Source organism: Cottoperca gobio, chromosome 8 (genome assembly GCF_900634415.1).
Source record: "Cottoperca gobio chromosome 8, fCotGob3.1, whole genome shotgun sequence".
NCBI lineage: Eukaryota > Metazoa > Chordata > Actinopteri > Perciformes > Bovichtidae > Cottoperca > Cottoperca gobio.
Genome location: NC_041362.1, coordinates 1,856,250 through 1,928,338, shown reverse-complemented (window position 1 = coordinate 1,928,338; position 72,089 = coordinate 1,856,250). Strand labels below are relative to the sequence as shown.

The 72,089-nt window shown below is 42.9% G+C and overlaps 3 protein-coding genes, 1 long non-coding RNA gene and 1 gene segment (V, D, J or C); 1 reads left to right on the top strand and 4 right to left on the bottom strand.

Moving 5' to 3' along the window:
* Positions 1-1,319: 1,319 nt before the first annotated feature.
* On the bottom strand, positions 1,320-2,984 carry LOC115012072 (tripartite motif-containing protein 16-like). Its single transcript, XM_029437516.1, has one exon. It carries the CDS (start codon positions 2,982-2,984, stop codon positions 1,320-1,322), a length of 1,665 nt encoding a protein of 554 aa, XP_029293376.1.
* A 14,140-nt stretch (positions 2,985-17,124) lies between these two features.
* Positions 17,125-36,453, bottom strand: LOC115012071 (tripartite motif-containing protein 16-like). 2 transcript variants are annotated; one of them, XM_029437515.1, is made up of 2 exons: positions 34,780-36,453; positions 17,125-17,276 (listed from the first exon to the last, which is right to left on the bottom strand). In XM_029437515.1, exons 1-2 carry the CDS (start codon positions 36,393-36,395, stop codon positions 17,228-17,230), a joined length of 1,665 nt encoding a protein of 554 aa, XP_029293375.1. In that variant the 5' UTR covers positions 36,396-36,453; the 3' UTR covers positions 17,125-17,227. The 2 variants fall into 2 exon arrangements, with proteins under 2 accessions (XP_029293375.1, XP_029293374.1); XM_029437514.1 differs by having other exon boundaries at positions 17,125-17,280; positions 34,784-36,453.
* Positions 36,454-37,256: 803 nt separating this feature from the next.
* On the top strand, positions 37,257-44,962 carry LOC115012078 (uncharacterized). Its single transcript, XR_003832636.1, has 3 exons — positions 37,257-37,322; positions 37,441-37,524; positions 44,594-44,962. It is a non-coding gene; the product is annotated as an uncharacterized LOC115012078 (long non-coding RNA).
* A 2,289-nt stretch (positions 44,963-47,251) lies between these two features.
* Positions 47,252-49,030, bottom strand: LOC115012073 (tripartite motif-containing protein 16-like). Its single transcript, XM_029437517.1, has one exon. The coding sequence runs from the start codon at positions 49,010-49,012 to the stop codon at positions 47,354-47,356; it is 1,659 nt and encodes a 552-aa protein (XP_029293377.1). The 5' UTR covers positions 49,013-49,030; the 3' UTR covers positions 47,252-47,353.
* A 12,577-nt stretch (positions 49,031-61,607) lies between these two features.
* LOC115012074 (T-cell receptor beta-1 chain C region-like) lies at positions 61,608-71,248 on the bottom strand. The segment is given in 8 exon segments: positions 61,608-61,852; positions 61,946-62,052; positions 62,180-62,197; positions 62,556-62,897; positions 65,154-65,203; positions 68,809-68,813; positions 70,491-70,789; positions 71,191-71,248. Coding segments are annotated over 8 exon segments (891 nt in total).
* Positions 71,249-72,089: the final 841 nt, after the last annotated feature.

The following is a 72,089-nucleotide window of genomic DNA, read 5'->3' as shown; positions in this document are numbered from 1 at the left end:
TGCTCCTACTGTTGAAGCAGGTCAGTGAACGCACCTTGACCCCTCTGTGTTGATGCATCTGCTCCACCTGGATCCTCCTGCACACCAACACACAGACCAGAGAGCATGCTGGGAAACTACAGCAACACAAAGGTCCTTTAAATCCTTCAAACTGCACATTTCATGACTTTCATTTGTACGTTCTTTCATTTCCCCACTCGACAGACACAAAACATGTCTCCTTATTACTGTAGTAATAATATTGATCTGCAGTAATACAGTAGTTTCATATTCACAGCTGATCTATAAGACAACATCTGATCACCACGTGCTGCTACTTTGCTCAGTTATTGTCTCAGATCAGCTTCACATTGTCTCCGTCAGCTTTGTTTGATACCCTGGAATGAAGACAAGAAGAAAAGACTTGATGTTTGTTTATTCATCATGTGAAGCTGCACTTTGTTCTCACATCAGTAAAGTTCAATGACTTCATGTACACGTTCACTTTGAGCACAATGTCAGCATGTGAAAGACAAGAATGAATCCTCTGCTGATGGATTATGATCAGGATAAGTACACTTCTATAAGTCCTCATAACAACAACAACACATCAATGTGCTTCTAGACGTCTTTATAACAGAACAAAGTGTCCAGGATAAAGCTGCTGCTTCCTCTCTGAACACATGCAGTGGAAGAGAAACAAGATAGAAATACATCAACACAAATATTCATCAAACATTGAGTGGACATGTTGATGCAGAGACAGCAACATGATGAGCAGTGAGAGCCTCCATGGCTCCACAGACAGAGGGAGCAGCTCCACCTAAACAAAGTCCCACATTACACAACCACTGATGACGTCAAGCACCGCCCACAATGTTTGAGTGACAGCTGAACAAACGCCACAACAATCAGCCGTCGGCACAAACACGGAGACGAAATACGTTTCAGAGTTTAAACACAGAGCTGAAGCCGCTTCCCTTAAATCACACGTTCACATTCATTTTAAAGGAAGAAGTCTTTTTAGTCTTAACATGTTTAATACAAACCCCACCCAGGATGAGGGTCATGTTCAACTTCACTGTTAACATTACAAGAACATTGTGTTCAAAGTAAATGTGATCTGTGATCAACATTCACAGGAAACTATCTGCTCACACTTCATCCTGGTGTCACACAAACCTCCTGCACTTATATTGTGATTATTATTCAGGTTCATTGTACAGCTGATCATCTGGAATATAATATGAAACATAGAACATGTCACTTAGTCCGGGGGGGTTAGTTTACTCACTGAGAGAAAAAGACTCCCTGAAGGAGAACCAGAGATTTACTTCTGTCTACTTGAGTTTACAGAACTCAGCAGTGTCTCCAGGAGAAGAATATAAAGAATAAGCAAACCCAACTCCAGCGTAGAGCGGCTGAGAGAATGTGTGGTGGACTCTGTGCAGGAGAGTCATGGTGTCAGAGACGCTGTAGAAGGACAGAACACCTGCTCTGTGATCCAGGTACACTCCGAGTCTGGAGGACGCAGGACCTGAGACGGGAGTTTGGACATTGTTGTAATAAAATGTATAACTGTCATCGTCACAATGTAACATCCAGGATTTATCATTACATCCAAATGCACATTCAAGCCCCCCTGCACTGCTGATGTTCTTGTATGCGACTGCTACACCAACTGCCCCGTTCCGCTCCACCTCCCAGTAACTACGTCCAGTCAGACTCTCTCTACTCAGCACCTGAAGACGTTTAGTGAATCTGACTGTGTGTCTGTGTTTTCTCATTGCTGTCACTTTTCTGTCCCCCTCAGATAATAACAGCCATGTGTTTGCTGTGTTTGGATCCAGTGTGATGTCACGTGAATACTTTAAGAATCCAGCTCTGGTCTTGGGCTCTGCTGGCAGTAAAACATCCACTTCAGTCCCAGTCTGTGAGATGTTTGTCCACTTCTGTCTCAGAACGTCCTGGAGTTCATCTGTGACTTGTGACACAGCCGCTGTCACTTCCTCAAAGTATGTGAGAGGGATGTTGATGCTGGAGGAGAGTGTAGACTCACTGAGTGGGGACAGTGAGGGGTAGTTGTGTAGAAACTGGTTGTGGTCCTCTGTGTGTGCGAGCTGCTTCAGATCAGCGTCTTTCCTCTTCAGCTCAGTGATCTCCTGCTCCAGCTTCTCCTGAAGCTCTTTGACTCGACTCACTTCACTTTCCTGCTGCGATCTGAGCTGCTGCTTCACATCAGAGCTTCTTTTCTCCATGAGACGGATCAGCTGAGTGAACATCTTCTCACTGTCCTCCACTGCTCTGTCAGCAGAGCGATTGAAGACCTCCACCTCCTGCTGAAGCAGCTTCACATCTTTCTCTCCGTCCTGGATTCTCTGCTGGATGTTTAGTCGACTCCCCTCGAGCTCTCTCTGCCTCTCAGTCCTTTCTGCTGCAGCTGAGACTGTGTCGTGGCCTTTATGTTCCTCCACAGAGCAGAGATAACAGATACACTGCTGATCAGTACGGCAGAACATCTTCATCACCTCATCGTGACGAGAGCACATGTTCTCCTGGAGCGTCTGGGAGGGCTCCACCAGCTTGTGTTTCTTTAATGGAGGCGCATTATAATGAGGCTGGAGGTGTTTCTCACAGTAAGAGGTCACACACTGCACACAGGACTTGAAGGCTTTCAGTTTCCTCCCAATGCAGACATCACATCCCACATCTTCAGGTCCAGCATAGCAGTGATCAGCAGGAGCAGCTTGGAGTCCAGTCTTCTTCAGCTCCTCCACTAAAGCTGCTAACATGGTGCTCTTCAGCAGGACAGGCCTCGGTGTGAAGGTCTGACTGCACTGAGGGCAGCTGTGGCTTCTCTTCTCGTCCTCTCCATCCCAGAAGCTTTTAATACAGTTCTTGCAGTAGCTGTGTCCACAGGAAGTCGTCACCGGATCCTTCAGTAGATCCAGACAGATGGAACAAGAGAAGGTTTCGCGGTCCAGCTGAACTCCTTTCTGCGCCATTTCTCCTTCACTGCCAGCGACTGTGTGAGTCTCACTTCTTGAGGAGTGAAACTAGTTTGAGTTGTGATACAAGCTCCTCCACATTCCAGGAAGAGGAGGGAACAAGGAAGTGTATGAGCGGGGGGGAACCTTTGACTCTAACATGTCAACAAAGTAAAACACACATTTTAATTAAATGTATGGACATTAGCTCAACGATTGTCTTCATGTCATCAGCTGGGGAAGTTTCAGGGTGATATCTGTTCGTTCATTAGTTTGACTTTATTGACCTGTAGTGTCTTGTCTTAAAGAAATGAAGTCATTTAGAGCATAAAGTGTCAGTTTTAGGGATACTGTGCTTTTATATTTAAAGAGACACTTTAGATTAAAGAATCCTTACAATTCAAAATGTTAACCTGGGAAACAAACTGTTTTATTTTTCTTATTTTTAAGGGGTCAAATGTCGTGTAAGTATTTACTGCTTGTATCTGAATTCATTGTGTCTTCATCCACACAGTTATAATTGATCTAATGTATTCTATTTGAGAGGCCATAATCTATAAGTTATCAAACAAATGTATTCTTTATTTAAAGTTGACTAACTTGTTGTGGAGCTTTTTTATCGACATCTTTATTCGACGCTCTGCTGATAAATAGAGCTGCAACAAATAGCCCACAGTGAAATAATTGGCAACTATTGTGATAATCGAGAAACCATTTCAGTAAATTTCATGCAGAAATGGCAGAAAATGATGTTTTCATCCTCAAATATGGAGATTTAATTTATATTTCTTAATAAAGTGAATATCTTTGGGTTTTGGACGGACAAAACAAGACATTAGGAGAAACTGGGATGGACGTTTTATAGACCAAACGATTAATGTAGAAAAGAATCGTCAGAGTAATAAAGCGGGCCTCTACGAGTTAAGATGCATCAGTCAACACACTACTCACAAGATTTAGAGTGAATTTAGATGCAGAAATATAACATTTGCAAAGAGAATAAAAGTGAATTCTGCAGCTTTTTATCTCGTCACACGATCTTCCCCTGCAGATAAAGTTTATAAATTGTGATTATATTTACTTTTGTCTGCAGTCACAATAAAGAACATGTGTTCCGGCTCTGGTTATTTAACATACTGAAATGTGCAGCTCAGATATTGCTGTTTACTTCTTTCTTTATATTTTCTAATTAACAACCTTTCATCTTGACCACAAGTGTTTGAGAACAGCGTGCACCCTGAAACCCTTGATGGGACTAATATGTTGACTTTTCTCTTCAGCTGCAGGTCAACAATAGAAGTGCACGCATGACTTACGTATATGTAGCTTTGACAATGCAGGTAATTCGATAATTCATGTCTCTTAGCCGTATTGTTCTGCTCTTCATGCGTCACGCGTGGCAGTTTAAAAGCGTTTGTCCACATTGGGATGATGCAAACAGCCATGTCAGCTCTGAGGACTCTCGCTTTTCTAGCTTTAATTAGTGAGTTATTAAAGTCAACTTTAGTTTAGATTTACTAATGTTAGAAGATATTTTCCTCGTCTTTAAAAGCTTTTCTTTGTGTCCTTCCCTGCAGGTTTTTCCAGCAGTAAGACTTCAGACTGCTCATACATTTCTCTTCTGACGCACTTGAACCTGACGGAAACAAACGATGTTCTGGAAATCATGCGACCCGTGAAGAACTGGACCACGCCGACCCTCGTTCAGCTGGACATGGTGTTGTTTGGCATTTTAAAAGTGGTGAGTGTCTTTATAGTGCATACATTAAATATCTCTGCCCTGCCCTTCGCGAAACAGCTGAGGAGAAACTGCACAAAGCCAGGGGTGTCAAACTCAATCACAGAGAGGGCCAAAATGAAGGCATCGTTTCGGGGGTGAAGCTTGGAAACTGTGCAGCACCCACAGAGTCACACTTTGCCTTGAGTGTGTCGTTACACTGGAGGTCAATCAGCTCCATTTGGATGTTCACATGTGCTGTTTCCACGTCAACTGCAAACGGATTGCTGAGCAGTTCATGCGCAGTTGGGAACACAGCGGTGGAGATGGTTTGTCAGTGTTTGGAAACACGTAGTGACCAAAGTTTCCTTCTGCATCTGAGTCTCCCACAGGCAGCTCAGCTCTCACTGCATCACACATGTCCGTGATCACACGGCCCTGAAGCTACAGGTTTAACAGTGAGATGCTTCGTTATGTCGCACAAACAGGCCGGCTCACATCGTCCCAGAGATCTGTGGTGTGTTTCCCTTTGCTTCCAAAAACGGCCAGATTTCCTCACGCAACTCGAAAAATCTATTCAGCACTTTCCCTCGACTGAGCCATCGCACCGCCATGTTCAGAATGTATCTCCTCAGGAAAAGACTTACATTGTCTCTTATAAAGTTTCCTGTCTGTGTTACGGTGCTTATTACATGTTCCATCTCCAGAGCTTTACAACACAGCGCTTCCTGGTGTATGATGCAGTGATACACCGTCAGCTCACCTGCACAGTTCTCCCGCTGCATCTTCTCCCGCATCCTGCACTAATCCGCTCTTTTCATCACATCGCAGGCTCCGTCTGTCGTCAGTCCCGTCAGTTTGTCCCGGGGCAGTTTCATTTCATTCACACATTTAAATACTTCCTCAAATATGTATTTTCCCGTGGTTGTCTCCCAATGGTTTGGTGATGGCAAACGCACGTCAGCGGCTGACCTCCACCTGTCTGCTGAATGTTTTCTGAAATGTTTTGTTTAAATATGCAAATGAGACATCTTATTAATTATGTGCTGATTTGCATACATTTCAGGAACAGAAATATCAGCATTGGATTGAAGCAGGTTCAAAATGTTCATGTATTTATTTAATATTCTTTTTCTCCACACAGCGTACACCATACAACTAGGGACAGTCCACAGTGAAGCACTCCTTACTAACATCTCTGAGCTGTCAATGGTTACAAAGGGAGAATGGGAACTGGAAAATATGGATATTAAGTATATTAATGGAATCAAAGAGGAAGTCAAAGCAAACTTTTATACACGGTAGGAACATATTTGTAATGACATTTGACAACAGTGTGTGTTTCACACTATTTAGTTTCCTTTTAATCGGAGCTTCAGAGTGAAACATACAAGTGTACAATAAAAAGATGTGTTTTACGTACAGGTATAAAGAAGATCTGATTCTCAAAGTCCTGTTAACGAAGGACTCAGTCCATCCTCCACAATAATGTAAAGTGTGTGTGTGTTGAGGTCCAGATTGTTCTGCACCGACAGGAGATATGTGTTTATTTTACTGTAGAGGAAACCTCGTGAAGGCCACATGGGTTCCTAGTGAGAAGATCGTGGAGCTTCAGTCTCCAGCTGTGAGTACACACACTCTGTGAAACAAACAATACACACACACTCTGTGATAAGCTGATACCTTCTGCACGTCCTCCTCTATCATTAGCATGTCATTATACTGTGTCTTGTTGTTTTTACACAGGGAATGTTTTGGCAGACGATGGGCTTTTCTGCCAACGGCAAGCAGGTTCTCTTCCCCGAAGAGGCTCTCTACCTGATGGAGTGTGTGAGTGGCATGAAACCTGTTTCACCAGGGTGGAGCTCACATCATTCTTTGTGTTCTGTAATGTTTATATATAGCACTTGTGGTCTAGGGTTGGGCCATGTGTAAGAATGTTCCAACATGTATGAACCATCCTCCCATCAGCTGGTGATCAACATGTCTCTTAGCTTTTGTAGTCCAATACAATTGTTCTTGGGAGGCTGTTAACCCTTTAAATGTGGAGCTCCCCGGGCGGCTGCGGGACATTGTTGTTTGCTTCATCCTGTTTGAATGGATCTGAAATGAAAGCCATCATAGCCAGAGCTCTGATTCTTTATGCAGCAGAAAGCTCAGGCTTCTGTCTTTGGTGCCATCTTTGTTGCACGCTCGTCACGACTTCATGACGTTGAGATTCGTCGGTGCAAATCTGTGTGACGACGTGCAGTGGTGCCAGAAGCTGCTCATAAACATAGTTTGTACATATTTTAAAGATATGAAGCATTTGAAGATACTCCAAGAAGTGACATCACAATAAGCAGAAATACCAGTGTAGGCGCTGGTGGATCATTTCTGCTGCATAACTGGTTGAACGACTCAATCGGCCCAAAACACATCCAGCGATGTTCAGCCGATCCCTGTTGTGATGTTTAAATACAGATGTGTGACTCTGCGAGTAGCAGCTTGAAATATGTGTTTTAATTTAGACACAAATCACAATCGGGTTTATTGACAAGTAGGTTTTCACATACAAGGAATTAGTTTTGTTGTATAAAGGTGCATAAATAAACACATTACTGTGAAAGAACATGTGCATCTGAATTAAAAGTTATAGTATTGTGCAGAAATTACAAAATGTGTCAGAGGATGCACTAATACACAAAGCTTATACAATAAAGATTAAAACAATATAAGTTATATTTATAAACAATGAAAACAATCACCTTAATGAGCATGATAGGCAAAGGAAAAACAAAGATATGGTAACATCTAACATGAAAATATAATCTCACTGTCAAACTGTTCAGAGAATTCCCAATCCAGTAGAAAAGAATGAAAATGCAAATTGTATTCTTACATTTTAATTAATAATAAATATATAAATCAATGAATGCATATGTAGGTGGGAAGTTATTAAGTGATTCTTAATTAAGTTATTCATCTGATAATTGTGCACATTTCTGCACAATATTAACACTTTAGTTCAGATATACTGACACAGTAATTTCTCATATTCTTATTGTATTTATTTTATATATTTATCTACACATTCTTTGATTTTATACGTTTTATAATATTTCTCCTTTATTTTGCTCTTATTATTATTTATTTGTTTCTCTTACTGTGTTCATGTTTGCACCAAAACAAATTCCTTGTATGTGAAAACTTAACAAAACCAATTGTGTGATTGTGAAAACGATATTGTGACATGTTGAGCCTCAGTGATGACCTCATGTGTTTGCATTGTTTACACTGAAGCTTCACAATAACCTCAAAGTAATGAAGTGTTTTACTTTGCGTGTTTTCTGCAGATGCCGCCTCTAAACACGCCGTGCAGGCTTTCTTTGACTGAGAGCTGAAGTGGAGGAGTACGGCATCTCCGTCAGCACCATCGACCACACCTTCATCAGCCTCTCTGCACCGTCCGAAAACACAGAGACGTCCATCTGCTCACGTGAGAATCAGAAGAACTTCAGACAAAACGCTTCATTACTTTTTACTCCCGCAGAGCAAAGTCTGAAAAGTAACTGCAGCTGTCAATCAAATGTTGTGGAGTAAAAGTATAAAGTGGCCTGAAATATAATACAATAAAATGTAAAAATATAAAATATAAAATATAAAATATAAAATATAAAATATAAAATATAAAATATAAAATATAAAATATAAAATATAAAATATAAATTGTAAATTGTAAAATATACAATATACAATATACAATATACAATGTAAAATATAAAATATAAAATATAAAATGTAAAATGTAAAATGTAAAATATAAAATATAAAATGTAAAATATAATATTTAAAATGTAAAATATATAAAGTATAAAATATATATATATATATATATATATATATATATATATATATATGTGTGTGTGTATATATATATATATATATATATATATATATATATGTGTGTATATATATATGTGTGTATATATATATATATATATATATATATATATATGTATGTATATATATATATATATATATGTGTATATATATATGTATATATTTATATATTACTTGCTTAAGTTGTCTTTGTGAAGTTAAGAATATTGTCATGTCAACATATTTTCGTGTTTGTTATGTGTATTATTCTGCCTGTAAAAACAATAATAATTAATTACCTTGCAGAATTTACATTAAAATAGACAAATATAAAGAAAATGTCGTATCTGTTACGTCTAGTTTTATTCTGGAATATTAGTCAGACACATCATTTATTTTATTTTAATATTATTATTAGCAGTGCAGTCATTAATATTAATTTTTTTAAGCTACAATGGCCCTCAGTAATTTCTAAAATCTAGGTGTATAAATGATGAAAACATATAAAACAATTTGTTCACCTAAATGTTAAAACTTGTCAGAATGTATTCCCACTTTGAAATAATGTAACCCTGTTTGTTATGTAATGTAGAGGTCAAAGAAAGGTCATGAAGAAGGTCATTATTATTGTGTGAGCATGTGGCGCCCCCTAGTGGCCGGTCTTTAATGTTAACACTACATGCTGCTTAGTATTACGAGTCTTTTTCATGTATAAATGGCCTTTAAAATGTTTTCCAGACTCACTGCGTTAAATCTCCGACTGAAGTCTCATTATTATCATCGTTATAAAGAAGTCGTCATCACTTGACTGCAGTTTGTGCAGTAAAACCTGGGACCTCAAATCATCTACAACCTCATGTTCTTATCATGCAGAGCTGGGGGGCCACATGGAGGACGTACAATGTGCCACACTTGATCTGCAGCATCCAAAAGTCAGGCTTTATATCATATTCATATTCTAGAAATGTCTGATTACATCCATTAAAGTTAGGCATGGTATAATTCATCCTGTTTCTAAAGAGACGTACATTAACTTCATGGTAAATAAGGGCTCGAGCTGCAACGATTTCAATAATCGATTGTTAATTATTCAAATTAAATGTCAGAAAATGCTGTTTTCAGCTGTTTTATATCATATTAAACAATTAATCTGAGAAATTATCCTGAGTTTCAACCATAATTAAGGAGGAAAAATGTATCTGAATTTAATCTTGATTGCAATATCCAAACTGCAGGATGCTCAAGAATTTAAAATATGTTCAAATATCACAACTACATTTTGTTTTCCAAGTCGGTAAATCGTTCTTGAAGCATTTCAGGGTTTGAAGATTTCCACATATTTATTTTTGTCCACCTGAAATAGGTAAAGTGATTTTTATATTTTTATATCAAATAGCACTTTTTAAATCTTTCATCTGTTTATATTGTTTAATTATTGGTTGGTAAAGGTGCTGGAAATCCTTGAAAACACTTGAATTTTAAAAGGTCTTGGAATTGTCACTCTTGGCACGAAACATAATTTTGGTTTATTGCACAACAACATTTGATTTAATGTGAAGAAGTGAAATCCTCAGGACACTGAACATACGGTATGTTCTGTATATTAATATGTATTTACTACACTTGTAAGGAGCTGGAATTTGAACCCTGAAGTGACTTTTGTTGAAAAAACTCCTCTATTGGGTTGAGGAACGGGCTGTATGGTGGAAGGCAAACATTTATGAAGCGCTGGTTGATGTTGAACCATTCACGTATGCGGACTGCACGGTGAAAGCTGACATTGTCCCAAACTACAACATAAATAGGCCCGGCCTGATGAGGAACCGTTGGCCAATTGTGTTCCTGCCTCTCCTTCTCCTCTTCGTCAGATTGAACCCTGCTTCATCTACAAAAATATATTCATGAGGCCTTTCCATAGAATCAAATTCAAACAATCTCTAAAAGACAGAAGTGTGCAGTAGTACGTGTAAGTGATACAGAAAGACTTCTGCAATAGTGTATTTGTATTAGTGATGTGTCCTTCTGTGTGGAGGCTTCGAAGCGGGTGTCGAGTAATCTAGGAAGATTTTTGTGAAGCGCCTATCGATGCTTGTGATGATGACGTTCGAAGCCTCGCGAACCTGCCGTACCACGTGACCTATTCAGGAACAGGTTCGCGGGTTTGGCATGCGATTCGAAATATAAGGGGGAGTGAACCGCAATTGATCCCCCCTCACAATTTGTGGACTTGGGACATTATTGCGTGTTTGTTTTGAAATCTATTCAAGCTTCTTTTTTTGCGATGGAACCAGCAAGAAAGAGGAGATTTTATCTGTCTGAGAACATTTTGAGCTGATCTCACCTAATAAAGTATGCACATAGTAATAATAACTAGCGTGACGTACTGTAAATAAATGTGACAACACAGCGCATCCCTTGTTCTAATGTCTTTCTTCTCATTTCTGGTATTTTAAAAGGTGAAGTGTCTGTTGTGTTCAAAATAACTTGGATCCAACAACAACACCTCATCGATGCTGATGTAACATAAGCACATTCACATCACAACCCTCTCCACAATTTGTTAGCACTTTCTCTTTCGACCCCGCCATTGACAGACACCGTATTAATAAATCCATAATTTATGTATTGACATCAGAAACATCATTCATTCATTTATTAAATTAAAAGCTTCACAAACCAAAGCCGTGGTGTCATTATAATCCAGTGGTGGGCCGGCAGGGCCTTCTCTGCTGGCCTAAACATCATCAGAATATACATTTAATTTTTATATATTTCTTCCACAAATATGTATTAAATTATTCCCCATAGTCTATTCTCTTCATTTCATAGCTTTCCTCTTGGTTGCGCTGCTTCCAGCCTCAGATGGAGATTTGGAGGTCTGGCCTTTATGTTAGAGCTTTTATCCAATCATATTTCAGCCATGATGTGTTGCCAGGGTCCAAGAGATCTGCCCTGAGGCCTTCAGAATCAACAGTGCGGGCGCCTGTAGCTTAAAGTGAACGGAAACAAATTGGTTTAGATTGGTTAAGTGGCGTTAACCAATCAGATTTCGAGTTGGCGATACCGGGGCCAGCTAGCAGGCGTACAAATTTTTCAAGAAAAGCTAGACATCGTGAGAAGAGAACGGCCAACCCCGACGCTAGCGAGCCTATCACAGCCGGGAAAAGGGTTTGTCCGACACTTTCAAATCACTAACTACGAGCGGTACCCCCGGCTCACAGCCTCCGAGAGGCACTGCACATTGTACTGCTGGGAATGCCTGCTATTTACAACTAAATGTTTCGGAAATATTAATATAACTCTGTTGTACGTGACTATGTTAAGGTGATGCAACGCCGGTTATACTGTGTTTCTGTCTAAATGTATAGTTTCTAGAGCCATGGCGTCATAATGATGGTATTAAGAGGGGGAATATTTCAGGCAGGACTGTGTAGGATATCACTGAAGGCCTAGGTGTGAAATGCACGGCCCGCCACTGTTATAATCAGTCTGCCGGTTTTACATTTATTGTCCACTTGATGGCGCAGTAGAGCAAATGAAGCTTCGGCCCATGAGTGAACCAATTGGATGAAACGCTTCAATGCTTCATGAAGCTTCATCTCGCCATCACTAATTTGTATGCACTGTACATACACTACAATATAGTATTGTTATGTAATACAGTAGTACAGTAACAGCAGGCTAGCACCATAGAGTCACTGTATACTGTATACTGTAAGCATCAGAGCTGAAAGTGTCTGAGTACACTTACTTGAACATACTGATATCGCAGATCTTTCACCCTTTCTGAGTTGCGCTCAAAGGGTACTTTGTATATTTGCTTCATGCGCACGCTGTTTCGCTGGAGGACACGGGCAATAGTAGAAAGGCTCACACTGTTGATTCCTCCAAAGTCAACATTATCTTTCCTGAAGTTCACGGAGTCGGATGGCATTGTTTTGACGGATCATGTCTACAATGAGAACTTCTTGCTGTGAACATTGTGAACATTTCACAATAAAACAGGAAACAGTACAAACTGATCGTGACAGAAATGATGGTTCTGGTTCTTCCTCTTGGCCCACCACTTCTTACTTGTACTATTCCTCCTCTTCCTCCTCCTCTTGCTCCTCCTCTTCATCCACCTCTTTGTCCTCTGCCTCTCAAAATGTTTTCATCCATTGTCGGTATTCACATGTGCACTCTGAACTTGCTTATATAGTGTGTTGGTTGATCACATCATTAGAAACGAGTGTGAACAGTTTTGAGTCGTTGTGTTAAAACGATGACTGTGTTGTAGTTGTGTTCAACCTTTGCTGCCTGTGTTTAGCATTTTGCAACACATGTACATCACAGTGGGAGTTGTGTTTTATAGTAAAGGAGAATGTGTTTAGAGTTTTGCAAATGGTGTCTAACTACTTGAACTTGTTTAGGGTTTTGCTAAAGGAATGGTTGATTCAACAAATGGGTTTAGACAGCTGATCATTTGGTTCAGAGAATGAGGTTTAGTGTTTTAGCTAATGTAAAACACTGTATTAAGGGATTTTCAATGTTGACGGGGCATTTCTATTTTAACCGGCGCAGCTTTTCTCGTTTTTCTGGCACTGGTTTAGCGGTTCAGGAAACTCAACTTCAAACTTTCCCAACTGGTTAAAGTATTCCCCTCCTTTACTCACAGACCAATTACACGCGAGTTAAGACATGTCACATGATGCTACTCAGCCAATCAAATCTGTGCATTCCATGCGGGAAACGATAAGACGAATGAGTGAGACAGGGAGAGAAGACGGAGAGACATGTCAGAACACTTGTAATATAAACAGTGATTGTGTTGATGTGAGTAATGAAGTGGGGAAGCTTCATGCTGATATCTGTTAGTTACATGTATGACTCTGTTCACCTGTAGTGTGTACAACATGTATGACTCTGTTCACCTGTAGTGTGTACAACATGTATGACTCTGTTCACCTGTAGTGTGTACAACATGTATGACCCTGTTCACCTGTAGTGTGTACAACATGTATGACCCTGTTCACCTGTAGTGTGTACAACATGTATGACTCTGTTCACCTGTAGTGTGTACAACATGTATGACTCTGTTCACCTGTAGTGTGTACAACATGTATGACTCTGTTCACCTGTAGTGTGTACAACATGTACGACTCTGTTCACCTGTAGTGTGTACAACATGTACGACTCTGTTCACCTGTAGTGTGTACAACATGTACGACTCTGTTCACCTGTAGTGTGTGTACAACATGTATGACTCTGTTCACCTGTAGTGTGTACAACATGTATGACTCTGTTCACCTGTAGTGTGTACAACATGTATGACTCTGTTCACCTGTAGTGTGTACAACATGTATGACTCTGTTCACCTGTAGTGTGTACAACATGTACGACTCTGTTCACCTGTAGTGTGTACAACATGTACGACTCTGTTCACCTGTAGTGTGTACAACATGTACGACTCTGTTCACCTGTAGTGTGTACAACATGTACGACTCTGTTCACCTGTAGTGTGTACAACATGTACGACTCTGTTCACCTGTAGTGTGTACAACATGTACGACTCTGTTCACCTGTAGTGTGTACAACATGTACGACTCTGTTCACCTGTAGTGTGTACAACATGTACGACTCTGTTCACCTGTAGTGTGTACAACATGTATGACTCTGTTCACCTGTAGTGTGTACAACATGTATGAATGTTACAATACATATCTTTAAAGGAGCTTTTCTCTAAAGGCCCTGTCACACATATCCGTATGACAGAAACGTATGCTGGCGCATACGAAATATCGACAATAGGTTGATATAAATTAAGGGTAAGCTGTGATCGTTTGAAGGACACAGACAATACGCCGAACACGCCAGACACACGGCCCGTCACACAGCTCCATATGGCAGAAACATGCCGGCGTATATGAAAAGTAGCTCAAAAGTGTCCAAATACGTCCAACTTTTCCACAGCGGTGTTGTGGCTGATGTATACATAACGAACACATAACAAATTATTATACGCATGTCAAACATTGATAGCGTATCACTTACTTATTTAAAATGTACCAAAGCGTCTGGACAACGCAGCTGGAAAAGTGCCGTTTGGTTCACGTCATGCTGATGCTGGAGAACGGCTAACATGCTGAACGCACGTTTAATAAGTTACTCCGTCGTCAGGCATCATCTTAACATCGGGTAGGAATAGATTATCCACTCGTTATCAATACATTGGCTGTAGGATTCACCGTCAGCCAACGTAGCCGATATCTAACGTACCTCTAACGTATTCACGTAGGTATTTACCTACTATATTTACGCAGGTAAATATTCACCTACGTATTCCGTATTCACGTATGTCTAACGTAACCATAACGTCGGGTACGTCCGGTAGTTTTGAACATGCTCAAAACATCAGCGTTCAACAACGCACCCCAGCGTAACACCACCTGCTCTCAACGAATACTACTTATACCTTATATCAACGTACACCAGCGTACGTTGCCGATATTTGGATTTTTGTATACGTTATGCATTCGTCTGATACATTTTGTATAAGTAAGTGATCCGATATCAATAGGTTAGACATGTGTATCTGTATATGATCACTTTTCCGATCCGATGAAAAGTTGGACGTATTTGGACTCTGACAAAATTTCGTATGCGCCAATGAACCCTAACCCTTCAAGGAGCTTTTTCTCACACTCTTCAGCAGAAATCTCCACTTCAGTAGCACTTACATACACCAAACTTTCCACTTTCATTCCTCTCTATATTCTGAAGCTTTGTGCAGAGGGCTTTGTTCACATGTCACTCACAGCTCATGTTATACACGCTACACTAACTACATGCAGGAGATGCACAGAGTTCTGTGTGTTGACAGGATTTAGTGATTTATGGAGTGATACAAAGACAGATCCAGAATCTGTACAAACCTTTGACATGTGAACAACATGAAACACTCTGAACCTGCTTCATCCAGACTTCACTTTATATCTGGACATGTAGCAGATTACACACATTTAATGACATAATGCCTCATGTACATATTTAAACATCACATGTCAGAACACCTTTAACACAAGATATAATTGTGTTAATGTGAGTCATGAAGTGGGGAAGTGTCAGCTGATATGTGTGAGCTGTTTATTTGAGCCTGTTCACCTTCATGCAGGAGTTCATTAGAGCTCGTCTTCACTGAACACATGAATACTTGCTGCAGTGTGTCGATGTGTTTCACAGAAGAAGTACTGCAGTATCTGGAAGGTGGAGCTCAATATTAAAGAGTGCAGAAGTTATTGGATGCAGATTGTCAGTCATTAAAATAAGAAGCAGCAGGTGGAGCCAGACACACACACACACAGACTGACAGACAGTTCAACAGTCACTGCTCCTACTGTTGAAGCAGGTCAGTGAACGCACCTTGACCTCTCTGTGTTGATGCATCTGCTCCACCTGGATCCTCCTGCACACCAACACACAGACCAGAGAGCATGCTGGGAAACTACAGCAACACAAAGGTCCTTTAAATCCTTCAAACTGCACATTTCATGACTTTCATTTGTACGTTCTTTCATTTCCCCACTCGACAGACACAAAACATGTCTCCTTATTACTGTAGTGATAATATTGATCTGCAGTAATACAGTAGTTTCATATTCGCAGCTGATCTATAAGAAAACATTTGATCACCACGTGCTGCTACTTTGCTCAGTTATTGTCTCAGATCAGCTTCACATTGTCTCCGTCAGCTTTGTTTGATACCCTGGAATGAAGACAAGAAGAAAAGACTTGATGTTTGTTTATTCATCATGTGAAGCTGCACTTTGTTCTCACATCAGTAAAGTTCAATGACTTCATGTACACGTTCACTTTGAGCACAATGTCAGCATGTGAAAGACAAGAATGAATCCTCTGCTGATGGATTATGATCAGGATAAGTACACTTCTATAAGCCCTCATAACAACAACACATCAATGTGCTTCTAGACGTCTTTCTAACAGAACAAAGTGTCCAGGATAAAGCTGCTGCTTCCTCTCTGAACACATGCAGTGGAAGAGAAACAAGATAGAAATACATCAACACAAATATTCATCAAACATTGAGTGGACATGTTGATGCAGAGACAGCAACATGATGAGCAGTGAGAGCCTCCATGGCTCCACAGACAGAGGGAGCAGCTCCACCTAAACAAAGTCCCACATTACACAACCACTGATGACGTCAAGCACCGCCCACAATGTTTGATTGACAGCTGAACAAACGCCACAACAATCAGCTGTCGGCACAAACACGGAGACGAAATACGTTTCAGAGTTTAAACACAGAGCTGAAGCCGCTTCCCTTAAATCACACGTTCATATTCATTTTAAAGGAAGAAGTCTTTTTAGTCTTAACATGTTTAATACAAACCCCACCCAGGATGAGGGTCATGTTCAACTTCACTGTTAACATTACAAGAACATTGTGTTCAAAGTAAATGTGATCTGTGATCAACATTCACAGGAAACTATCTGCTCACACTTCATCCTGGTGTCACACAAACCTCCTGCACTTATATTGGGATTATTATTCAGGTTCATTGTACAGCTGATCATCTGGAATATAATATGAAACATAGAACATGTCACTTAGTCCGGGGGGGTTAGTTTACTCACTGAGAGAAAAAGACTCCCTGAAGGAGAACCAGAGATTTACTTCTGTCTACTTGAGTTTACAGAACTCAGCAGTGGATCCAGGAGAAGAATATAAACAAACTCCAGCGTAGAGCGGCTGAGAGAATGTGTGGTGGACTCTGTGCAGGAGAGTCATGGTGTCAGAGACGCTGTAGAAGGACAGAACACCTGCTCTGTGATCCAGGTACACTCCGAGTCTGGAGGACGGACGACCTGAGACAGGAGTTTGGACTTTGTTGTAACAAAATATATAACTGTTATTGTCACAATATAACGCCCAGGATTTATCATTGTCTCCAAATGCACATTCAAGCCCCCCCCCTGCTCTGCTGATGTTCTTGTATGCGACTGCTACACGAACTCTCCCGCTCCGCTCCACCTCCCAGTAACTACGTCCAGTCAGACTCTCTCTACTCAGCACCTGAGGACATACAGTGAATCTGTCTCTGTGACGAGAATAAGACTGATGTTGACTCATGAATGTCACTTTTCTGTCCCCCTCAGATAATAACAGCTGTGTGTGTGCTGTGTTTGGATCCAGTGTGATGTCACGTGAATGCTTTAAGAATCCAGCTCTGGTCTTGGGCTCTGCTGACAGTGAAACATCCACTTCAGTCCCAGTCTGTGAGATGTTTGTCCACTTCTGTCTCAGAACGTCCTGGAGTTCATCTGTGACTTGTGACACAGCCGCTGTCACTTCCTCAAAGTATCTGAGAGGGATGTTGATGCTGGAGGAGAGTGTAGACTCACTGAGTGGGGACAGTGAGGGGTAGTTGTGTAGAAACTGGGTGTGGTCCTCTGTGTGTGCGAGCTGCTTCAGATCAGCGTCTTTCCTCTTCAGCTCAGTGATCTCCTGCTCCAGCTTCTCCTGAAGCTCTTTGACTCGACTCACTTCACTTTCCTGCTGCGATCTGAGCTGCTGCTTCACATCAGAGCTTCTTTTCTGCATGAGACGGATCAGCTGAGTGAACATCTTCTCACTGTCCTCCACTGCTCTGTCAGCAGAGCGATTGAAGACCTCCACCTTCTGCTGAAGCAGCTTCACATCTTTCTCTCCGTCCTGGATTCTCTGCTGGATGTTTAGTCGACTCCCCTCGAGCTCTCTCTGCCTCTCAGTCCTTTCTGCTGCAGCTGAGACTGTGTCGTGGCCTTTATGTTCCTCCAGAGAGCAGAGATAACAGATACACTGCTGATCAGTACGGCAGAACATATTCATCACCTCATCGTGACGAGAGCACATGTTCTCCTGGAGCTTCTGGGAGGGCTCCACCAGCTTGTGTTTCTTTAATGGAGGCGCATCATAATGAGTCTGGAGGTGTTTCTCACAGTAAGAGGCCACACACTGCACACAGGACTTGAAGGCTTTCCGTTTTCTCCCAGTGCAGACATCACATCCCACATCTTCAGGTCCAACATTGCAGTGATCAGCAGGAGCAGCTCGGAGTCCAGTCTTCTTCAGCACCTCCACTGAAGCTGCTAACATGGTGTTCTTCACCAGGACAGGCCTCGGTATGAAGGCCTGCCTGCACTGAGGGCAGCTGTGGCTTCTCTTCTTGTCCTCTCCATCCCAGTGGGTTTTAATACAGTTCTTGCAGTAGCTGTGTCCACAGGGAGTCGTCACCGGATCCTTCAGTAGATCCAGACAGATGGAACAAGACAAGGTTTCCCGGTCCAGCTGAACTCCTTTCTGCGCCATTTCTCCTTCACTGCCAGCGACTGTGTGAGTCTCACTTCCTGAGGAGTGAAACTAGTTTGAGTTGTGATACAAGCTCCTCCACATTCCAGGAAGAGGAGGGAACAAGGAAGTGTATGAGCGGGGGGGAACCTTTGACTCTAACATGTCAACAAAGTAAAACACACATTTTAATTAAATGTATGGACATTAGCTCAACGATTGTCTTCATGTCATCAGCTGGGGAAGTTTCAGGGTGATATCTGTTCATTAGTTTGACTTTATTGACCTGTAGTGTCTTGTCTTAAAGAAATGAAGTCATTTAGAGCATAAAGTGTCAGTTTTAGGGATACTGTGCTTTTATATTTAAAGAGACACTTTACATTAAAGAATCCTTACAATTCAAAATGTTAACCTGGGAAACAAACTATTTTATTTTTCTTATTTTTAAGGGGTCAAATGTCGTGTAAGTATTTACTGCTTGTATCTGAATTCATTGTGTCTTCATCCACACAGTTATAATTGATCTAATGTATTCTATTTGAGAGTTCATAATCTATAAGTGATCAAACAAATGTATTCTTTATTTAAAGTTGACTAACTTGTTGTGGAGCTTTTTTATCGACATCTTTATTCGACGCTCTGCTGATAAATAGAGCTGCAACAAGTAGTCCACAGTGAAATAATTGGCAACTATTGTGATAATCGAGAAACCATTTCAGTAAATTTCATGCAGAAATGGCAGAAAATGATGTTTTCATCCTCAAATATGAAGATTTAATTAGTATTTCATATTAAAGTGAATATCTTTGGGTTTTGGACGGACAAAACAAGACATTAGGAGAAACTGGGATGGACGTTTTATAGAACAAACGATTAATGTAGAAAAGAATCGTCAGAGTAATAAAGCGGGCCTCTACGAGTTAAGATGCATCAGTCAACACACTATTCACAAGATTAAGAGTGAACTTAGATGCAGAAATATAACATTTGCAAAGAGAATAAAAGTGAATTCTGCAGCTTTTTATCTCGTCACACGATCTTCCCCTGCAGATAAAGTTTATAAATTGTGATTATATTTACTTTTGTCTGCAGTCACGATAAAGAACATGTGTTCCGGCTCTGGTTATTTAACATACTGAAATGTGCAGCTCAGATATGGCTGTTTACTTCTTTCTTTATATTTTCTAATTAACAACCTGGATGAAGTTTTAGTCACGCGCCTGTTTTCCTTTCATCTTGACCACAAGTGTTTGAGAACAGCGTGCACCCTGAAACCCTTGATGGGACTAATATGTTGACTTTTCTCTTCAGCTGCAGGTCAACAATAGAAGTGCACGCATGACGTATATGTAGCTTTGACAATGCAGGTAATTCGATCATTCATGTCTCTTAGCCGTATTGTTCTGCTCTTCATGCGTCACGCGTGGCAGTTTAAAAGCGTTTGTCCACATTGGGATGATGCAAACAGCCATGTCAGCTCTGAGGACTCTCGCTTTTCTAGCTTTAATTAGTGAGTTATTAAAGTCAACTTTAGTTTAGATTTACTAATGTTAGAAGATATTTTCCTCGTCTTTAAAAGTTTTTCTTTGTGTCCTTCCCTGCAGGTGTTTCCAGCAGTAAGACTTCAGACTGCTCATACGTTTCTCTTTTGACGCACTTGAACCTGACGGAAATAAACGATGTTCTGGAAATCATGCGACCCGTGAAGAACTGGACCACGCCGACCCTCGTTCAGGTGGACATGGTGTTGTTTGGCATTTTAAAAGTGGTGAGTGTCTTTATAGTGCATACATTAAATATCTCTGCCCTGCCCTTCGCGAAACAGCTGAGGAGAAACTGCACAAAGCCAGGGGTGTCAAACTCAATCACAGAGAGGGCCAAAATGAAGGCATCGTTTCGGGGGTGAAGCTTGGAAACTGTGCAGCACCCACAGAGTCACACTTTGCCTTGAGTGTGTCGTTACACTGGAGGTCAATCAGCTCCATTTGGATGTTCACATGTGCTGTTTCCATGTCAACTTCAAACGGATTGCTGAGCAGTTCATGCGCAGTTGGGAACACAGCGGTGGAGATGGTTTGTCAGTGTTTGGAAACACGTAGTGACCAAAGTTTCCTTCTGCATCTGAGTCTCCCACAGGCAGCTCGGCTCTCACTGCATCATACATGTCCGTGATCACACGGCCCTGAAGCTGCAGGTTTAACAGTGAGCTGCTTCGTTATGTCGCACAAACAGGCCAGCTCACATCGTCCCAGAGATCTGTGGTGTGTTTCCCTTTGCTTCCAAAAATGGCCAGATTTCCTCACGCAACTCGAAAAATCTATTCAGCACTTTCCCTCGACTGAGCCATCGCACCGCCATGTTCAGAATGTATCTCCTCAGGAAAAGACTTACATTGACTCTTATAAAGTTTCCTGTCTGTGTTACGGTGCTTATTACATGTTCAATCTCCAGAGCTTTACAACACAGCGCTTCCTGGTGTATGATGCGGTGATACACCGTCAGCTCACCTGCACAGTTCTCCCGCTGCATCTTCTCCCGCATCCTGCACTAATCCGCTCTTTTCATCACATCGCAGGCTCCGTTTGTCATCAGTCCCGTCAGTTTGTCCCGGGGCAGTTTCATTTCATTCACCCATTTAGATACTTCCTCAAATATGTATTTTTCCGTGGTTGTCTCCCAATGGTTTGGTGATGGCAAACGCACGTCAGCGGCTGACCTCCACCTGTCTGCTGAATGTTTTCTGAAATGTTTTGTTTAAATATGCAAATGAGACATCTTATTAATTATGTGCTGATTTCAATATGTTCAAAAGGTTCAAAATGTTCATGTATTTATTTAATATTCTTTTCTCCACACAGCGTACACCATACAACTAGGGACAGTCCACAGTGAAGCACTCCTTACTAACATCTCTGAGCTGTCCATGGTTACAAAGGGAGAATGGGAACTGGAAAACATGGATATTAAGTATATTAATGGAATCAAAGAGGAAGTCAAAGCAAACTTTTATACACGGTAGGAACATGTTTGTAATGACATTTGACAACAGTGTGTGTTTGACTCTATTTAGTTTCTTTTTAATCGGAGCTTCAGAGTGAAAGTGTACAATAAAAAGATGTGTTTTAGGTACAGGTATAAAGAAGATCTGATTCTAAAAGTCCTGTTAACGAAGGACTCAGTCCATCCTCCACAATAATGTAAAGTGTGTGTGTGTTGAGGTCCAGATTGTTCTGCACCGACAGGAGATATGTGTTTATTTTACTGTTGAGGAAACCTCGTGAAGGCCACATGGGTTCCTAGTGAGAAGATCGTGGAGCTTCAGTCTCCAGCTGTGAGTACACACACTCTGTGAAACAAACCATACACACACACTCTGTGATAAGCTGATACCTTCTGCACGTCCTCCTCTATCATTAGCATGTCATTATACTGTGTCTTGTTGTTTTTAGGGAACGTTTTGGCAGACGATGGGCTTTTCTGCCAACGGCAAGCAGGTTCTCTTCCCCGAAGAGGCTCTCTACCTGATGGAGTGTGTGAGTGGCATGAAACCTGTTTCACCAGGGTGGAGCTCACATCATTCTTTGTGTTCAGTAATGTTTATATATAGCACTTGTGATCTAGGGTTGGGCCATGTGTAAGAATGTTCCAACATGTATGAACCATCCTCCCATCAGCTGGTGATCAACATGTCTCTTAGCTTTTGTAGTCCAATACAATTGTTCTTGGGAGGCTGTTAACCCTTTAAATGTGGACCTCCCCGGGCGGCTGCGGGACATTGTTGTTTGCTTCATCCTGTTTGAATGGATCTAAAATGAAAGCCATCATAGCCAGAGCTCTGATTCTTTATGCAGCAGAAAGCTCAGGCTTCTGTCTTTGGTGCCATCTTTGTTGCACGCTCGTCACGACTTCATGACGTTGAGATTCGTCGGTGCAAATCTGTGTGACGACGTGCAGTGGTGCCAGAAGCTGCTCATAAACATAGTTTGTACATATTTTAAAGATATGAAGCATTTGAAGATGCTCCAAGAAGTGACATCACAATAAGCAGAAATACCAGTGTAGGCGCTGGTGGATCATTTCTGCTGCATAACTGGTTGAATTAACGACTCAATCGGCCCAAAACACATCCAGCGATGTTCAGCCAATGCCTGTTGTGATGTTTAAATACAGATGTGTGACTCTGTGAGTAGCAGCTTGAAATATGTGTTTTAATCAAATCAAATCAAATCAAATTTATTTGTATAGCCCAATATCACAAATTATACATTTGTCTCAGTGTGCTTTACAGACTGTACAGGTTACGACATCCTCTGTCTTTAGACCCTCTGTCTTTAGACCCTCTGTCCTCTGTCATCGCACAAGGAAAAACTTCCTAAAAGAAACCCCAAAATTAAAGGGGAAAAAATGGAAGAAACCTCAGGGAGAGCAACTGAGGAGGGATCCCTCTCCCAGGACGGACAGAGGTGCAATAGATATCGTGTGTACAGGATAAACAACATAGTACAAATACAACATTTGACAGAAATTATGTTGTGTTGGAAAAAAAAGAAATAGAAAGTTTGGATGAATCCAGGAAAATGTCAATAAGGCTTCCCTGTGTCCAGCAGGACCAGGGCAGCAGGCGCTGTCACAATTCATGATCCTGACGTAAACTTTATCAGTGGCAACCTGCCACATGAGAGACAGACACTCCGGGGATGATACCCCGGATGGTGAGTTAGTAACATACATTTACATAAATGCATACAGATAGAGAGGGAGAAGAAGAGAGAGGGAGGTGAGGAGAGAGGAAGAGAAGGAAGAGAGCAGGGAGACGTCCCCCGGCAGTCTAAGCCTATAGCAGCATAACTAGGGGCTGATCCAGGGCAAACCTGAGCCAGCCCTAACTATAAGCTTTATCAAAAAGGAAAGTCTTTAGCCTACTCTTAAATGTGGAGAGTGTGTCTGCCTCCCGAACACAAACTTGAAGCTGGTTCCACTGGAGAGGAGCTTGATAGCTGAAGGCTCTGGCTCCCATTGTACTCTTAGAGACTCTAGGAACTACAAGTAACCCTGCAGTCTGGGAGCGTAATGCTCTAGTTGGTTTATAAGGTACTATGAGATCTTTAAGATATGCTGGAGCCTGACCATTAATTGCTTAGTAAGTCAGGAGAAGTATTTTGAATTCTATTCTGTATTTTACCGGGAGCCAGTGCAGAGCAGCTAATACAGGAGTAATATGATCCCGTTTCATTGTTCTTGTCAATACACGTGCCACTGCATTTTGGATCAACTGAAGAGTCTTAAGCGACTTTTTGGGACAACCTGATAACAATGAGTTGCAGTAATCCAGCCTTGAAGTAACAAATGCATGGACTAGTTTTTCTACATCATTTTGAGACAGGATGTGTCTTATTTTTGCAATGTTACGTAGATGAAAGAAGGCAGTCCTTGAGATTTGTTTTATGTGGGAGTTAAACGACAGATCCTGATCAAAGATGACGCCAAGATTCCTTACAGTGGTGCTGGAGGCCAAATTAATGCCATCCAGAGCTTCTATGTCATTAGAAAATGCGTTTCGGAGGCGTTTAGGGCCAAGTATAATAACTTCAGTTTTGTCTGTGTTTAACATCAAGAAGTTGCTAGACATCCAAGTTGTTATGTCCTTAAGGCTTGAAGTTTAGCCAATTGATTGGTTTCATCTGGTTTAATTGATAGATATAATTGGGTATCATCCGCATAGCAATGAAAGTTTATAGAGTGGTTCCTTATAATATTGCCCAAAGGAAGCATATATAAGGTGAATAGAATCGGTCCAAGTACAGAACCCTGCAGAGCAGCAACTGTAGCTGTTAGCAAGCCCCCTATAGCCGATGCGGGCCGACCAGTGGTATCTCCTGTTAGCTGTCCCCCGGCGGGGCCCGAGCAGCCGGGAGACTGGGTGACTGTCCGAAAGAAGTGTTATCAGAAGCCCACGGTTCACCACCAACCACTTGCTGTTTCTAACAGATTCTCCCCACTCAGTGACACACCAGCTGAGAAGCCAACTCTGGTTATCGGTAGCTCAATTTTGAGATACGTTCATTTTGAGTGATCATAATGCGTAATATGAGAGCGCCCCTGACAGAGTCGTCAAAGACCGGAAATGATTTATACACGGATGTAACCAGTAGGCGGGACCATTCTGTAGAAGGCGGAGAGAGCAGGCTGTGAAACAGGATGGTCACCCAGCTGGGTACATTTTCCATGCTTGTCTTATCATATTAATAAATGCTTTGTTGAACAAGAAGTTTGCTAGATTGATTCTCCGCAGCCTCTACGTCTTCCAAATTGAATACTAACAATAGCATTTTACTTTTTGTTCAAAACAACTCGTCAAGATATAGAAATAATTTTAAAATGACATTCATTTCCACATCTGTGTAGTAATCCTGACACACCATACAAACTAAAGTGGGACTATGAAGGAAGAAGGTTAAGTTCTCCCCCTGCCTTGTAAATGTATATAATGTATACATGAAAATACATAAAGGTTGTGTCTCTTTGTACTGCAGCTGCTGACTGACATTATATTTCACTGTTCAATGTCTTTAAATATTTCCACAGTAAGTATTAATTTTCACAGAAATATATTCTTACAGAAATATATAACGTGCAAAAGTATGTGAAGCAGCATTTGACATTAAGTTACTTACTCACTGTTTGCTCCTGAAACTTGGCATCTTTTAGAGTCACAAGTGCATCAATATCAGGCCTCAAATCCTGAGTAGCAGCCAGGATGTATTTAAGTGCTTGTGTGTGGGCCTGGAGCGCAGCTCTGTTTTACTGATGCTCATTACAGAGAACAGTTGTTCACAAAGGTAGGTCGTCCCGAACATGCACAAAACCTTTGCAGCGAGGGCTCTCAATGTGGGGTGCCCTGGCAAGAGATGCTGATAAAAGGTGTCCAAGCCCACCGAGGCAAATGTGTCCTTCAGATCTGAATCACACTGCAAGTTGATGACTTCAAGTTGGATGTCGACAGATCAGAAGCCTTGACCGTGAATGGCGAGCGAAACACTGCAGTATGCTTTGATATTATATTCTGTGAGCCCTGAAACCTGCTGTGAACACACCGAGCACACAGCTTTCCACTCACCTCTGTCAATAAATAGGAAATGCTCCATGTTTCTTGGAAAACTCTTCACTCCGTGTCCACGTTTCTCCTTTTTGACGAAGACATTTTGTGTAATGACGGTGCCACAGAGTGTAATGTTGACAGAACCCGCCAGCTCCAGAAGTTCTTCACCGGCAGCTCCAGCATCAACAGTCTGCTTGCTTGGCAGTGTTGTGTGCGACCCCCAGTGGACACATTTGAAATAGCAGTTACTTGTGTTGAACATTTGAAGTTAATGTCTTCTCTGTAATGTTTACACTTTGCAAAATCATCCCGCGGGCCGGATTGGACCCTCTGGCCCTCCGTATGTGTGACACCCCTGCTTTAGATAAAACCCTCTTTGAGTTACAAGAAAGGCACTATACAAGTCTAATGTATTATTATTATTATTATTGTTATTATTACTATTATTACAAGTCTTTAGTGCAGAGCTTCTTTTTCTTTTTTTTCGGCTACAGGTTTGCTAAAGACACTTATAACAAAAATGTACATCAATAAAATCAATGCTTGGGTTTCACAGAGGTTAAACAATACTACAATGCAATGTATTTCTTGTTGCTGCCAACCTGTAGGAACAAACATCAATTGTAACTTTCTTTACTTTTAACTTGTTTTATTAATTAATTCAAATAGAATAGGTTTTTTAATGTCACTATTGCCATCTCGCTTTTATTTAATTTGTTATTTCCCTCTTCTCCTCATCCTCCTCTATATAAGCATATATCATAAATCATAAATAATAATAACAGACTTGGTGCTGTGCATACACATCTACACATCTGTTCCTGGAAGCACCCCCCCCCCATACTTTTACCCAAATGTGACAAGGAGTAAACGTCTATAATTATAATCCACTACACTGGAAATCTTTGTGTCAGGCCGAGTAACTGGGGCCCATTTCAAAATTATCAAAAATTCAAACAGTACATAAAAAACCCCAAATGCAATAAATGATGCTTGGACATAGGTTTACCAAAATAAGAGCATTTTAATTCCACCAACAACAAAAAGTGCTGAACAAGAAATATCTCTGAACACTTCAAGAAGTTTCAGCGCTGAGCAGGAGTCACTTGTTGTAAATTATCCCACAGTTTCACAAAGAAACATGATCATGTGACACCATGTAATTTATTCCTGTCCCTAAAGTAAATACATATGTACAAGAAAGTAAAAATAAATTATCTTGTGTGTGGCTTATAAATAAATAGCTTGAAGTATGTTTAATGTGAATTAAAGTTTAAGATATGAACGCGGGCAAACAGAAGATCCAGCCTCCTGTGTGTTGATAGCAGGGAGAGCAGGGTTTGGTTAAAGGGGCCTCATGTCGACCGCCTCCTCAATGGAGCCCCCTGCTGGTTCCTGTGAAGCGTCGCCGCTCGTGACTCAAAGGCATTGACCATCTGTTTCACCACTTCGTCAAAGAACACGCTGGACAGCTGAGAGTGCAGAAGAGACGTGAACTCAAATGACACCTACAGAAGACACAGGAGAGGGACAAACACGTCAGCTAACGGGTTGTGAGACTCTCCCACATCTCAACACGTGAGCATCAGGCCGCAGCCGGACCCTTCTCAGAAATGAAGCAAATGCTGAAATGCCTTAAACCTGCATTCTCCTTAATATCCAGCAGGGGGCAACTCCACCTGTTGCACAAATAAGTCAGATTGTATAGAAGTCTGAGAAAATGACCCTCCTTGATTGATTTATTACCCTTTAAAGATTTCCCTCATAAGTTTATTATCTCAAATCACTAGTTTCAAGTCTTCTTCGATACAGCACAATGTTCTATAATCTCTCCACCGAGTCTTGGGTCTCCTTTCAACATAAAGGAGCAGCGGCTCTACTCCGAGTCTCTCACGGATGGCTGAGCTTCTCACCCTATCTCTAAAGGAGACGCCAGTCACCCGTCTGAGAAAACCCATTTTGGCCGCTTGTACCCGTGATCTCGTTCTTTCGGTCATGACCCAGCCTTCATGACCATAGGTGAGGGTAGGAACGAAGATCGACCGGTATATTGAGAGCTTTGCCTTCTGGCTCAGCTCTCTTTTCGTCACAATGGTGCGGTAAAGTGACTGTAATACCGCCCCCGCTGCTCCGATTCTCCGGCCAATCTCTCGCTCTATTGTCCCCTCACTCGCGGAAAAAACCCCGAGGTACTTGAACTCCTTCACTTGGGGTAATGGTTCATTCCCTACCCGGAGTAGGCAATCCACCGGTTTCCTGCTGAGAGCCATGGCCTCAGATTTGGAGGTGCTGATCCTCATCCCAACCGCTGTACACTCGGCTGCGAACCGATCCAGTGACTGTTGAAGGTCACAGACCGATGATGCCATAAGGACCACATCATCTGCAAAGAGCAGCGATGAGATCCTCAGGTCACCGAACTGCAACCCCTCTCCTCCACGACTACGCCTCGATATCCTATCCATGAAAATCACGAACAGGATTGGTGATAAAGCGCAGCCCTGGCGGAGGCCAACATTCACAGGAAACAAGTCGGACTTACTGCCGAGTATCCGGACACAACTCTCGCTTTGGGCGTACAGGGATTGGATGGCCCTCAAAAGTGACCCCCTCACCCTATACTCCCGCAGCACCTCCCACAGTATCACCCGGGGGACCCGGTCATACGCCTTCTCCAGATCCACAAAACACATGTAGACCGGATGGGCGTACTCCCAGGCCCCTCCAGGATCCTTGCAAGAGTAAAGAGTTGGTCTGTTGTTCCACGACCAGGACGGAATCCGCATTGTTCCTCTTCAATCAGAGGTTCGACTACCGGCCGAACCCTCCTTTCCAGTACCTTGGAGTAGACTTTACCAGGGAGGCTGAGAAGTGTGATACCCCTGTAGTTGGCACACACTCTCTGGTCCCCCTTTTTAAATAGGGGAACCACCACCCCGGTCTGCCAACCCCTAGGCACTGTCCCAGACTTCCACACAATGTTGATGAGGCGTGTCAACCAAGACAGCCCCTCAACACCCAAAGCCTTCAGCATTTCTGGACGGAGCTCATCAACCCCTGCGGCTTTGCCACTGTGGAGTTGTTTGACTACCTCAGTGACTTCCATCAGGGAAATTGACGATGATCCCCCATCAGCTTCCAGCTCTGCCTCAACCATAGAGGGCGTGTTAGTTGGTTTCAGGAGTTCCTCAAAGTGCTCCTTCCAGTGGCCGATAACCTTCTCAGTTGAAGTCAGCAGGGTCCCACCCTTGCTGTACACAGCTTGGATGGTTCCTCGCTTCCCCCTCCTGAGGTGTCGGATGGTTTTCCAGAAGCACCTTGGTGCCGACCGAAAGTCCTTCTCCATAGCTTCTCCGAACTTCTCCCACACCCGCTGCTTTGCCTCTGACATGGCAGAAGCTGCCGCCCTTCTAGTCCTTCGATACCTTGCAACTGTTTCCGGAGTCCTCCCGGATAACATAAGCCGGAAGGACTCCTTCTTCAGTCGGACGGCTTCCCTGACCACCGGGGTCCACCACGGTGTTCGAGGGTTACCGCCCCTTGAGGCACCTAAGACCTTGAGACCACAGCTCATCATCGCAGCTTCAGCAATAGAGGTTTTGAACATCGCCCACTCAGGTTCAATGCCCCCAACCTCCACAGGGATGGCTGAAAAGCTCCGCCGGAGGTGTGAGTTAAAGATCCCCAGGATAGGGGCTTCCTCCAGACGTTCCCAGTTCACCCGCACTACCTGTTTGGGTTTACCAGGTCTGTCCAGAGTCTTCCCCCACCCCTTGATCCAACTCACCATCAGTCGACAGCTCCGCCCCTCTCTTCACCCGAGTGTCCAAAACATGCGGCCTCAGATCAGATGATTACGAAATCGATCATTGACCTTTGGCCTAGGGTGCTCTGGTACCATGTGCACTTATGAGCATCCTTATGTTCGAACATGGTGTTTGTTATGGTCATTCCATGACTAGCACAGAAGTCCAACAACAAACGACCGTTCGGGTTTAGATCAGGGAGGCCCTTCCTCCCAATCACGCCTCTCTAGGTGTCTCCATCGTTTGCCACGTGTGCGTTGAAGTCTCCCAGCAAGACTACGGAGTCCCCTACTGAAGCCCCCTGCAGGGCTCCATTCAGGGTCTCCAAGAAGGCTGAATACTCAGAACTGCGGTTTGGGGCATAGGCACAAACAACAGTCAGAGTTTTCCCCCCATAACCCGAAGGCGTAGGGAGGCGACCCTCTCATCCACCGGGATAAATTCCAACGTAGCGGCGCTCATATTGTATGTAAAGCTAAAAATGTTTCCTGTTATATTTTCACAGTTCTGACACAAAACATAAACTTTTAGTGGAATATCAAAATCAAAGCACAGCATTAAAAACATAAATTAAATTAAAAAATATGAGTTTGTGTGGCAATGAGTGGAACCAGTGTCATTAAAGGATAAGACATGTTATATTCTATATTAAGTTGCCTACTTTCTGTGTAGTCCAAGCCTCAAACTGTTAAATATGCAATCTGCTTCATTCTCGTGCTTTTGAAATCTCTGCCTCTCTGAGGACTTTCTCTGTCCAGCCTCCCTCTTTTTTATGTCATCTGATAATTGCACAAAACAAAACGTCAGTTTCGGGAAATACTTATCTGCTTTATTGAGAGAGAGAGTTGTGAAAACACACACAATTCTGTCAAGTGTTTAAAGACGATCATACATTTTGTTAATATACAGCATGTTATTTAAAAGTTGACAAAGTGCTTTACATGTCTGAAGTAATAAAACATTGTTTAAATCAAGTCCAAAGACGCGTGAAAAGATTTAAAAGATATGGATTTAGTGAATCTGTTCAAACAGGGCATTTATAATAGTCCGACTGCACTCTGAGGAAAATCAAAGACTTACAGCCATGTACATCGTTTTTAAGACTTTTTTATAATAGTCATTCAAATATTCTTTCCATTTTCTGAGAATTTCTAGAATTAGTTTCTACATGTAAACCATGAAACACTTTGAACACCAGCCACAACGACATTAGACTCTGTACGCCACACACACTGTTTAAATACGTTTATTGCTTAGTTCTGGTCATGAAATATGTTATCTGCCATCTTTAATGTGTCCAATCTGCTTGTATTTGTGTGTGGGCACCATTCTGAACATAGACAAATGGAATAGAATCCACGATGACATCATGAATGTTGGGAGTCTATCCAGATTCCTAAATTCAATCCGAACGACGAGGGAGGAGGATGCGTGTTAAATGACGAGGGTGGAGGACGTACGCAGACGGAACGACGAGGGAAGAGGACGTACGCCGAACGACAGGGAGGAGGACGCACGCAGAAGGAATGACGAGGGAGGAGGACGAGGTACGCCAAACGACGAGGGATGAGGAACGACGAGGGAGGATGACGCACGCTGACCGACGATGGAGGAGAAACGACGAGGGAGGAGGACACGCGTTAAATGACGAGGGTGGAGGACGTATGCAGACGGAACGACGAGGGAGGAGAACGCACGGCGAACAACGAGGGAGGAGGACTCTCAAGGAAGTATTGACGAGGGAGGAGGACGCACGACGAACGACGAGAGAGGATGACGCACGCAGAAGGAACGACGAGACAAGACGACGTACGCCGAATGACGAGGGATGAGGAACGACGAGGGAGGAGGACGCACACTGAACGACGAGGGAGGAGGAACGACGAGGGAGAAGGAACGACGAGGGATGAGGAACGACGAGGGAAGAGGACGCACGCAGAATGAACGACGAGGGAGGAGGAGGAACGAGGAGGAACGAGGAGTCACACAGAAGAGGACGCACGCAGAATGAAGGAGGAGGGAGGAGGAGGAACGAGGAGGGAGGAGGAGGAACGAGGAGGGAGGAGGAGTCACACAGAAGAGGACGCACGCAGAATGAACGACGAGGGAGGAGGAGGAACGACGAGGGATGACGCACGCAGAAGGAACGACAAGGGAGGAGGACGCGCGTTAAATGACGAGGGTGGAGGACGTACGCAGACGGAACGACGAGGGTGGAGGAACGACGAGGGAGGAGAACGCACGCAGAACGAACGACGAGGGAGGGGGACGCACGGCGAACGACGAGGGATGAGGAACAACGAGGGAGGAGGAACGACGAGGGATGAGGAACGACGAGGGAAGAGGACTCACGCAGAATGAACGTGGATGGAGGAACGAGGAGGGAGGAGGAGTCATGCAGAAGAGGACGCACGCATAATGAACAACGAGGGAGGAGGAGGAACGACGAGGGAGGACACACGCAGAAGGAACGACGAGGGAGGAAGAGGTATGACGAGGGATGAGGAACGAGAAGGGAGGAGGACGCACACTGACCAACGAGGGAGGAGGAACAACGAGGGATGAGGAACGACGAGGGAAGAGGAATGCATGCAAAATGAACGAGGAGGGTAGAGGAGGAACGATGAGGGAGGAGGATGCACGCAGAAGGAACAACGAGGGAGGAGGACGCACGCCGAACGACGAGGGAGGAGGAACGACGAGGGAGGAGGAACGACGAGGGAGGAGGAACAACGAGGGAAGAGGACGCATGCAGAATGAACGACGAGGGATAAGGAACAACGAGGGAGGAGAACGCACGCAGAAGGAGCAACTAGGGAGGAAGAGGAATGACGAGGGATGAGGAACGAGGAGGGAGGAGGACGCACACTGACCAACGAGGGAGGAGGAACGACAAGGGATGAGGAACAACGAGGGAAGAGGACGCACACAGAATGATTGAGGAGGGAGGAGGAGGAACGAGGACGGAGGAGGAGTCACGCAGAAGAGGACGCACGCAGAATGAACGACGATAGAGGAGGAGGAACGACGAGGGAGGACGCACGCAGAAGGAACGACGAGGGAGTAAGAGGAATGATGAGGGAGGCTGCACACAGAAGGAACGACGAGGGAGGAAGAGGAATGACGAGGGATGAGGAACGAGGAGGGAAGAGGACGCACGCAGAATGAACGAGGAGGAACGAGGAGGAACGAGGAGGAACGAGGAGGAACGAGGAGTCACACAGAAGAGGACGCACGCAGAATGAACGACGAGGGAGGAGGAGGAACGACGAGGGATGACGCACGCAGAAGGAACGACCAGGGAGGAAGTCGAACGACGAGCGAGGAGGAGTCACGCAGAAGAGGACGCACAGAAAATGAACGACGAGGGAGGAGGACACACGCCGAACGACGAGGGAGGAGTTGACAGGATTTAGTGATTTATGGAGTGATACAAAGACAGATCCAGAATCCCCTCTGTACAAACCTTTGATATGTGAACAACATGAAACACTTTGAACCTGCTTCATCCAGACTTCACTTTATATCTGGACATGTAGCAGATTACACACATTTAATGACATAATGCCTCATTTACATATTTAAACATCACATGTCAGAACACCTTTAACACAAGATATAATTGTGTTAATGTGAGTAATGAAGTGGGGAAGTGTCAGCTGATATGTGTGAGCTATTTATTTGAGTCTGTTCACCTTCATGCAGGAGTTCATTGGAGCACGTCTTCACTGAACACATGAATACTTGCTGCAGTGTATCGAAGTGTTTCACAGAAGAAGTACTGCAGTATCTGGAAGGTGGAGGTCAATATTCAAAAGAGTGCAGAAGTTATTGGATGCAGATTGTCAGTCATTAAAATAAGAAGCAGCAGGTGGAGCCAGACACACACATACAGACTGACAGACAGTTCAACAGTCACTGCTCCGACTGTTGAAGCAGGTCAGTGAACGCACCTTGACCCCTCTGTGTTGATGCATTTGCTCCACCTGGATCCTTCTGCACACCAACACACAGACCAGAGAGCATGCTGGGAAACTACAGCAACACAAAGGTCCTTTAAATCCTTCAAACTGCACATTTCATGACTTTCATTTGTACGTTCTTTCATTTCCCCACTCGACAGATACAAAACATGTCTCCTTATTACTGAAGTAATAATATTGATCTGCAGTAATACAGTAGTTTCATATTCACAGCTGATCTATAAGACAACATTTGATCACCACGTGCTGCTACTTTGCTCAGTTATTGTCTCAGATCAGCTTCACATTGTCTCCGTCAGCTTTGTTTGATACCCTGGAATGAAGACAAGAAGAAAAGACTTGATGTTTGTTTATTCATCATGTGAAGCTGCACTTTGTTCTCACATCAGTAAAGTTCAATTACTTCATGTACACGTTCACTTTGAGCACAATGTCAGCATGTGAAAGACAAGAATGAATCCTCTGCTGATGGATTATGATCAGGATAAGTACACTTCTATAAGCCCTCATAACAACAACAACACATCAATGTGCTTCTAGACGTCTTTCTAACAGAACAAAGTGTCCAGGATAAAGCTGCTGCTTCCTCTCTGAACACATGCAGTGGAAGAGAAACAAGATAGAAATACATCAACACAAATATTCATCAAACATTGAGTGGACATGTTGATGCAGAGACAGCAACATGATGAGCATTGAGAGCCTCCATGGCTCCACAGACAGAGGGAGCAGCTCCACCCAAACAAAGTCCCACATTACACAACGACTGATGACATCAAGCACCGCCCACAATGTTTGATTGACAGCTGAACAAACGATTATTATTCAGGTTCATTGTACAGCTGATCATCTGGAATATAATATGAAACATAGAACATGTCAATTAGTCCGGGGGGGTTAGTTTACTCACTGAGAGAAAAAGACTCCCTGAAGGAGAACCAGAGATTTACTTCTGTCTACTTGAGTTTACAGAACTCAGCAGTGTCTCCAGGAGAATAATATAAAGAATAAGTAAACCCAACTCCAGCGTAGAGCGGCTGAGAGAATGTGTGGTGGACTCTGTGCAGGAGAGTCATGGTGTCAGAGACGCTGTAGAAGGACAGAACACCTGCTCTGTGATCCAGGTACACTCCGAGTCTGGAGGACGGACGACCTGAGACGGGAGTTTCGACATTGTTGTAATAAAATGTATAACTGTCATCGTCACAATATAACGCCCAGGATTTATCATTGTATCCAAATGCACATTCAAGCCCCCCTGCTCTCCTGATGTTCTTGTATGCGACTGCTACACGAACTCTCCCGCTCCGCTCCACCTCCCAGTAACTACGTCCAGTCAGACTCTCTCTACTCAGCACCTGAAGACGTTTAGTGAATCTGTCTGTGTGACGAGAATAAGACTGATGTTGACTCGTTACTGTTGCTTTTCTGTCCCCCTCAGATAATAACAGCAGTGTGTTTGGTGTGTTTGAATCCAGTGTGATGTCACGTGAGTACTTTAAGAATCCAACTTTGGTCTTGGGCTCTGCTGACAGTAACACATCCACTTCAGTCCCAGTCTGTGAGATGTTTGTCCACTTCTCTCTCAGAACGTCCTGGAGTTCATCTGTGACTTGTGACACAGCCGCTGTCACTTCCTCAAAGTATCTGAGAGGGATGTTGATGCTGGAGGAGAGTGTAGACTCACTGAGTGGGGACAGTGAGGGGTAGTAGTGTAGAAACTGGTTGTGGTCCTCTGTGTGTGCGAGCTGCTTCAGATCAGCGTCTTTCCTCTTCAGCTCAGTGATCTCCTTCTCCATCTTCTCCTGAAGCTCTTTGACTCGACTCACTTCACTTTCCTGCTGCGATCTGAGCTGCTGCTTCACATCAGAGCTTCTTTTCTGCATGAGACGGATCAGCTGAGTGAACATCTTCTCACTGTCCTCCACTGCTCTGTCAGCAGAGCGATTGACGGCCTCCACCTCCTGCTGAAGCAGCTTCACATCTTTCTCTCCGTCCTGGATTCTCTGCTGGATGTTTAGTCGACTCCCCTCGAGCTCTCTCTGCCTCTCAGTCCGTTCTGCTGCAGCTGAGACTGTGTCGTGGCCTTTATGTTCGTCCACAGAGCAGAGATAACAGATACACTGCTGATCAGTACGGCAGAACATCTTCATCACCTCATCGTGACGAGAGCACATGTTCTCCTGGAGCTTCTGGGAGGGCTCCATCAGCTTGTGTTTCTTTAATGGAGGCGCATCATAATGATTCTGGAGGTGTTTCTCACAGTAAGAGGCCACACACTGCAGACAGGACTTGAAGGCTTTCCGTTTTCTCCCAGTGCAGACATCACATCCCACATCTTCAGGTCCAGCATTGCAGTGATCAGCAGGAGCAGCTTGGAGTCCAGTCTTCTTCAGCTCCTCCACTGAAGCTGCTAACATGGTGCTCTTCACCAGGACAGGCCTCGGTGTGAAGGTCTGCCTGCACTGAGGGCAGCTGTGGCTTCTCTTCTCGTCCTCTCCATCCCAGTGGGTTTTAATACAGTTCTTGCAGTAGCTGTGTCCACAGGGAGTCGTCACCGGATCCTTCAGTAGATCCAGACAGATGGAACAAGACAAGGTTTCCCGGTCCAGCTGATCTCCTTTCTGCGCCATTTCTCCTTCACTGCCAGCGACTGTGTGAGTCTCACTTCCTGAGAAGTGAAACTAGTTTGAGTTGTGATACAAGCTCCTCCACATTCCAGGAAGAGGAGGGAACAAGGAAGTGTATGAGCGGGGGGGAACCTTTGACTCTAACATGTCAACAAAGTAAAACACACATTTTAATTAAATGTATGGACATTAGCTCAACGATTGTCTTCATGTCATCAGCTGGGGAAGTTTCAGGGTTATATCTGTTCATTAGTTTGACTTTATTGACCTGTAGTGTCTTGTCTTAAAGAAATGAAGTCATTTAGAGCATAAAGTGTCAGTTTTAGGGATACTGTGCTTTTATATTTAAAGAGACACTTTAGATTAAAGAATCCTTACAATTCAAAATGTTAACCTGGGAAACAAACTATTTTATTTTTCTTATTTTTAAGGGGTCAAATGTCGTGTAAGTATTTACTGCTTGTATCTGAATTCATTGTGTCTTCATCCACACAGTTATAATTGATCTAATGTATTCTATTTGAGAGTTCATAATCTATAAGTTATCAAACAAATGTATTATTTATTTAAAGTTGACTAACTTGTTGTGGAGCTTTTTTATCGACATCTTTATTCAACGCTATGCTGATAAATAGAGCTGCAACAAATAGTCCACAGTGAAATAATTGGCAACTATTGTGATAATCGAGAAACCATTTCAGTAAATTTCATGCAGAAATGGCAGAAAATGATGTTTTCATCCTCAAATATGGAGATTTTTTAGGAAAGATGTGTTCAGTCCATCCTCGACAACAATGTAAAGTGTGTGTGTGTTGAACTCCAGATTGTTCTGCACCGACAGGAGATATGTCTTTATTTTACTGTAGAGGAAACCTCGTGAAGGCCACATGGGCTCCTAGTGAGAAGATCGTGGAGCTTCAGTCTCCAACTGTGAGTACACACACTCTATGAAACAAACAATACACACACACTTTGTGATAAGCTGATACCTTCTGCACGTCCTCCTCTATCATTAGCATGTCATTATACTGTGTCTTGTTGTTTTTAGGGAACGTTTTGGCAGACGATGGGCTTTTCTGCCAACGGCAAGCAGGTTCTCTTCCCCGAAGAGGCTCTCTACCTGATGGAGTGTGTGAGTGGCATGAAACCTGTTTCACCAGGGTGGAGCTCACATCATTCTTTGTGTTCTGTAATGTTTATATATAGCACTTGTGATCTAGGGTTGGCCATGTGTAAGAATGTTCCAACATGTATGAACCATCCTCCCATCAGCTGGTGATCAACATGTCTCTTAGCTTTTGTAGTCCAATACAATTGTTCTTGGGAGGCTGTTAACCCTTTAAATGTGGAGCTTCCCGGGCGGCTGCGGGACATTGTTGTTTGCTTCATCCTGTTTGAATGGATCTGAAATGAAAGCCATCATAGCCAGAGCTCTGATTCTTTATGCAGCAGAAAGCTCAGGCTTCTGTCTTTGGTGCCATCTTTGTTGCACGCTCGTCACGACTTCATGACGTTGAGATTCGTCGGTGCAAATCTGTGTGACGACGTGCAGTGGTGCCAGAAGCTGCTCATAAACATAGTTTGTACATATTTTAAAGATATGAAGCATTTGAAGATACTCCAAGAAGTGACATCACAATAAGCAGAAATCCCAGTGTAGGCGCTGGTGGATCATTTCTGCTGCATAACTGGTTGAACGACTCAATCGGCCCAAAACACATCCAGCGATGTTCAGCCGATCCCTGTTGTGATGTTTAAATACAGATGTGTGACTCTGTGAGTAGCAGCTTGAAATATGTGTTTTAATTTAGACCAGTGGTCCCCAAACTAAGGCCCGCGGGCCAGATACGGCCCGCCTCCAGATTTGGCCCGGCCCCCTGAACAATACCAGAGACGCATTATGATTTTTTTTTCAGTCTGGCCATGCAAATCCTAGACTAGGAAAATAGAACGGAATAATGGCGAAAAGGTTAGGTAAGAGAAAAATTGATTCAGAATGTTTATATATCAATATTTAACCTGCAGTGGTCAAACGATTATTTTTTTGTTCAATGCAAAGAAAAGCCTTTTTGTCTCATCTGTTATTTCCTGACTTTTTTCTGTGAAGATCCCGGAAAGGATTATTAATATTTGGTTATGTGTGGCTTTCTGGAAAACAATAAATGTTTACGTTTAGGCACCCCTGCGATCGTCACACTTTTTCTGTTACAAACTGACCCCGGCCCCCATCAGAGAAGGGAAAAGTTATGTTGCCCTCACAGGAAAAAGTTTGGGGACCGTATCGGAGAGAGGAGGCTGTGAAACAGGATGGTCACCCAGCTGGGTACATTTTCCATGCTTGTCTTATCATATTAATAAATGCTTTGTTGAACAAGAAGTTTGCTAGATTGATTCGCCGCAGCCTCTACGTCTACTAAAGTGGGAACTATGAAGGAAGAAGGTTAAGTTCTCCCCCTGCCTTGTAAATGTATATAATGTATACATGAAAATACATAAAGGTTGTGTCTCTTTGTACTGCAGCTGCTGACTGACATTATATTTCACTGTTCAATGTCTTTAAATATTTCCACAGTAAGTATTCATTTTCACAGAAATATATTCTTACAGAAATATAAAACGTGCAAAAGTGTGTGAAGCAGCATTTGACATTAAGTTACTTACTCACTGTTTGCTCCTGAAACTTGGCATCTTTTAGAGTCACAAGTGCATCAATATCAGGCCTCAAATCCTGAGTAGCAGCCAGGATGTATTTAAGTGCTTGTGTGTGAGCCTTGAGCGCAGCTTTGTTTTACTGATGCTCATTACAGAATACAGTTGTTCACAAAGGTAGGTCGTCCCGAACATGCACAAAACCTTTGCAGCGAGGGCTGTCAATGTGGGGTGCCATGGCAAGTAGTGATGGCGAGATGAAGCTTCATGAAGCATTGAAGCTTTCCATCCAATTGGTTCACTCATGAGCCGAAGCTTCATGGTGCTTCATTTGCTCTACTGCGCCATCAAGTGGACAATAAATGTAAAACCGGCAGAGTGATTATAATGGCATGGCTTAGGTGTGTGAAGTAGTGATGGGCAAATGAAGCTTTTGTGAACTGAACCACTTCAGCCAATTGTTTCGAAAATGGGTTCATTACTCGAAGCTTCTGGCGAAGTACAAGGCTGCAGTGGAATTCGCACACATCGAAGATGTATGAATATCATGTTCTATTTAAAAATAAAGATTGATGATTGTGTGTACGTATTATTGAGAAGAGAGTGCTGGGGGAAAAAAGTGAGCTTTTTACGCCTTAAAACAGGGGTTGGGAACCTTTTTGTCTGGGAGAGCCAAAAAAGCCAAATATTTTTTAATGTATTTCCTTGAGAGCCATATATTTAATAAAATTGAATGCAACTTTATGTGTGCATTTTTAAGTTTAACACGTCTCCGTGTACTAAAAGTGCTATCAGTGTTTCATTGAACAGGTGCTCTTTTATTAAATAAGCTAAACGCTTACGTTATTTATCACATTTATGTGCACGTTTCAGTGTAATAATAAGCTTTATTTGTATAGCACCTTTCATACAAGAATTGCAGCCCAAAGTGCTTCACAGCAAAAACATAACAATTAGTACAGATTAGACAGAATCAGAGCATTTACAGTACAATAATCAATTCATGTAAATGAGTCTGAAGTACCATTATAAAAATATCCATCCATCCATCCATCGTCTACCGCTTATCTGGGATCGGGTCGCGGGGGCAGCAGCTCCAGTAAGGAACCCCAATCTTCCCTTCTCCGGGCCACATCCTCCAGCTCCGACTGGGGGATCCTGAGGCGTTCCCAGGCCAGTGAGGAGATATAATCTCTCCACCGAGTCCTGGGTCTTCCCCGGGGTCTCCTCCCAGCTGGACGTGCCTGGAACACCTCCCTAGGGAGGCGCCCAGGTGGCATCCTTACTAGATGCCCGAACCACCTCAAATGGCTCCTTTCAACGTAAAGGAGCAGCGGCTCTACTCCGAGTCTCTCACGGATGGCTGAGCTTCTCACCCTACCTCTAAGGGAGACGCCAGGCACCCGTCTGAGAAAACCCATTTCGGCCGCTTGTACCCATGATCTCGTTCTTTCGGTCATGACCCAGCCTTCATGACCATAGGTGAGGGTAGGAACGAAGATCGACCGGTATATTGAGAGCTTTGCCTTCTGGCTCAGCTCTCTTTTCGTCACAACGGTGCGGTAAAGTGACTGTAATACCGCCCCCGCTGCTCCGATTCTCCGGCCAATCTCTCGCTCCATTGTCCCCTCACTCGCGAACAAGACCCCGAGGTACTTGAACTCCTTCACTTGGGGTAATGGCTCATTCCCTAGCCGGAGTAGGCAATCCACCGGTTTCCTGCTGAGAGCCATGGCCTCAGATTTGGAGGTGCTGATCCTCATCCCAACCGCTGCACACTTGGCTGCAAACCGATCCAGTGACTGTTGAAGGTCACAGACCGATGATGCCATAAGGACCACATCATCTGCAAAGAGCAGCGATGAGATCCTCAGGTCATCGAACTGCAACCCCTCTCCTCCACGACTACGCCTCGATATCCTATCCATGAAAATCACGAACAGGATTGGTGATAAAGCGCAGCCCTGGCGGAGGCCAACATTCACGGGAAACAAGTCCGACTTACTGCCGAGTATCCGGGCACAACTCTCGCTTTGGGCGTACAGGGATTGGATGGCCCTCAAAAGTGACCCCCTCACCCCATACTCCCGCAGCACCTCCCATAGTATCACCCGGGGGACCCGGTCATACGCCTTCTCCAGATCCACAAAACACATGTAGACCGGATGGGCGTACTCCCAGGCCCCCTCCAGGATCCTTGCAAAAGTAAAGAGTTGGTCTGTTGTTCCACGACCAGGACGGAATCCGCATTGTTCCTCTTCAATCAGAGGTTCAACTACCGGCCGAACTCTCCTTTCCAGTACTTTGGAGTAGACTTTACCAGGGAGGCTGAGAAGTGTGATACCCCTGTAGTTGGCACACACTCTCTGGTCCCCCTTTTTAAAGAGGGGAACCACCACCCCGGTCTGCCAACCCCTAGGCACTGTCCCAGACTTCTGTCAGTTGGAAGAATCCGTTTCAGAGAAAGAAACTTCTAGGTGTTTACGTTTTTTGTTTTTACTCATTTTAAAACTTTTTTTTTTTTATAAAAATAGCAGAATTAAAATAGTATAATTCTACAGTGTGTATAATTCTATAGTGTACGGGTGCACGGGTGTCAAGCTCAAGGCAATTATATCTGGCCCGTTGGTTTTGGTAATTAAATCAATGCATGGCACAACCGGGGAAATACATATTTGAGGAAGTATCTAAATGTGTGAGAAATGATGACGGGACTAACGACAGATGGAGAGTCTGCGATGTGTCGGAGTTGGGGGGTTCTGGAAGGAGTTTGCCCCCCCCGCCCTGGTGCTGGTTAGCAGCGTCGCGTCCTGCAGCCAAACGCTCCACATCAGTGTTAATGAAAGATTAATGTGCAGCAGACGGACACAGACCTCTGTGATTGGTCATTGATCTGTCACCAACTCAGTGGGAGCGACGAGGGAGGAGGAGGAACGACGAGGGAGGAGGAACAACGAAGAAAGAGAACATACGGCGAACGACAAGGGAGGAAGAGGAACGACGAGGGATGAGGATGGAGGAGGGAGGAGGACGCACGCAGAAGGAACGATGAGGCAGGAGGACGCACGCAGAAGGAACAACGAGGGAGGAGGATGCACGCAGAAGGAATGAAGAAGGAGGAGGACTTACGCCGAACGACGAGGGAAGAAGAGGAATGACAAGGGACGAGGAACGACGAGGGAGGAGGACGCACGCTGAACAACGAGGGAGGAGGAACGACGAGGGATAAGGAACGACGAGGGAGGAGAACGCATGCAGAAGGAACGAGGAGGGAGGACGACGCACGCCGAACGCCAAGGGAGGAGGACGCACGCAGAAGGAACGACGAGGGAGGCCGAACTACGAAGGAGGAGGAACAACGAGGGAAGAGGACGCACGCCGAACAATGAGGGAGGAGGACGCATGCCGAACGACAAGGGAGGAAGAGGAAAGATGAGGGATGAGGAGGAGGGAGGAGGACGCACGCAGAAGGAACGATGAGGGAGGAAGAGGAATGACGAAGGATGAGGAATGAGGAGGGAGGAGAACGCACGCAGAAGAAACAACGAGGGAGGAGGACGCACGCAGAAGGAACGACAAGGGAAGACGACGCACACCGAAAGACGAGGGAGGAAGAGGAATGACGAGAGATGAGGAACGACGAGGGAGGAGGATGCACGCTGAACGAGGGAAGAGGAACGACGAGGGATGAGGAACGACGAGGGAGGAGAACGCACACAGACAGAACGACAAGGGAGGAGGACGCACGGCGAACGACAAGGGAGGAGGAACAACGAGGGAAGAGGACGCACGCAGAAGGAACGATGAGGGAGGAAGAGGAATGACGAGGGATGAGGAACGACGAGGGGGGAGGATGCACGCCCAACAACGAGGGAGGAGGAAAGACGAGGGATGAGGAACGACGAGGGAGGAGAACGCACACAGACCGAATGACAAGGGAGGAGGACGCACGACGAGGGAGGAGGAACAACAAGGGAAGAGGACGCACGCAGAATGAACGTCGAGGGAAGAGGACACACGCAGAAGGAATGACGAGGGAGGAGGACGAATACCGAACGACGAGGGAGGAGGTCGCACGCAGAAGGAACGACGAGGGAAGACGACACTCGCCGAGCGACGAGAGATAAGGATCGACGAGGGAGGAGAACGCATGCAGAAGGAACAACGAGGGAGGACGACGCACGCAGAAGGAACGACGAGGGAGGCCGAACAACGAGGGAGGAGGAACAACGAGGGAAGAGGACGCACGGCGAACGATGAGGGAGGAGGATGCACACCGAACGACAAGGGAGGAAGAGGAAAGATGAGGGATGAGGAGGGAGGAGGGAGGAGGACGCACGCAGAAGGAACAATGAGAGAGGAGGATGCACACTGAACGACAAGGGAGGAAGACGAATGACGAGCGAGGAGGAGTCACGCAGAAGAAACGACGAGGGAGGAGGTCGCACGCAGAAGGAACGACGAGGGAAGACGATGCACGCCGAACGGCGAGGGATAAGAAACGACGAGGGAGGAGAACGCACGCAGAAGGAACGACGAGGGAGGAAGAGGAATGACTAGGGATGAGGAACGAGAAGGGAGGAGGACGCACGGCGAACGACAAGGGAGGGGGAACAATGAGGGAAGAGGACGCACGCAGAATGAACGACGAGGGAGGAGAAGGAACGCCGAACGACGAGGGATAAAGAACGACGAGGGAGGAGAACACACGCAGAAGGAACACAGAGGGAGGAAGACGCACACCGAATGACGAGGGAGGAGGTCGCACGCAGAAGGAACGACGAGGGAAGACGTCGCACGCCGAACGACAAGGGATAAGGAACGACGAGGGATAAGGAACGACGAGGGAGGAGAACGCACGCAAAAAGAACGACGAGGGGGGAGGACGCACGGCGAACGACGAGGGGGGAGCACGCACGGCGAATGACGAGGGAGGAGGAGCAACGAGGGAGGAGAACGCACGCAGAAGGAACAACGAGGGAGGAGGACGCACACAGAAGGAACGACGAGAGAAGACGACGCACGCCGAACGACGAGGGATAAGGAACGACGAGGGAGGAGAATGCACGCAGAAGGAACGACGAGGGAGGAGGACGCACAGCAAACGACATGGGAGGAGGACGCACGCAGAAGGAACGACGAGGGAGGAGGATGCTCGGCGAATTAGAGAAAGTCGAGTGTGTACGTGTTTGGTTGAGCGAAAGAGAAACAGCTGTTCGCACGGCCATACTTGTGTTGCTTAGGAACCGACAATCTAAATTTAAATGTCTTATTTCCTTTACTGTGATACTATATCGGTAATCGTGACATCCCCAGTTTCATCTTTCTTTTTCAATTTCAATAATCATTTGGTCTGTAACAATTCAGAAAATACAGAGAAATGCTTGTCACAACTTCCCAGAATGCAATTTGCCGTCTTCAGATCAATTAATAGTTCACAATAATGTAAAACCTTTTCGTTACAGATGGCGTCTTTAGTTTGGATCGAGTGCGTTGGTCTGTGTCTCACAAAACGTACAAGATCATTTGATTCTCTCCGTGTTGTGTCTCAGTTTCGATGGCCCGGTACCGGACCTATGGTCCATCAAGCGGCTGACCTTCCAGAGCGGAGACGTCCCGGTGGTCTTTGCTGTGGTGGACCACGGAGACATCTCCTTCTACACCTTCAAAGACTTCCAGCTGCCCACTGACGTTTACCCCTGAGATCTCACCGCTCTTTAACGTCACCGTCACACACGGGCCAACACGTATCCAGGACTTTTACATTCATCTGCATCTGTTGGGTCGGCTGGACGTCCAAAGATATCAATAAATCCAATCGTTTATGTTACAGATGAAAAAACTAATCCTGAAACTTGTATTTTGTGTGTTTGGCCAGTGATTTACAATGAGGCTGGTTTTACTGCCAAAGTTCTTTTTCTGTCCCTTTTTAGATATTACCTCTGAGCAGCGCCAAAGATGGACATTTATTCTTCTTCTTCATCAGTTTCCAGGCTTTGTTTACACATTGTTAACGTCCAAAATACACATTTAGGAGTTTAATGTCAGAAACCTTGTAATTGTGATATCTGTTAGTTACATGTTTGACCCTGTTCACCTGTAGTGTGTACAACATGTATGACCCTGTTCACCTGTAGTGTGTACAACATGTATGACTCTGTTCACCTGTAGTGTGTACAACATGTATGACCCTGTTCACCTGTAGTGTGTACAACATGTATGACCCTGTTCACCTGTAGTGTGTACAACATGTATGAATGTTACAATACATATCTTTAAAGGAGCTTTTCTCTAAAGGAGCTTTTTCTCCCACTCTTCAGCAGAAGTCTCCACTTCAGTAGCACTTACATACACCAAACTTTCCACTTTCATTCCTCTCTATATTCTGAAGCTTTGTGCAGAGGGCTTTGTTCACATGTCACTCACAGCTCATGTTATACACGCTACACTCACTACATGCAGGAGATGCACTAAGTTCTGTGTGTTGACAGGATTTAGTGATTTATGGAGTGATACAAAGACAGATCCAGAATCTGTACAAACCTTTGACATGTGAACAACATGAAACACTTTGAACCTGCTTCATCCAGACTTCACTTTATATCTGGACATGTAGCAGATTACACACATTTAATGACATAATGCCTCATTTACATATTTAAACATCACATGTCAGAACACCTTTAACACAACATGTAATTGTGTTAATGTGAGTCATGAAGTGGGGAAGTGTCAGCTGATATGTGTGAGCTGTTTATTTGAGCCTGTTCACCTTCATGCAGGAGTTCATTCGAGCTCGTCTTCACTGAACACATGAATACTTGCTGCAGTGTGTCGATGTGTTTCACAGAAGAAGTACTGCAGTATCTGGAAGGTGGAGCTCAATATTAAAGAGTGCAGAAGTTATTGGATGCAGATTGTCAGTCATTAAAATAAGAAGCAGCAGGTGGAGCCAGACACACACACACAGACTGACAGACAGTTCAACAGTCACTGCTCCTACTGTTGAAGCAGGTCAGTGAACGCACCTTGATCTCTGTGTTGATGCATCTGCTCCACCTGGATCCTCCTGCACACCAACACACAGACCAGAGAGCATGCTGGGAAACTACAGCAACACAAAGGTCCTTTAAATCCTTCAAACTGCACATTTCATGACTTTCATTTGTACGTTCTTTCATTTCCCCACTCGACAGACACAAAACATGTCTCCTTATTACTGTAGTAATAATATTGATCTGCAGTAATACAGTAGTTTCATATTCACAGCTGATCTATAAGACAACATCTGATCACCACGTGCTGCTACTTTGCTCAGTTATTGTCTCAGATCAGCTTCACATTGTCTCCGTCAGCTTTGTTTGATACCCTGGAATGAAGACAAGAAGAAAAGACTTGATGTTTGTTTATTCATCATGTGAAGCTGCACTTTGTTCTCACATCAGTAAAGTTCAATGACTTCATGTACACGTTCACTTTGAGCACAATGTCAGCATGTGAAAGACAAGAATGAATCCTCTGCTGATGGATTATGATCAGGATAAGTACACTTCTATAAGTCCTCATAACAACAACAACACATCAATGTGCTTCTAGACGTCTTTCTAACAGAACAAAGTGTCCAGGATAAAGCTGCTGCTTCCTCTCTGAACACATGCAGTGGAAGAGAAACAAGATAGAAATACATCAACACAAATATTCATCAAACATTGAGTGGACATGTTGATGCAGAGACAGCAACATGATGAGCAGTGAGAGCCTCCATGGCTCCACAGACAGAGGGAGCAGCTCCACCTAAACAAAGTCCCACATTACACAACGACTGATGACGTCAAGCACCGCCCACAATGTTTGAGTGACAGCTGAACAAACGCCACAACAATCAGCCGTCGGCACAAACACGGAGACGAAATACATTTCAGAGTTTAAACACAGAGCTGAAGCCGCTTCCCTTAAATCACACGTTCACATTCATTTTAAAGGAAGAAGTCTTTTTAGTCTTAACATGTTTAATACAAACCCCACCCAGGATGAGGGTCATGTTCAACTTCACTGTTAACATTACAAGAACATTGTGTTCAAAGTAAATGTGATCTGTGATCAACATTCACAGGAAACTATCTGCTCACACTTCATCCTGGTGTCACACAAACCTCCTGCACTTATATTGTGATTATTATTCAGGTTCATTGTACAGCTGATCATCTGGAATATAATATGAAACATAGAACATGTCACTTAGTCCGGGGGGGGTTAGTTTACTCACTGAGAGAAAAAGACTCCCTGAAGGAGAACCAGAGATTTACTTCTGTCTACTTGAGTTTACAGAACTCAGCAGTGGATTCAGGATATAAACTAACTCCAGCGTAGAGCGGCTGAGAGAATGTGTGGTGGACTCTGTGCAGGAGAGTCATGGTGTCAGAGACGCTGTAGAAGGACAGAACACCTGCTCTGTGATCCAGGTACACTCCGAGTCTGGAGGACGGAGGACCTGAGACGGGAGTGTGGACTTTGTTGTAACAAAATGTATAACTGTTATCGTCACAATATAACGCCCAGGATTTATCATTGAATCCAAATGCACATTCTTCCCCCCCTGCTCTGCTGATGTTCTTGTATGCGACTGCTACACAAACTCCCCCGCTCCGCTCCACCTCCCAGTAACTACGTCCAGTCAGACTCTCTCTACTCAGCACCTGAAGACATTCAGTGAATCTGTCTATGTGACTAGAATAAGACTGAGGTTGACTCATGCGTGTCACTTTTCTGTCCCCCTCAGATAATAACAGATGTGTGTGTGCTGTGTTTGGATCCAGTGTGATGTCACGTGAATACTTTAAGAATCCAGCTCTGGTCTTGGGCTCTGCTGACAGTGAAACATCCACTTCAGTCCCAGTCTGTGAGATGTTTGTCCACTTCTCTCTCAGAACGTCCTGGAGTTCATCTGTGACTTGTGACACAGCCGCTGTCACTTCCTCAAAGTATCTGAGAGGGATGTTGATGCTGGAGGAGAGTGTAGACTCACTGAGTGGGGACAGTGAGGGGTAGTTGTGTAGAAACTGGTTGTGGTCCTCTGTGTGTGCGAGCTGCTTCAGATCAGCGTCTTTCCTCTTCAGCTCAGTGATCTCCTGCTCCAGCTTCTCCTGAAGCTCTTTGACTCGACTCACTTCACTTTCCTGCTGCGATCTGAGCTGCTGCTTCACATCAGAGCTTCTTTTCTGCATGAGACGGATCAGCTGAGTGAACTTCTTCTCACTGTCCTCCACTGCTCTGTCAGCAGAGAGATTGATGACCTCCACCTTCTGCTGAAGCAGCTTCACATCTTTCTCTCCGTCCTGGATTCTCTGCTGGATGTTTAGTCGACTCCCCTCGAGCTCTCTCTGCCTCTCAGTCCTTTCTGCTGCAGCTGTGACTGTGTCGTGGCCTTTATGTTCGTCCACAGAGCAGAGATAACAGATACACTGCTGATCAGTACGGCAGAACATTTTCATCACCTCATCGTGACGAGAGCACATGTTCTCCTGGAGCTTCTGGGAGGGCTCCACCAGCTTGTGTTTCTTTAATGGAGGCGCATCATAATGAGTCTGGAGGTGTTTCTCACAGTAAGAGGCCACACACTGCACACAGGACTTGAAGGCTTTCAGTTTTCTCCCAGTGCAGACATCACATCCCACATCTTCAGGTCCAGCATAGAAGTGATCAGCAGGAGCAGCTTGGAGTCCAGTCTTCTTCAGCTCCTCCACTACAGCTGCTAACATGGTGTTCTTCAGCAGGACAGGCCTCGGTGTGAAGGTCTGCCTGCACTGAGGGCAGCTGTAGCTTCTCTTCTCGTCCTCTCCATCCCAGAAGCTTTGAATACAGTTCTTGCAGTAGCTGTGTCCACAGGGAGTCGTCACCGGATCCTTCAGTAGATCCAGACAGATGGAACAAGAGATGGTTTCCCGGTCCAGCTGATCTCTTTTCTGCGCCATTTCACCTTCACTGCCAGCGACTGTGTGAGTCTCACTTCCTGAGGAGTGAAACTAGTTTGAGTTGTGATACAAGCTCCTCCACATTCCAGGAAGAGGAGGGAACAAGGAAGTGTATGAGCGGGGGGGAACCTTTGACTCTAACATGTCAACAAAGTAAAACACACATTTTAATTAAATGTATGGACATTAGCTCAACGATTGTCTTCATGTCATCAGCTGGGGAAGTTTCAGGGTGATATCTGTTCATTAGTTTGACTTTATTGACCTGTAGTGTCTTGTCTTAAAGAAATGAAGTCATTTAGAGCATAAAGTGTCAGTTTTAGGGATACTGTGCTTTTATATTTAAAGAGACACTTTAGATTAAAGAATCCTTACAATTCAAAATGTTAACCTGGGAAACAAACTATTTTATTTTTCTTATTTTTAAGGGGTTAACCATTTCAGTAAATTTCATGCAGAAATGGCAGAAAATGCTGTTTTCATCCTATAATATGGAGATTTTTTAGGAAAGATGTGTTTTAGGTACAGGTATAAAGAAGATCTGATTCTAAAAGTCCTGTTAACGATGGACTCAGTCCATCCTCGACAATAATGTAAAGTGTGTGTGTGTTGAGGTCCAGATTGTTCTGCACCGACAGGAGATATGTGTTTATTTTACTGTAGAGGAAACCTCGTGAAGGCCACATGGGTTCCTAGTGAGAAGATCGTGGAGCTTCAGTCTCCAGCTGTGAGTACACACACTCTGTGAAACAAACAATACACACACACTCTGTGATAAGCTGATACCTTCTGCACGTCCTCCTCTATCATTAGCATGTCATTATACTGTGTCTTGTTGTTTTTAGGGAACGTTTTGGCAGACGATGGGCTTTTCTGCCAACGGCAAGCAGGTTCTCTTCCCCGAAGAGGCTCTCTACCTGATGGAGTGTGTGAGTGGCATGAAACCTGTTTCACCAGGGTGGAGCTCACATCATTCTTTGTGTTCTGTAATGTTTATATATAGCACTTGTGATCTAGGGTTGGCCATGTGTAAGAATGTTCCAACATGGTAACATCTAACATGAAAATATAATCTCACTGTCAAACTGTTCAGACAATTCCCAATCCAGTAGAAAAGAATGAAAATGCAAATTGTATTCTTACATTTTAATTAATAATAAATATATAAATCAATGAATGCATATGTAGGTGGGAAGTTATTAAATTATTCTTAATTAAGTTATTCATCTGATAATTGTGCACATTTCTGCACAATATTAACACTTTAGTTCAGATATACTGACACAGTCATTTCTCATATTCTTATTGTATTTTATTTTTTATATATTTATCTACACATTCTTTGATTTTATACGTTTTATAATATTTCTCCTTTATTTTGCTCTTATTATTATTTATTTGTTTCTCTTACTGTGCTCATGTTTGCACCAAAACAAATTCCTTGTATGTGAAAACTTAACAAAACCAATTGTGTGATTGTGAAAACGATATTGTGACATGTTGAGCCTCAGTGATGACCTCATGTGTTTGCATTGTTTACACTGAAGCTTCACAATAACATAAAAGTAATGAAGTGTTTTACTTTGCGTGTTTTCTGCAGATGCCGCCTCTAAACACGCCGTGCAGGCTTTCTTTGACTGAGAGCTGAAGTGGAGGAGTACGGCATCTCCGTCAGCACCATCGACCACACCTTCATCAGCCTCTCTGCACCGTCCGAAAACACAGAGACGTCCATCTGCTCACGTGAGAATCAGAAGAACTTCAGACAAAACGTTTCATTACATTTTACTCCCGCAGAGCAAAGTCTGAAAAGTAACTGCAGCTGTCAATCAAATGTTGTGGAGTAAAAGTATAAAGTGGCCTGAAATATAATACAATAAAATATAAAAATTAAAAATTAAAAATTAAAAATTAAAAATTAAAAATTAAAAATTAAAAATTTAAAATTTAAAATTTAAAATTTACAATATAAAATATAAAATATAAAATATAAATATAAATATAAATATAAATATAAATATAAATATAAATATAAATATAAAATATCATATTTAAAATATTAAATATTAAACATATATTTATATATATATATATATATATATATACATATAAATATATATATAAAATATAAAATCCCTCAATAATTTATTGATTATAGGTCCGGGTCCGGATAGTTCGGCGTCTGGGTCCGGACTCGGACTCCGCCAGTTAGTGACCCCTGGAATACAGGATCTTTTCTTTTTCATAATAAGTTTTCATCTTATGTTTTTCTTTTACTGGCAGAAAAGGGATTTAGATGTTTATCAAATGGTTCATCGAGGGCCGTCAAAAAGGTTTTGTTTGACCTCATACTTAACTTTCACCCAATATCCCTCATCCCATTAAAACATTAACAAAACACGAGTTAAATGAATAAATACTTGGACCTTGTTGTCTGTGATTCCCTCAGGAGCTGCGTTGTGATCATTGGGATCTCAGTCATTTTAAATGTGAAGTCCTCTTCCTCTGTCTGCAGACGGCCATGCAGCCTGTGCTGCTCTACAGATTCACCAGAGAGAAGGAGGTGGACTTAATGTCAACGTACGTACCGGAGACCTTTAGGGGTCAAGGTGTTGCTGCACAGCTAGAGTTTTGCAAATGGTGTCTAACTACTTGAACTTGTTTAGGGTTTTGCTAAAGGAATGGTTGATTCAACAAATGGATTGAGACAACTGATCATTTGGTTCAGAGAATGAGGTTTAGTGTTTTAGCTAATGTAAATAACTGTATTAAGGGATTTTCAATGTTGACCGGGCGCTTCTATTTTAACCGCCGCAGCTTTTCTCGTTTTTACGGCACTGGTTTAGCGGTTCAGGAAACTCACAGACCAATTACATGCGAGTTAAGACATGTCACATGATGCTACTCAGCCAGGCGGGAAACAATAAGACGAATGAGTGAGACAGGGAGAGAAGACGGAGAGACAAGTGAGTCACAGACAGGGAGAGAAGACAGAGAGACAAGTAAGCCGCAGACAGGGAGAGAAGACAGAGAGACAAGTGAGTCACAGACAGGGAGAGAAGACAGAGAGACAAGTATGCCACAGACAGGGAGAGAAGACGGAGAGACAAGTGAGCCACAGACAGGGAGAGAAGACAGAGAGACAAGTGAGCCACAGACAGGGAGAGAAGACGGAGAGACAAGTGAGCCACAGACAGGGAGAGAAGACGGAGAGACAAGTGAGCCACAGACAGGGAGAGAAGACGGAGAGACAAGTAAGCCGCAGACAGGGAGAGAAGACAGAGAGACAAGTGAGTCACAGACAGGGAGAGAGAAGACAGAGAGACAAGTGAGTCACAGACAGGGAGAGAAGACGGAGAGACAAGTAAGCCGCAGACAGGGAGACAAGACAGAGAGACAAGTGAGTCACAGACAGGGAGAGAAGACAGAGAGACAAGTATGCCACAGACAGGGAGAGAAGACGGAGAGACAAGTGAGCCACAGACAGGGAGAGAAGACAGAGAGACAAGTGAGCCACAGGCAGGGAGAGAAGACGGAGAGACAAGTGAGCCACAGACAGGTAGAGAAGTCGGAGAGACAAGTGAGCCACAGACAGGGAGAGAAGACGGAGAGACAAGTGAGCCACAGACAGGGAGAGAGAAGACAGAGAGACAAGTGAGCCACAGACAGGGAGAGAAGACAGAGAGACAAGTGAGCCACAGACAGGGAGACGAGACAGAGAGACAAGTGAGCCACAGACAGCGAGCGAAGAGAGAGAGACAAGTGAGCCACAGACAGGGAGAGAGAAGACAGAGAGACAAGTGAGACACAGACAGGGAGAGAAGACAGAGAGACAAGTGAGCCACAGACAGGGAGAGAAGACAGAGAGACAAGTGAGCCACAGACAGGTAGAGAAGACGGAGAGACAAGTGAGCCACAGACAGGGAGACAAGACAGAGAGACAAGTGAACCACAGACAGGGAGAGAAGACAGAGAGACAAGTGAGCCACAGACAGGGAGACAAGACAGAGAGACAAGTGAGCCACAGACAGGGAGACAAGACAGAGAGACAAGTGAGCCACAGACAGGGAGAGAAGACAGAGAGACAAGTGAGCCACAGACAGGGAGAGAAGACAGAGAGACAAGTGAGCCACAGACAGGGAGAGAAGACAGAGAGACAAGTGAGCCACAGACAGGTAGAGAAGACGGAGAGACAAGTGAGCCACAGACAGGGAGACAAGACAGAGAGACAAGTGAACCACAGACAGGGAGAGAAGACAGAGAGACAAGTGAGCCACAGACAGGTAGAGAGAAGACAGAGAGACAAGTTAGCCACAGTCAGGTAGAGAGAAGACAGAGAGACAAGTGAGCCACAGACAGCGAGAGAAGACAGAGAGACAAGTGAGCCACAGACAGGGAGAGAGAAGACAGAGAGACAAGTGAGCCACAGACAGGTAGAGAAGACGGAGAGACAAGTGAGCCACAGACAGGGAGAGAGAAGACAGAGAGACAAGTGAGCCACAGACAGGGAGAGAAGACAGAGAGACAAGTGAGCCACAGGCAGGGAGAGAAGACGGAGAGACAAGTGAGCCACAGACAGGTAGAGAAGTCGGAGAGACAAGTGAGCCACAGACAGGGAGAGAAGACGGAGAGACAAGTGAGCCACAGACAGGGAGAGAGAAGACAGAGAGACAAGTGAGCCACAGACAGGGAGAGAAGACAGAGAGACAAGTGAGCCACAGACAGGGAGACAAGACAGAGAGACAAGTGAACCACAGACAGGGAGAGAAGACAGAGAGACAAGTGAGCCACAGACAGGGAGACAAGACAGAGAGACAAGTGAGACACAGACAGGGAGAGAAGACAGAGAGACAAGTGAACCACAGACAGGGAGAGAAGACAGAGAGACAAGTGAGCCACAGACAGGGAGACAAGACAGAGAGACAAGTGAGCCACAGACAGGGAGACAAGACAGAGAGACAAGTGAGCCACAGACAGGGAGAGAAGACAGAGAGACAAGTGAGCCACAGACAGGGAGAGAAGACAGAGAGACAAGTGAGCCACAGACAGGGAGAGAAGACAGAGAGACAAGTGAGCCACAGACAGGTAGAGAAGACGGAGAGACAAGTGAGCCACAGACAGGGAGACAAGACAGAGAGACAAGTGAACCACAGACAGGGAGAGAAGACAGAGAGACAAGTGAGCCACAGACAGGTAGAGAGAAGACAGAGAGACAAGTTAGCCACAGTCAGGTAGAGAGAAGACAGAGAGACAAGTGAGCCACAGACAGCGAGAGAAGACAGAGAGACAAGTGAGCCACAGACAGGGAGAGAGAAGACAGAGAGACAAGTGAGCCACAGACAGGTAGAGAAGACGGAGAGACAAGTGAGCCACAGACAGGGAGAGAGAAGACAGAGAGACAAGTGAGCCACAGACAGGGAGAGAGAAGACCGAGAGACAAGTGAGCCACAGACAGGTAGAGAGAAGACAGAGAGACAAGTGAGCCACAGACAGCGAGAGAAGACAGAGAGACAAGTGAGCCACAGACAGGGAGAGAGAAGACAGAGAGACAAGTTAGCCACAGACAGGTAGAGAGAAGACAGAGAGACAAGTGAGCCACAGACAGCGAGAGAAGACAGAGAGACAAGTGAGCCACAGACAGGGAGAGAGAAGACCGAGAGACAAGTGAGCCACAGACAGGGAGACAAGGCAGAGAGACAAGTGTATGAATGTATCTGTTGTTCATAATGCAATTATTGTTTTATGTAAGCTCCAGTCTGTCAAAATGCTCCCGTGTGTGTGTGTGTGTGTGTGTGTGTGTGTGTGTGTGTGTGTGTGTGTGTGTGAGAGAATGTTTATCAGGAGTTGATGTGCACCTTGTCTGGTAGCCTCTGACTGTATGAATGTGTGTGTTAATGCTGATATGTGTTGTAAAGCGCTTTATAAATGCAGAGCAGAGTCGCTGTCAGTGTGTCGTCACGTCACAGACATGAAGAGCTACAGCTGGGAGTGTCTCTGTGTTGTACGATGTTCTGTGATTATACTCGAGGTCCCCCTACAGTACAGCAGATAAATACACTCACTAACCACCAACAGTGCACTGTCTGGGGTTTTTGTTCAGCTCTCACATGTGTCTGTATCACTGTGTTCACTCACAGCACAGAAATACAAGCCGTTATCTTCCGGCTGCACATCCTTCACTGTGAATGTCCCGCTCTCAGCGTCAGGCTTGGTGGATGAAAACTTCTCCTCTTTGAAATCTCCAAAGTCATGATCTTTGTTGCCAGCTGTTGTGAACACGATTAGTTTCACTGTTTCTCCTGGCAGCTGTCTGTACCAGTACATCTGGAAGTAGCCAGCACCCTTGGTGTGGCTGCAGTTCATTGTTGCATCTTCACCCTGGTTTTCCCAAAGTGTGTCCGTCTGTGTGACATGGCTTCCATCAGTTAGACCTGTGTGTTAACTATAAAGGTTACCATGATGAACCTTTGTTGTTAAATTCTTCATAAATCCTATGGAAGCATCAACATCAACATAATTCTAAATTATAATAACATTAAATAGTTTTATGTTAATGTGTATTTATAAAGCAGCCCACAGTTGATTTCTATTGTAAATTACCTGAAGTCCACAGCAAAAAGATGGACAATCTGAGGAAGCTTCGTTTAATGATGATTACATCCATGTTCTGTCTCACAGAAACCCCCAGAGACTCTTATAGTGGATATGAAGAGCTGCAGGTGGGAGTGTCACTGCAATGTGTGAGAAGATCCTGTGAGCTGTATCAGAGTCTTCAGTATTCTACAGTGGAGTATAGGTAATATTAGTTGTACTGGGGGTCCGCCTGCAGTACATCACAGTATATTAACTTTAACGCTGATCAGTAACGCTGAGAAGCTGATGATCATGTGATGTACAGTATTCAGTTATGTTACAATTAGAGCTGCAACGATGAATCGATTGACAAAAACATAATAGCAAACTATTTTCTTATTTGATTAATTGTAATCTTTCATGAAACAAAAAGCAGAAAATGCTGTTTTCAACCCCGCAAATATGTTTTTATTATTATATTAAAGTGAAAAATGTTAAGGTGTGGACATACAAAAACAAAACATTTAAAGACGTCACCTTGGACTTTGAGAAACTGATAGACATTCACTATTTACTGGATTTACTGGGTCTTCCCCGGGGTCTCCCAGCTGGACGTGCCTGGAACACCTCCCTAGGGAGGCGCCCAGGTGGCTCCTTACTAGATGAACCACCTCAACTGGCTCCTTTCAATGCAAAGTGGCAACAATGTGATTTTTTAATTAGCTAACATAACATCCGGCACCTCAGGAGGGGGAAGCGAGGAACCATCCAAGCTGTGTACAGCAAGGGTGGGACCCTGCTGACTTCAACTGAGAAGGTTATCGGCCGCTGGAAGGAGCACTTTGAGGAACTCCTGAATCCGACTAACACGCCCTCTATGGTTGAGGCAGAGCTGGAAGCTGATGGGGGATCATCGTCAATTTCCCTGATGGAAGTCACTGACCAAAAGCTTAACAATCTACTGTATATATGTGACAGTGTGTGACATTTAGTGTGTTTTCAATAGTTTTGTCCTTAGAGTGGGTTCACTGTTAACAGTCCATGAAATCTTCAAAGCTGCAGGTGTTCAGCACGTTGTCTCTCTGCAGACTGATAAAGGAGAGTGTTTGTATTGACGTGAGGGGAATCTGCAGCACTGTGCCGACTGGTTGCACAGAAATACACACCACTGTCATTTAAGGAAAGGTCAGAAACAGTGAGGCGTGAATGTTTACGGGCATCTCCGTCAAAGCGGATTTTCCCTTTCACGTCGTCCTCTGTGTTTATGAAATTCATATTCAGATATCCCAGAAGCTTCAGAGCTTTATGTTCGTCTTGTTTGTACCAGAGAATAACATCAGCATTTGTTACGTTGTGTGAACAGTTGATCTCACTGGTGACAGATTCACCAGTTTTCTTGGTGATGAAAGGAGGCGTTTGGAGGACACTGTTGGTGTTCGAGGCCCCTGTGGAGAGAAACAAACATTTTAGATATTATTCATTAGTTCTGCAGCTTCCTACACTATTACTACTAGAATATTTGTTCTCACCCTTAATCCATGGCAGATGAAAGAAGTGAAATATGAAGACCATTGACAACATGTTAGAGACTGTGTGACACATCAGCTTTCTGTTCACGTCCTGTCAGCGCCGCTCCTGTAGACGAAAGCACATCACTGTTACAGTTTAATGAACAGGGGAGGTGTCAGTTCTTCTGTATCTTCATCACAGTCACCTTCATCAGCAATGTGTTGATTTTTTCTATTAGAGTGCAAGTTGTTATCCTTGTTTTTATTTGTGAAGTATGTCTCCCCCTGCTGCTGAGAAGAATAATGCTGGTGCATTCAGAGTAAAAGCTTTGAAGTTTAACTTTAAACGATGGCTGATGGTAACTTCATAGGATTTGTGAAACTAAAAATGCATCACTTGATTTATCTTTTAAGTTAGCTCTTTAGTTATTTAGGAAAACGCCTCCAATAGACAATTGGATGTCTCTCTGGAAATGACCTGCACATTATCTTGTTTATATTTACAACGGCAGACTTGATGCAGTTATAATGTAGAGCTGCAAAGATAAGTCGAGCAACAGGAAAATAATTGCCAACTATTGTGATAATCGATTAATCAAGCAAGATTTGAAGAGACCAGGATGGACATTTTCCACTATTTTCTGCCATTTAAGACTATTTTAAACGATTAATCAAGAATGAAAATAATCGTTACTGTAGTGGCAGCCATATTGTAAAGAATGATTAGTAAGTGGAATCAAATTCTGCTCTCATGTCTGATGGTGATTCAAAGGCATAATACTTGAAGTCAAGTTCTCTGCTTTGTGCTTCATTGTGTTACAGCTGACTGTCTGTTGCAGGTTTATCCAGCAGATGGTGCTCTGATCGTCCAGCTGAAGTCTGCACACTCTGCTGTCTGCACATGCACAGCCTCCACTCAGCAGCACAGACGGCTGCAGCTCAGAGTCCAGGGTGAGTGTTAGTCACATCTTTGGTATCATGATAAACACATGATACTCTTTACATACATTACATGAAGGCGTACATACACGTCAACATGCTAACACTCAACAGCCAAGTATAGACTGTGCAGCTTAGACTGAAGAAAAGTGAACAAAGTCACAGGCTGTGTCCAGAATCATTCACTCCTCACTTTCTAGCCAGTTCTATATAGTAGACTGTATAGTGAACTTATCGGCAAAATTAAAAAACACTTTTGGACTATTGAAAATACTTCTCCAAAATACTCTTCATAAAACAGCTTTTATCAACTTCCTGTCTTGGCCTTATACTTTGATGGTTAAAGTGACCTTAGACCAGACTTCTGTTCACATCCTCCGCTCTCCATTTGACCATGGCTGAGCCTGGGGTCAGGACCTCGAGGTTCTAGTGCTCCTGTTTTGTCCTGCAAGTGCAACTTTTTACTGTGTCTTCTACAGAGGGTTTGGCATCTCACGTTCATCTACAGGCTCGCACACAAAATAATCAGGCTCATCAACAGGGTCATCTTGCTCAGTTCTACTTGGACAGGAAAGTGTTTTATTCTGTTCTGTGACCACCAGTGTGGACATATTTGTTGATGTCCCAGTTCATGATGGCAGCGTTCTTTAAAATAGCTCTTTGCGTGTTCAAAGCAAGCGGCAAACTGTAAAGTGATAGCAAAGTCTGAAAAGGGAAGCCAATGCGGAAATGCCTTAAAGCTGCATTCTCTCGAATTGCCAGTAGGGGAGAACTCCACTCATTTAAATAAAATAAAGAAATGTTTTTTTTATAAAACCTGTGTTGTCTTTGTATCAATGAAATACAGACATTAGAATCTGCTAGATGTACAGGTTCTTGTTTCATTGTAATCAAAGTGTTATCTGCATTCAAAGAGTTTAAAATGGACAAAGAGAGACCTACCAGCCTCGTATTCAAACATCGTATAACGTGTGGCTACTCTCAATAAAGACCGGGACGTGTTTGCAGTTTGCAGTTTGCTGTTTGCAGTTTGCAGTTTGCAGTTTGCTGTTTGCAGTTTGCAGTTTGCAGTTTGCAGTTTGCAGTTTGCTGTTTGCTGTTTGCTGTTTTGCTCTAAACATGATAATAATGCACTAATGTAGATAGATAGATACTTTATTGATCCTGAGGGAAATTTAGGCATCCAGTAGCTTAAAAGACATATAACATTACACATCTGCCCCCCCACATTTATTTTGAGTTATTTTTAATTAAGCTACTGGAATTTCCATGAAACAAGAACCTTTAGATCTAGCAGTGTGTGTGTGTGTGTGTGTGTGTGATTATCAAATGAATATATATTATTAATTATTATACTAGTCGAGTACATTTAGTTGATTCACTATATCAGCACTTAATCAGCCTCATGTCAATATGAAAATGTCAAATTTATCAGGGAACACTTATTGTATCTCAGATTGCATATTACTCACCGAGTTTACATCTTGAAATATGGTTTATGCAAAAAGAACATTTAATTGTTGCCCTGCATTTGCTATGACCTTTTATTGTAAACCCATAAGATGATAGTCTTTAAATGTACGGCTGCTTTTTCTTTTTCTGAGACTTTACAGATAATACAGAGAGGGTGCAGAATTCTATTTTCAAACACAAGGGTGGAAACAACACTTTATAAATATCAGGGTTTGCAGGAGGAGATATGATCATCGAGCTCACAGATGTTTCTGTTGCGGTCTCGCACGCATCGTTTCCTGTTTATGTGACTTGTTTTTAGCACAAACATGTTTTTCAAGGGAACAAATGGAGAAAGTAGAAAGTCCTCAGTGTGAGTCCCACTGGGCTCTTCACTGATTCAATGTGATGGAGAAAAGTTTATACAGAAACATTTCGTAAATGGTCGCATTGTCTTACTGTATGTAGTGGTTGACATGAAGATGATTTATGAAGAAGACAGTGGTGAAGGAAGTATTTACATCCTTTTGTAAAAGTACTAATACAACACAGTATACTATAATATACACAGTACTGGTACAAATAAAAATCCTGCATATGTAAAGTTATTTATGTAAAAGTATGTAAGTATAATCAGGAAAATGTCAATTAAAGTGTTAAAAGTAGAAGTACTCAGTAGCACTCATTTATTATATATTATTTTACTTTTTATAAGTAATTAATTTCTAATTCAATTTTTGATATCGGTATTGCTAGCTATTGCATTTCTATTTGTTTGTATTAATATTATTATTATTATTGTTCATCTTTAACTAAGTCTCTTTTACGTATTATCACAATCACTACTGAACCTCTCCATGTATAAAGGTATTTATCTGTGCATGAGCATTTTAATGTATTAGATTAGCTGCTGAAGGTTTTAATAACACAACTGTGAAAGAATACTCAATACTCGAGAGTCTTCTGTCAATCAATTGTTTTGTATTTATTGAGTGCAGTAGTTTAATTGATAATTCATAAGCTCTTCATGTTTTGTTTGCAAAAATCTTAATTTGCAAAGTAACTAAATCTGTCAGATAAATGTAGTTCAGTAAAATACATATGCCTGCAAAATGTAGTAAAATGGAATTAAAATAAAGTACATTCCTCCACTGAAAGGAGATTATAAAGAAACCCTCAGTTTTTATTATTTTCTTTTTTTGTATTACTGGTGATGGTTTAGATTTTACGTCTCTTATTGACTGTAACATAAAAACATTCACATTCATATTTCTGCAGCACATGAACAGCTGTTGTGTGAGACACATTTCTGTTGACTGTAGCTTCAGTTGACACAGTTTGTTCTCCAGCTGTTTGCTCAGCGGTGCAGAGATGCAGCTGCACTCTGCGAGCCGGAGGTTGTGGTAAAGTTTCTGAGCACAGAGAAGGATCTGCAGGCTGCTCTGTGACCACATCCTCTCCTCTGCCCTCGCTCTGCTCACCAACAAAAGCTCTGACCTTCTTCTGCACACAGGAGAGCGCTGACTTCCTGTTGTGTGCTACACTCACTCTTACATTTACTTTCCTACTCACGGTGTTTGAAGAGAATGTAAACCGTCATACTCTTCTCTCACTTGTGCACTTGTGGAGAACCTCGATATGACTTAAGAGGAGACACTGCAGGGAACAGGGGGAAATATTTAACTAATAGATATCAGCTGACACTTCCCCACTTCATGACTCACATTAACATAAGTATATGGTGTTCTGACATGTGATGTTTAAATATGTACATGAGGCATTATGTCATTAAATGTGTGTAATCTACTACATGTCCAGATATAAAGAGAAGTCTGGATGAAGCAGGTTCAAAGTGTTTCATGTTGTGGAACTTATTAATCAAATGAAACTGGAGAACTTTAGTCACCTCAGTTGCTCGTTGGAAAAACTTGTGAAGATGTTTCAACTTTCTGAAGGTGAGAAAGTGATTTCTCAGAAAAGAGACAGACAGACGAGCAGATAAAAATACCTCACGCTGTCTGTGGAAGAAGTGATGATCAGTGTGAGATGTGAGAGCATCATGTGTTTGGATATCAACTGAAATTAAATAGTTTCACTGTGTACAGATGAATGAAAACACGTGATTGAGATCTTTTAACACTTTATTGAAAAGGAAATTTAGCAAACAAGCGATACAAAATCAATTATAAGTATTTTAAAGATGTGATGCAAAGTATTTGCTAATTAGCTTCAGCAAGAATATGCATAAAACTGGAAATCTATTTTAGCTGTTGTGAATATGTAACATTTTCCAGAAACCAACATTATTGAGGTCCAACATCTATTGTTCAGCTCTCAGCTCTCAGTGGTTCTGCTTCCCAGCTGATCTCTGCAACAGACAGAAAGCACAGCTCTTTTTATGTTCCATTCTTTCACATATTACAATGTTTTTAATGTAAAATGCAGAGACAGGCGAACAAACCTGCAGCTTCCACACCAGAAACGCTACACAGGCTCCATAGATGCTGCTCTTGATGATGAAAACACCGTAGGAGAGTTTGGCAGTCTGTGTGCTCCTCAAATATTTCTCTGCAGAAAGTTAAACGTTTACATCAGTGACATGCAGAGGAATAGTTATACGTGCACGCTCATGTAGGACTCCAAATGTTTTCTGTGTGATGATGAGGTGTACAGAAACACCGAATAACATCTTTACCTCTCGTCATGCCTCCTCCTGATGGAAGAAGAAGAGATGCATTAGATGAGGACAGATGATCGTTGATGGAAGAAGAGATGCATTAGATGAAGACAGATGATCGTTGATAGAAGAAGAGATGCATTCGATGAAGACAGATGATCGTTGATGGAAGAAGAAGAAGAGATGCATTAGATGAGGACAGATGATTGTTGATGGAAGAAGAAGAGATGCATTAGATGAGGACAGATGATCGTTGATGGAAGAAGAAGAGATGCATTAGATGAGGACAGATGATCGTTGATGGAAGAAGAAGAAGAGATGCATTAGATGAGGACAGATGATCGTTGATGCAAAAAGATCAAATGGTTTATTTCTGAGTTTAAACTAAACGAACCTTCTTCCCCATGAAGAGAGTCAGAATACGTTTCAGTGTGTGTCCCATTGTAGAAGCTGACGGTGCAGGTGAATACTGTTTCAGGATTGAACCAGTTTTTGGTGGAGACCCTCAGCCTGCTGGTGATTTTGTAAAAGTCGTCTTCCCGCAGGGCAGCGTTGTCTGTGGCCACACCAGTGGTGACGGCCTCCCCGTCGACCTGCCAGGATACACTGACGTGGTCTGGGTAGAATCCGCTGGCCACACACACGATGGTCTTCTTCGGTGCATCGTCGTTTCCACACTCCTTTGATGAAGGTCGAAGCACTTGCACTGTTGGTGGGGTGATATTAAGACCGTCTTCTGCAAGGACAAACAACATGCATCACTAAGTTAAAGCTGCGTATAGATCTGAGTCTATAATGAACATCTCAACACCAGAACACAGATGCCACATGAAACAAGACTCAACTTTCTTTTTCTTCTTTAAAATACTTGTTTTTGAAAGTTATGGTTATGATCTTACCAACAACTGTTAGTTTGGTTCCCTCTCCAAAATGAGCAGGATAAGTGTCTGAGCACAGCGCTGACTCGCAGGTGGAAACTGATTACGCCTGAATTAACATCTTATTTTATTCTTTATGCCATTTGTGAGTTTTCCACTAACCTGTGCACATAAAGTTCACTCACTATATCACAGGATCCACTTATAGAACCATTAATATCATTTAAATATACTTTTTAAAATCACTTTTTGGTGCAGAGAAGAACAAATTAATTTGAACTGAGGAAATGTTTGACGTCCTCTAAATGCCAATTTGAAAATAATGCATTAAGTCTGCAGACTATAGACGAGCAAATAGAAAAGAGATTCATCTCAAATATTCCATTTTCTTTTGCAGGTGAGCAGCAACAAATCACTAAACAAGATATTGAAACAACTCTGAACTTAACTCAAGATTTAAATGAAGAGAAACAAACATTTATGCAGATTGTTTTAATCCTTTTCTTACCCAACACTGTCAGTTTGGTGCCTCTGCCAAAGTAAGCCGGCTCGTAGTTGTTCACACTGATACGAGGCTGCAGCAGAACTGCTCAACCTTTCAGCACTGAGCTGTAAACTGTCTTTGTCCTCTTTTATCAGATACACTTTTAACTTTTAACTTTCACACTCGTGAAACTGCTGATTTAAAGTCCGTTTAAGAGCATAAGATTAAAAAAGTGGTAGCAGTAGCAATTTATCATTTTCTATGAAGACTTTTGATATATTATGTTGATACACATTGAATCATTTTGACAGTCTTACCTAAAACAGTGAGTTTAGTTCCAGCTCCAAAGTGAGCCTCGCCGTAGGAGCACAGAGACTTTCCACTGTTACTAAAACTCTTCCTACGGCCTCTTTATCTGGCTCACTTTGAGATCATTCCAACGCTACTGTCTCTGACATGTCCAGGCTTTAACTTTAATGTACTTTACATTGATTGCAAACCTTCACCTGTTTAATATCCACATGCTTTAAAATGACCTGTAATGTAAAAATGCTGTAAGACTATTTTCTGATTATTTATTCCAGTAACTGCTATAATCATGGTTTAAACATTGGAGATTTGGATTCTGTCGAGCCTTACAGTATCTCTACAGTGTCAAAACATTTGAACAAAATCATAGCTGAATATTTAATGAACTTTAAATGTGTTCTTACCTAAAACTGTTAACTTTGTTCCCCCACCAAAGTCGGCCTGTGCAGTCTGGGTCACAGTGCACTGCACCAGTGCTCAAAACAGCCCAAGATGTGCTTTTACTTTGAAACTTTAGTTTTTAGTTTTATAATAAATGCACATTTCCTTTAGTTTAAAAACCCTCAGCTGCTGCATTACACCCTGTGTTGTTAATTTATGTTTTGAAGAAATTTAGAGCTCTTACTTACCGAGAACCGTCAGTTTTGTTCCCTGTCCGAAATAAGCTTCGTACTGACACAGTGTTTAAGCTTAAGAACAAAAAGCTCTGCACAGAAGTTAAACTTAAAGAGCTGAAGTACAGTACGTTTGTTTAAGACATACTTACAGTACTTTTAACATTTATTCTGATGTCTTATCTTATCATACTGTATTTACAACATGTATATTACTTACCTAAAACTGTTAACTTTGTTCCTCCTCCGAAGTAAGCTTCATTAGCACCAGAGTCACAGTGCACTGGGTCAGTGCTCAAAACAGCCCACGATGTGCTTTTACTTTGAAACTTTACATTTAGTTACTTTTAAATGTACTTTATTGTATTAAGTCATTTTTCTTCAAATCTAAACGTAACATGTACCGCACTGCAGCCTTATTTTGACAAGTTTAATGTAACACAAAACGTTTTCCCCAGACAACAGACCTGCTTTAACTTGTTTTACCTTTTCATACACCAGTGAATCATTCAACTTTAGTCTTACTTACCGAGAACAGTCACTTTAGTTCCCTGGCCGAAATAGGCTTCGTAATTAGCACAGCGCTTCAGCTTAATATCAAAAAGCACTGAGCAGAACTTAAACTATGAAGCACATGAAGTGTCTTCATGCACCGTGTACATAACAACACTTATTACTTTTAATGGATTTAAAGATCCTTCACTTACCTAAAACTGTCAGTTTGGTTCCTTTTCCAAAGTAAGCCTGGTTTGCATTGTCACAGTGCAGAAATACTGAGCATGAAACTCTTTCTCTACCAGAATCATCTTTGAAGTTGTTACTCACACTTCAGTTTGTCTTGGACTCTAAAGCAACGACACATTTATGAAATATAAAATATAACCTTTACCTAAAACTGTCAGTTTGGTTCCTTGGCCGAAGTAAGCAGGCGCAGTGTAGGTCACAGTGTTTTTACTGCAGCTCAATATTCCAACTTTTTTTATTTTATTTAACGCTAACCCAACAACAGTTTTTTCATTTACTTTCACAGCAACTTTCTACTTATTGTAAGTTAGTTGCAGTAAACTGAAGCAGAGACAGATGCTACTTACCCAAAACTGTGAGTTTTGTTCCCTTTCCAAAGTAAGCTTCAGATCCAGTGTCACACTGAATGTCTCCTCGACCAAAACGTCTCTAAAGTTTCCATAATCGGCATGTTGAGCCTCAGTGTAATAATCCAGAGGATGAGGAAGGTTTGAACATGCAGGACGAGCTTCATAATGTCTACATGTGTTGTTTTCTGTCAACATGAGTAAAAGCAGCATCCCAATGCTCCACATATTACTGCAAAATCACTTTCAAATCCTTTTTCCAGATTATGTCCTGCATATAAATGAACTGTTTAATGCCAACGTGTGCTGCCAGTTTCTAGGGCTTCAGATGTGGATGTGTCTGCTCTCCAGGCAGCATGTAGCAGGAACACAATAGCTGTTAATGGCAGGAGGTTTTTGTACAGCGGCTCTATAGGATTGTATCACCGTGGCTCCCTGTCCCCACGGTGAAAAAGCATCAGACAAAAACCTGAAGTCTCGTTGCTTCTCTCCCCTCTCCCTCCCCCACCCAGAGTCTCCATATCTCAGCCTCCATCTCTGTCTGTGAGAGCAGCTGTACAGGTCGGGCTCCAACCTGACTGCTGCTATTTCTGTGACAGCTAAGAAAAGAAGCAGAACAGAGGGAAGCAAAAGGAAAGATGTGTTTGTTGGTGTTTGTTTGTAGCTGTTTAGAGGGAGGGACATCTCTGCTGGTCACACCTCTTTATCCAGCGCGCATCACTGAACTGAGGACACGTTCACTGAGCAACATTCACAACGTAATCATCTGTAATGTGAAAGGTTTCACTCGTCACAGATAATTAATACTTTAATCAGCTCTATGAAGCATTGAAGCCTCTTTAAGGTCATTAAGTTTTGCTTTCACAGCTCTTCTCTCAGCAGGCAGCTGTTTTCAGTGGAAAACCCTGAAAAACACACAAAGTGTGCAGCTAGCTGATGAATAGTGGAGCCAAAGGACCAGATGTTTTCCTTGGTGGAGACCAAAACAAAATATAAAGTGTATACTAATGTGGCTCTGTGGCTACTGAATGTGTAAATATTTGTTTTGCCCCCAAGTGTTTAACACCTGATCTAAGCACAGGCGTTGCACATAAACATTTAGTTTAAATGCTTTGACATGTTGCATTAGTTTTCTGTGTAATCTTTTCTGTCCGTCCCTAAATTGAAAAAAAAAAAAAAACACAACTCTCTGTCCTTTTATTAATATCCTCTTTAAACTACATGAATAGTTTGTCGCTTTTTAATCCTACTTTTAAATGTAACTGCACTATGATACATTATAAGCATAGCTCAGACCATTATGTAAAACAGAATAAACTTTATTGATCAGCCGAGGCAGGAAAGTTATCTTTGATCTAATCCAGGGGAAAAAATACACACAAAACCGTGTACACAAAACCGTGTACATAAAACCGTGTACACAAAACCATGTACATAAAACCATGTACACTAATCCATGTACACAAAACCATGTACATAAAACCATGTACACAAAACCATGTACACAAAACCGTGTACACAAAACCGTGTACACAAAACCGTGTAAACAAAACCGTGTACACAAAACCGTGTACACTAAACCGTGTACACAAAACCATGTACACAAAACCATGTACACAAAACCGTGTACATAAAACCGTGTACACAAAACCGTGTACACAAAACCGCGTACACAAAACCGTGTAAACAAAACCGTGTACACAAAACCGTGTACACTAAACCGTGTACACAAAACCATGTACACTAAACCATGTACACAAAACCATGTACACAAAACCATGTACACAAAACCATGTACATCAAACCATGTACACAAAACCATGTACATAAAACCATGTACACAAAACCGTGTACACAGGGTAAAAATGATCCCATGAAACCAAACCAAAGTCATTCACACCCATAGTGTACAGCATACCCTCATATTTAAGTGTACTCTACTTTGTTGACCCCATGATTGCATTTTGGATAAAAGAATCTTTGCAAATATTTTTTTTTGCCAAGAGTATTATATAGCAGCGTCACCCTGAGGGGAGCAGGGTGGGGGGGATGTGTTTCATCATTGGTAATATATCACATTTACTTCATAAATATGTAGCTCAGTATAATAACGCTTAAAAGTAAAGTAAGGTCAATACAGGCCAGTCAAACTACCACATGTAAGTGTAATCCCACATGAACCCTGTAGAGGTCAGTGTATGCTAACCTCTTCATCTTGATATACTTCCATCTTTTCATCCTGGCTTCACACAGAATTAAATAATATAAAAAGTGCAGACTTGAGCAAAGAGTGACACAGATGAGACTCTGTACAGGGCAATAATGTTGTACGGGACGTTTAAGGCTTACAATGTTAACACCTGCTTCCTTATCGGACCTGATCAGCTTTGTGGTTTTGTGGAGACAGTTCCTGTACCTTTAATAGACGAGTTTGTCATGCTGGGTTTTTTATAAGTTTTCTAGTTTCTAGTTAATGTAAGTTTCTTGTTATGTCCTCCATATTAACCTTCTTAATTTCTCCCTGTCCTCCCACCTCCCTGTCCTCCCACCTCACTGTCCAGCCTCCTCCCTGTCCTCCCTCCTCCCTGTCCTGCCTCCTCTCTCCTCTTTGTCCTCCCTCCGCCCTGTCCTGCCTCCTCCCACCTCCCTGTCCTCCCACCTCCATGTCCTCCCTCCTCCCTGTCCTGCCTCCTCTATCCTCCCTGTTCTGCCTCCTCTATCCTCCCTGTCCTGACTCCTCCCACATCCCTGTCCTCCAACCTCCCTGTTCTCTCCCCTCCCTGTCCTCCCTCCTAGATTGTGGCTTCCTAGTAACGCCACACCTTAAATGTTCTTGAGTCACAGTCACAGGTGCATTTTACCAACAAACTACGCTGGGGAGAAGGGAGTTTTTCAAATTCATTAAACAAAGTAAAACTCATCAGTTAGGGGACTAATTGTTGCAGCTTTATAATATTGCGAATATGCACCTTTTCAGAGAATGTGCACAGTAAGCAACTTTAATTGCAACGCATGCTCTGTTAATTAATCCATGACGAACACCTGTGTTGTGGCCTTGGTGGGTCCTGATTGGTCACGAAGGTCTTTTTAACCCGACGTTGTCCCGCCCACTTTGTTACCCTCCTCAACTGTCACGTGCTGGCCGTTAAACTCCTCACCAGCACAAATAAAGGAATTATTTGGTCTATTAAACCCCCAGAAAGGCCGCCAAACACATTTATTACAGTTTTGTCGAGTTCGCTGTCAACAGTTCAGTCGTGTCTCCTCAGGGCGGCCATGAAGCACCTTGTTCGCCGCTCGGAGCTGCTGCTGAGGTCCAGTTCGCCGGTTCTTCCTCACACCAACGGTTGTCCAGTCTGAACTTGGGTTTTCCTGTCCTTTTGTTACTCCCCCCGAATACTTTACACATCTCTATAATGCCGGAAGTTACTGCTTACCAAGGTAAGCCTTTTGTTTCTTTTGCTAAAATATGTATCCTAAATTGATGTTGAGGCTTTGTTTACTTTGTGTCTTTAGCTTGGCTAAGCTAACATTTGGCTAAGCTAACATTTGGCTAAGCTAACATTTGGCTAAGCTAACATTTGGCTAATCTAACAGCTGTGTTGCTGCTAAGCTAGCTGTGGTTGTTGTTGGCTGCTAATTTTTTACTTTTTTGTGTGATTTGACATTGATTGTGAATTTGATAAACATCTTTTTCTTTATGTTTTGAAGGCTGATCATTTGGTGAAATATGAATTCTCGTGTGTGGCTGAATTGAATAAGGTTTTACTGCCAAAGTGGGTCATTCACTTACAAGGAATGTGCCATGATAGAAACAATACAATATACTTGTACATGAAAACTACTATAACAAATATGGACCAACTAACTGTATTTATATTTGTAGAAATTGTTCCATTGTGTATATTTGTGCAATAATTCAACTGCAACACTGGTTTAGTCGGGCGTTAATACTGCACATTTCAACAAAGTTATACTTTTCTTGCATTCTAACACACTTAATCATAGATCCCATTTTTCCCATTATAATTAACACTGTTGTTTTATATATTGTAGTATACATATATTCGTTTTACACATTTCGTATTTCTTCCATATTATATGTTGTAGTATAATGCACACATGCTTGCATACCTATTTCTATTTTTCTTATAATTTATGTATGTTTCTAAAATTGGGAGCAACTGTGACTTTACCCAATTCCACCAGGGATCAATCAAATATCTTATTCAGAATTTTTTGTTAATCGACATTCAACTTTTTTCCTATATCGGAGGCTGTAGCTTGATTTCTTTTAAATTGTATAGAATTATTCTGAAAGTTGACATTAGAGCGGTTTATTCCCACTACAGCTACAACGATTAGTCAATTAAACGATTATTCTATTTTGATTTTGAAATTGATTTATCATCAGTCATTTTCCATAATAACATTTATTTTTAAATGCTGTTTTCAGCTTCTCAAATATGATCATCATATTGAAGTGACTATTTTTGGGTTTTGGACTGACAAACTGGCATGGACTCTTTTCTGACATTTTATAAACCAAACGATTAATTTAGCAAATGATTGACAGAGTAATCGATAATGAAAATATTTAGTTGCAGCCCTAATTTCCATACTTATGAACAGTCTGCACTGCAATACTAAATAATCTGATTGTTATGTATATTAACATTATAGTGTAACACATACTGTACAATACATGCTCATACAGTATTTAACACATTTTCATGCCTACACTCTTGCGCTACCTGACTGTACCTCAGCCCTCTATGTACTGTGCATAGTTTGCTGTACTGTAAATAGCTACATGTTGAAGTTTGCTTATTTGTTTAGTAGTTTTTTTTAGCTTTGTCTGTATTGTATTATGTCAATGTTTTCTCTGTGCAAAACAACAGAAAAAAGAGAGCAGGGTTTTCAGTGAGGGGGGGACATTAAACCACATCACTGTGTACTGGCAGCGCAGAAATACACAGCCGAGTCTGATAGATTCACACTGTGAATAATCAGAGCTCCTGTTACAATGTCTTGTCTTGTTATTGCAAACCGATCTTCAAACTGCTTCTCATAGTTGGGTTGACTGCCAGTGTAGCTGTATCCAATTAAATTCATCAGACCTCTTTCTTTTTGCTGGTACCAGAGCATTGCATACTGGTTGTTATCGTTATGACTGCATTTAATGTCTACCCTGGCTTTGTCATTGACTATTCTTGGATGAGTCGGCTGAAACGTCACACTCTTAGCTCCATCTGTGGGGAGAAAACAGATTTAAAATGTAGTTGGTACAGAAGCCATGGTGAAAAAGAACATTAAATCAATTGCTGTAAAAAAACGCAAGTAAAATTGTTATTCTTGCATTTAATTACATTAAGACTGCAACTAATGAACCTTTTCATTATAGATTTATTTATCTGCCGATTTCTCGATTAATGTGAGAAATTTGTGAAAAATGTCCATCCCCGTTTCTCAAAGTCCAACACGAAGATATTCAGTTTAATACGATAAAAAGCAGAACATCTCTATATTTGAGCGCCTGAAAACATCAGTTTCTGCTATATTTGCATCCAAGATTACTTTAGCGATTAGTCAATTATCTAAATTGGATATTATTTTTCTGACGATTTGACTAATCGTTGCAGCGCTACATTACATGGAAGCAAGATGAGGAGAAATCCGATCACAGTTGGCGACATCCTCCAGGCTCGCTCTGCTGCAGGAGAAACTTCCTTCAGTGAGAGTTGTATAAAGAGAGGCAATGCCTCATGTGAAAGATGAGGGTTTCAGTGAGGGGGTGGCATTAAACCACATCACTGTGTACTGGCAGCGCAGAAATAAACAGCCGACTGTGAAGGGTTTGCTTTGCGTATAATCAGAGATCCTCTCACTGCGTCTTCTCTTGTCAGCTTGAATTGTTGTTCAAACTGACCCTCATAGTTTGGGGCGCTGCTTTCATATCCAAACCCAATGAGTGTCATAGACAGACTGTCCTGGACCGTTCTGTGCTCATACCAGAGCATTATTGAGAGGGAAGTATCGTCATGACTGCAGTTAATCTGGACCTCAGTGCTGTCCTTCACGATCTGGGGAGGAGATTGTTGAAATATAACTGCGCTCACCTGACCTGTGGAGAAAGCAGATTTAAGATGAAACTCATTGAAGCAACATACAAAGAGACAGTATTTATATTCTAAACATGATACACATAGTTTCATTTGTTATTAAAGATGAAATTTAAAATCTTACATGAGAACCAGATGAAGAGAGAACCAAATGTGTGCACGGGTGAAAACATCTTCAGGCTCTAATGTGAGGAAGATGAGGCTCGGGGTGAAGAGGGAAGGTCTGTTAGTTCATCACTTTATTCTCTTAAAGCTTCATGCCACGTGCTGTGCCTCCACCTATTGGTTGAATCTTCACGTGTGTCTCTGCTTTACATTACCACATGCATCTTTGGACTATATCTCTGTTCATATTCTTTTTATTTCTTGTTATACTTCATACTGTGAACCTTTGCACATTCCTTGGACCATTTTGCACATTTCTGGAGAA

Coding starts and splice junctions, on each gene's coding strand:
- LOC115012072 (XM_029437516.1), bottom strand. CDS start 2,984: ATGGCGCAGAAAGGAGTTCAGCTGGACCGCGAAACCTTCTCTTGTTCC.
- LOC115012071 (XM_029437515.1), bottom strand. CDS start 36,395: ATGGCGCAGAAAGGAGATCAGCTGGACCGGGAAACCTTGTCTTGTTCC. Junction 17,277..34,779: donor CCGCTCTACGCTGGAGTTGG/GTTTACTTATTC, acceptor CGCTGGAGTTTG/TTTATATTCTTCTCCTGGAT.
- LOC115012073 (XM_029437517.1), bottom strand. CDS start 49,012: ATGGCGCAGAAAAGAGATCAGCTGGACCGGGAAACCATCTCTTGTTCC.